The following is a 72,089-nucleotide window of genomic DNA, read 5'->3' as shown; positions in this document are numbered from 1 at the left end:
CAGCATGCATGCTGCATACATATATGTCAACAGAATCGTTTATATTCAACACACACCTTAAACACGCCTACATCATAAATGAAACACACCTATCCCATAAATCATACTCATTCACCTTGGGAACCATGTTAGTTTCTATCAGCACTTTAAATATTTTGCAGGCAAAGATCCAGGAAATAGCAGGTCTAATCTCAGCAGTGTTAAAGATATAGTCGAGTTACTATAGTAGTTACTAGAAGGTATATATATCAGACATACGTTTCCAAAAATACCTTCAACAACCACACAAGGCCACACAAGAGACAGTCTGTGTTAAAATTTAAAGAGGCTGATTCTTATTGTCAGTAGCACTTGCTCTGTGAGACAACATACTTTAATAAATTATAACGTTAGGTGCTCCGCATTGTGCTTGTCGGCTGACTTGAAGTGCTGTTGAAAGGCTAATGATGGTTCTGCATGTGTTATCAGCAGCCTGCAAATTAGTGTTTCTGGAAAGTCAATACGGAGCCAAAATAGAAGGTGTGCTGAAAGAAATATCTGTTTTTAGGTGTAATGAAAATGCTGGGTCTGATAATACTTGACTGCTCGGTGTGTACATTATACATAAGAACGTATTGACAGCAATAAAAATGCTTTCACAACAGAGTAAAGAACAGACATTTCAACAGGCAATCAATAGGACAAAGTTTGTTTTAATCATGGCCTTGAGACGCCGCTCATTACAAATCAAGTGGTATTGAGCGAATAAATCACCTTAAAATGCATTTAATTCCTTAAAGCAAAGACTAAACCCCCCCCCCCCCCCCCCCCAGACGAACTCTGGGCTCAACGCTTCACAGGCATCCAAAACTCTGACTAATGTCCTGAGCAGCTCAGGCGGTTGCTAGGAATAACAGGCCCCGGTCACTGTGGAGTATTGGCCTCTGTGTGCCATTATTCCCACAAACGACCGGAAAGAAAAGTCACTTTCTGGAGTAACAGCTCCCCGGACGGGAGGCTGTCGTGCGGACTGTGAAGCAGACGCAGGTGGGTTGTTTGCCCATGCTGTGAGGAGGAAAGAGCACCTCCATCCTGCCAGAGTGCTCAGTGTATGTACGTGTTTGTGTGTGTTTGGGAGCTAGGGGTTTCTTTAACGATGGATCCGCGATGGAAGGTGGCCCTCGCTTGGCTCTAATATCCCATTTCTCCACAAGCAAAAGTTCAGCTGGATAAAAAAGACACTCTAATCTATTCACATCTATTCAGATTCAGTCCTGTGGTTTGAATGCTCTACAGAGGCAGTTAACAAGACTAATGCTACATTTTGCTTTTAGTCCCCTTGGTAGAAATTCAAAATGATTCCTGTTTTATTACCAAAGTGTGAGTATGAGCTGGCAAGATGAAATGTGTGCACGGTTACTGATGTGACCTCAGTTTGAATTATATTCACTTATTTGAATACTTACTTGAATACTACTAGTTACAAACAGACTGTGTGAGTGAGTGACCTCACTACCTGACTCATATCCTTAAACATAATATTTGGCTGCAGAAGTCCGTTGACAAAGCTGCAATATGTGATGACTCGGAACGAGAATATGTTGGCTTCTACTTATGGCTACTTTTTTTTTTTTTTTTTTTTTAGGTCCCTACCTTACCTGCGCACTTTTTTTTGGCTGTGGGCTACAACCCTTTAATTATTCTAAACACAGACAAACAAAAAAAAACAGGCAGAGGGCTGAGTCTTGGCAGATAAATACAGTCTTTGCATAGATTTTTAAGGAAAATCCTGCATCGAAAAATTTGAACCAAAATGCATTTGTAACTGAAATGTAACCACATTGGACCTCGGGATATGAATTCTGGAATTTTTTGGTAGATATGTGTATCTCCCTGCAAATTTTTTGTTAAATGTTGGTTTAAGTACTTTGACAGCTACATGACCTATGAAGCTGATTCTGTTTATAATATGTGATCATAATATGTAATCAATGAGAGCCATGCACATTTGGTAAGAACTGACTTATCTTTCAGAGTTTCATTAGTTTTTATGGACAGGCATTAACTCAATTGAAGTTTATTTTGGACACAGTCTCCATCAATGTATTTCTGTACCTCCAGTCCTCTGTGCTGATGTGTCCATGCCAAGAGAAATGAATCTGTCCAATAACACAGCATTACCCAAAAATACCATCACAACTTCACCTCTCTTCCAATATTCACCTGAGAAATATTTCCCTTGTCATGCTGCTCACCTCTGCCAATAACTGATTGACATGCTGGGATCACGCTCATCTCATGTTCCCAGTCCCCTGGCCAAAATTGCTTACAGCACCACTGTCAGTCAGCATACTGTTGTGCCATTCTTGATGTTATCTTAAACATGCATGACTCGCCCTTCATTCATTCGTCTTTACTGTGGCTAATTGGTTTGACTCACTCTGTCATGTAGTTGTCTCTGACTGAAAGCTGCAGAGTATACCTGTTGTGTTAAATGCTTTCAGTGTCAAAGTGAAACTCCGGTCAGTAGATTGTCATAGCAAATGGTAAAAAAAAAAATGAAGCAGCTATCATGTTCTGTGGATCTAAACTCCCACAGACAGAATCCTGCAGGCCATGAGACTGTACTTACTGTACTCCGCCGCTGTAATGATCTGCTGCAGTTGCTCACTTTGCAGGGTATTGCATCATGATCAGTGATAGCATGTATCATGACAGACAGCCAGAGGGGCACTTAGCTCCTGCATTCTCAGCCTCATGTCATTTTTGCTTTATCGTGATAAGGCTCAAGCCTGAAAGAGTGCAGAAAGTTACACCAGAGGCCAACAAGTGGCTGCCATGACCCCAAATTCATTTTCTATCTGATTATGTCATTGTGAAAAGAACATAGAGGCTGATTCTGTGGAGGAGCGAGGGATGGATCTGACTAATAGACTAAAAAAACAAACAAACAAAAAAACCCATGCTAACACATATACATGTTTCAATGGTATTCAAAAGATTAACATAAATAAATTATATACAAGGCCCTATACTGATCAATTATAGGATCCCAGATGGAATTTCATAATCAGCAGAAGATTTATTAATAGCTTAATGTTTAAATTCATACTAAAATCACAAAATCTACTTTCATAAAGTCCTGTGGTTGGTTTGTTTGCTTTCACACCACAAACAAACTGAACTGGAGTCTGCTTGGAAGAACTGAGAGGTTGTCTGGTTTGCACCAAGGCTCGATTGACAGCTTTCACATCAGCCCAAATAAATCTTGCTAAATGGGAAAATGGGACTTGAGTTTGTTTTAAACAAGTGCCTAGAAATGTGTCAATTTAAAACCTTTAAATCATGACAACAGGGCAAACTACCCGCTGATGCTGACTGTGTGATATGGTCAAAAGCTGAAAAACAGCTCCTAAATGGACCTTGAGGTGAAACTGTTCACCACCACTGAAAGTGGTAAAAGCAGTAGACTCAATTAAATTTAGAATGGTATCTACAATTTGGTATGACACCTCTGGGATGTGCCTGTACTGTACAATAGCACATGCATATTCCCTCTTTTGGAGTTTTTACCAGTTTTGACTAAATTCTGGCCCAATTAAGAGAGCTTGTGTGTACAGCATGCAGATTTGAATGTGGCTCGGGGGCCTTTAATGCTGCAGGACACGGGGGAAGGTGGGGGCGTCTCACCCTGGCCCAACTCCAATTACACTGCTTCTAAACTTCTTACTGTAAAATTTCCATATTTCTCCCACAGGCCCAATGAAGAGTGCAAAGCAATATTTCTGGCAGGAGTAAAAGAACCAACACAAGGGAATCTCCCGTTAAGAAAACCTGAGGGGGCAAAGCAGTAAATTTCAGCTACTTTTACAGCGGTGTTTTCAAGATCTGAGGAAATTGAATACAGCGCTGATATAGCCTGGACGCTTATTAAGCCCAGCCTTTTGTAATAGGAGAGAGGCTTGTTCTACAGCAGGTAGACTTGCCAAGAAAGGGTGATTTTACTGAAGCGGCAACACCAGACCAAGAAGTGGTGAGACAAGAGGATTACTCACCACCTGAAACATGATGTAGACAGGAGAATGGCCGCATTCCAGGTCTTTTCAACCGTGCTTTTTGCCCTGGCAGTAAATGTTTATGAATCCTCTAATTTGACATTTCTTTGTGCAATTCATGCTTGATTTCAGCTCAAAGCTAACAATGACGTTACTGCTGTCATGAACTGGAAATGTTTACTTTGAAAACATTAACTGGGAACGCTCAAGTTAATCTAACAGAACTTTCTTGTCTTGTACAGCCGTTAAAAGTTTTACTGTTCAATAAAGAGTAACTGGGGTGAGGCAAAGCTGGTGTTATTTACCTGTCAAACTGACAGGGCTAATATAAAAAAAACCCTTACCTTTCTGTGTATTTTCCAAGCCTGCCAAAGTAAACAGCCCAGCTTATTACAGATGACTTCAATATTTTACAACTCTTCAAGAGATTCAGCTCTGACACTGATGTAATCCTTGGACTTTGCAAATGCTGTTGTGCAAATACATTTGGATATTTGCTGAACTCAATATGCTTGCTGTTCAGTAGTGATATTTTAGAAAAGTTACATATTTTCTGGCATTTTATTGCATATTATTGGATCGAGTTGTGCCTTTTTGTGAAATTATCTAGACATTTATTTATAAAGTCTGTCTGAAATTCGTAACCAAGACTTTGTTTAAAACTACTCAAACTACCAGAAAAAGAATTCGCTTTTTGACTTCAATGGCAAAAGATGTCTACTTTAGAAAAGTCTCGAAGAGGCGCACCGGTGAAGTCTCCAGAGCGCCTGCTCTATGGGCCAAAAGGTGCAGAAGCAGGACTGATCATCCAGATAAATTAACATGCAGAATTGAAACTTTTTGAAATTCATATACACCCCTGAGCAATGTCCGTAGGGATGAATGTGGCCCTGCCTCTAACGCTGTATCCACTTCTCACAAGTATATAAACATGTAGCTAATGTTAGTTTTCTGTTCACTCAGTTAGCTACGCAACAGTTATAAGTGACAGTAACCAGTTATAAATACAACTTATCTACAAATGTAGATGTACAAAGTATTCATTGTGTTTGAATTTACGATCATTCTCAGGAATAGATTTCATATAAATGTTTCTCTGTTTCTGTGCTAGTAACAGTACAAAGGAACTCTTTCATGGTGGTTTGGGGTTGGTAAGGTACAATAAGACATTATTTTAATGGACCCAGCCTAAGCTTGGTGTGTTTGGTTGTGAAGGGGTGACGTGATGACAATGGGCAAAGGAGACAGGGTTGAAGGCGTGGAAGATTATGGTTGGCACCACTTGTCTCTGGCCTGGAGGCTCTCTGGGAGGAAGCTGGAGCTCAGCTCAGGTGGAATGAGGTCATAGCAGTCATGTGAGACGTGGGTAGGTGGGGGACAGAGACACAGAGCAGCTCCATAGGTTATTGCCCCATGGCTGCTTCTCTGTATGGATATGCGTGTGTGCACACATGCCGACATATCTGCTCTAGACATTAAGGACCTGGGCCTATGTTTGTCAAACTGTTGCATTTTTTACTTAAGTGAAGGAGTTAATAAAATCTTTCACTTTAACTCCTACTCATAAACTTGAGAACAAAGGCTATTGCATTTATTGCATCTTACATCTTACAGATGGTCACCTTAGAGTAGATCCTAGATGAGATAGTGATTGCTGTATAGAGTTTGCAGGAGGGCACAGAGTGATAAAGCTGAATGCTCTCAGACATTTAAAAAATTTCTGGGGAAAAAAAATGTCTTTATGGTTGTTATGTTGCCTATCCACCAGTGCAGAATGTGAAGATGAGCAGTACAGGCAGACAGAAAAACACATTTCCCCTTTTTGACCAGGATTGGGTATCGTTTAATGGTACTGGTATTGGTACTAGTAACGTCATTTTTTAAATACTGATACCAGCAGTAGGCTATTGCATTCAATGCCCATAATTTGAATGGAGTGGTGTGCAGTATAGCTACACTTTTGATTTTGGTGGCATCCCAGCACGCTGAACTGCCAACTCTGTCAAATATAACAAACTTGACACCACACCACAGACTGTATGGGTTGTAGGTGCTGCTGCAGGAGTGTGAGCTCCATTCAGGAACAGTTGGTGAGAGTCCACCTGCACACAATGATACAGCTAATGCAACCTAAGTGTTATTCATGGGTTAAACAACAGTCAAGCGGTTTCGGTATGAGTTTGTTGGGACCATTTAAGAGCTCAATGTTGGATATAAGCTTCTGCTGCTTTTTTCGATTGCACTAATCAAGAAGATGTTGAACTGACTTGAAATGATTTTCTTGAGTTACTATCTTCTTTGTAAATTTGTGAATGGCTGCACAGGAAGTAGGAAAAAGCATTCAAAATTCCAAACTAGTTTGCTCTGAAAAATAGTCACATGCAGGTGTAGGACATACACATAGTATTTTCTCATCCTTTTTTCATAAAACTGTTGAATTCTGCAGTGTCTGGCATAGCGATGATCATATTGCTGCTCCAAATGTATTTTCCAGAACACTTCGGTTTCATCTGTTTGAAATGTCTATTTCTTGAAAAACACATGACTTACTAAAAGTCTTGAAATAAGTTTATTTGCATGGGCTATAAATCAAATTAGTGTTTTTTTGTTCAAGTTTTATATTAAAAATAATGATTAAATGACTTGTCAAGATGAGCGATATTTGCAGCGTAGCTTTTCATATGACTAAGACTACGTGTCTTAGCCACTATTTCACAAACTGTGCATCGGGTTAAAGTCTGGTTATAATGTAACAGTAGTCTCCTCTTGGGAGTCTGCAGAGGGAAGTGAGCTGTGTACATCTCCCTGAAAGCTCCATAATGCATCCTACAGGCCCAAACATAAACCATCCAGCACAAGTTGCACAACCCCTAGAGGAAATGTACAGCTTGAGATAAGAGTCTGAACAAACATTTCAGTTTTTCTTTGCTCATGTGTTGGTTTATTTTGTATGTGGGGTCAGAGAGAGCCCCCCCATGGCAGAGGATGTTGTGTCTCTGGCTCCTTCCCAGGCTTGTTTCTGCTTACACAATGTGTCACAACAGGCAGAACATTATGACAAAGTGATGGGATGTAACCAGTAACCCCACTTAAACTGAAACATGCTGCCTCCACAATGAGAGCACTTATTGTCCTCCTGAACCTGGATGAAGTTTTGCAATAGGAAAGGTAACCAGTGTTAAACACACAGTAATCTTTTAGAAACTTTTAAAACAAGAAAGAATCAATGTTTTGCATAACAGTGCGGGTAGTATGTGATGACCCCCCCCACACACACACACACAAAATGTGTCGTCCAGGGGTTTATATTACCCACCACCACAGACACAAAGAGTATAGAGATGGACCAAGACGCAGACATACCAGCGGAACTGTTTATTGGTCCATGGCAGTGCAGTGCATTGTGATACTTGTAAGTTTTCTACCTCTTGAGCAAAAGTAAATGCCACAGCTATTTTTATCTTTTGTCTCTGGTCATATAGCACCAATTTCAAAAGTATTTGCATCTTTCTGCAGCATACTTTCCTGTAGTAAAATACTTCTGTAAATTCCAATAAATTTGGATTAACTCTTGTCAAGATAAATACATGATCATTTTCAGATAAATTGCCCTCTTTTTTCACATGTTTTTGGCAAGGCAGTATCATTAGGGGGACTGATCTGCTCAAATTAAAAATAAATATTTTCTCTCTTATGATAGCTAACATTAGTGATGGCTGAACCATTACTACCTGCAAAACAGACTGTATTTATCAGAAATGTTTGTTTCCACTTCATGAAATTACTGACAATTTTTAGCAAAAATACTTGTAGTTTCAGCACAAAACATTGTATTGACCTTGAGCAATGGCTTCTGATGGGGTGCGGTAATACCACTTTAAAAAATTGCATGCAGTATTCCAAAATATTAGAAACATTAGTAATGATAATGACATGATTATGAATACATTATTTATTTTAGATAATGGTGCCTGAAGAAACATAGAAAAGCACATATAAAGACATGTTTGAATATTGAGGGGGGTGTGTCTTTCTGTTTTAAGATCTTTTCTATACATACAGTTATCCTTTAGGCCTGAAAACAGACTCTCATTTTCCTTTACAAAAGACTTGAAATGCTTATTTCCTCACCTGATATCCCTTTACAGGAAGAGATCAGGTATTTCCCCTCCAAAGCCCAAGGTGGAAACACGAGAAAGCTTTTTGCTGATCACTTTGTCCATATATTGTTTCAACGGAAACAGTTAAGTGAGAGTGAAAAAAGCAAGAGTCATTGATGTTATTTTCCAGGAGATGTTCCCATAACTTTCTGTCACAGTAGCCACAGCTCTCTCAAAGATGGTTAGAGTCTTTGAAAAAGATGAAAAATAAGGAAATTCAGCTGAACTCTTGATTAGCCTTTATTTAAATCATGATAAGCACTTGGATCAGGCTGCAGTATCGTCAGCTGGGAAGTGTACTGGAAAGAGAAAAAAAAGTCTGTAACTGTATCTGAGACACACCTGCTCTTAGCAGGTCAGCTGGCCTGTGAAAATCAAGCCTCTTTTCATTGGCAGCGTTAAGGAAATCACACCGTGCCTTGCGCAGACCTCACAATAAAGGCAGCGAGAACAGAAGGCCGGATTTGCTCTTTTGACCCTGTTGTGTTTTCACTCCTTTAAGTTTGCAACACTCGTAGCTCCGTGACTGTTTTTATCAAAGGAGCACTGGCCTCTTTTTGGAGACTCGCCCTTCCGTGGGAAGATTCATGGTGAGACACGGCCGCAACACGATCCGCTGCACATACACTGATTACAATGTCATGACCCACCATTTGTACACAAGGATCATTGAATTTATATGTGGGGGTATTTGACTCAACAAACCTGATAAGGAAAATTAACCTCAAAATATGCTACGTTAAGAAGTTCTCAGAATTTTGGTGTTCAGATATATTCAAATTTCTGATAAAAGTTTTTCTTCATTTTTGAAGGGAAAAGAAGTGAAGTATTCTTTATTCTTTGATGCATGGCAATCTGTGATAATTGTGAACCTTGTCTATGTATCTTTGCATTAAATATGTAACGTCATTCATGGGGACGTGATTCTTTATCCATTGGAATGGACATGGGAGAAAAAAACAAAATATGAATTATTATTATTATTTTTTAAATTTTCTGTTTTTCCTATCATTACAATTTGTGTGTGTGTGTGTGTGTGTGTGTGTGTGTGTGTGTGTGCGTGTGTGTGTGTGTGTGTGCTTGCTTGTGCGTGCCTGCTCTGTGTTTGAGGTGCAGCTCATTAGGTGACTGATTTCGAGCACCTGCGTGAAGGTGTAGGCTGAGTCTTTAAAAGTGGCTCCATGCTGTGCTCACACTCCCTCTGATTCCCTTGAAGCAAGACTAAGCTTTTGTGTCCGTACCCCTTTTGAGCTTTTCCTTTTGCATATAACCAGGTGTTATGTCTCTCCTTATGTTGTGGCTTTATAGCCATCATAACAATGGGCGTCATGCAGCAACATTTTCTTAATTTTCTCTTACTTTTTCTTAAAATTTTCTCAGAGAAAAAAGGAGAAAAGTCAAATCCAGTTGTACCAAACATTCTTAACCACCCAAATCTGATCTTACTCAGGTGTAATCAATAATGAATCCCACTTGATCTTAAGTCACCTATTAGCATTGGTAACACCCCCTAAAGACTATATAAGGGCAGGTTTTGTGATGCTGACACATGGCTGAAACTGGAAACATAACCCAAAAAAAAAGGCTGTAAGGAGAAAAACTTCTGCAGAAGTAAATGAGATTTCAGGGAAACGTCTTAAAAGTATTAAAGTAATAAATCAAACAGTGCATACCAGTAAAATAAGAGAATCTGTTCTTATATCCTTTCTTGCATGGGGCCCAATGTGTTGACTAATGACATTTCAATCAGCCTCAACTGTATTTTGCATAATGCTAATAAATGTAAGCATGCTTGTATGCTGATCTAAAATAGTGGGAAATGTAAATATTGTACCTGCCAAACATCAGGATGTTGGTATTGTCATGTAAGCATGTAAAGGTTGGCATTCAGCTCAATTCACCACTTTGCCTAAGTACAATTGCACAGTGCTGCAGCCATGACTGTAGGCAACTTGTTTATTATTTCTTTCACTTTTAATGAATCAAGTACATTCATCAATATGTTACTGGTTTTAACCAAGTTAAAACGTCACTAATTTTCTGTAAAGTGTTAAACAAATGAAAACTTTACTTTTTGACAGATTGCTCTACACCCTAAAGAGTACAGTGTGTGACTTGCCCAGATAGATTTTTTATCAAAAATCTATCCAAACCAAGTTCAGGAAACTTTTAAACAATGTTGTTCAAGCGTGAAAGCCACAGTGCAGCAACACAATGCATCATTACACCCAGTGTAAAACCTGCAGAAAGTGATGAAGACTCCGATAAAGCAATCAAGCCCAAATTGCACTGCGGCATGGGAACACACTGTGGAACAGGCCCAGACCAGTACACGTCTCATCATCCAGCCCAGCTGCAAGCCACACATAGATGATAATGAGACTCTGTCAGTGGCATCCAGCAGTATTGAACCAGATCCTGTGTGTCGGGGGAACAGCCGAGGCAGAGGCACATCCCCTATACCTCTAAGCCCTGTCACCGGCTTGTATTCAGCTTTGGCTGATTAAAACTGATGGGGTGACATGATTGTGACCTGTATGGATTTCTGACGCTCCCAGCCACACTGCCCGACTACATGTGTCTTCTCCCTTTGACAAACCCACCTGGGAGCCCTCCAACCCGAGCTGCAGAATGCATAATTCAAGAGGCAGCAGGCAATCAATACCAAAAACAGTAACGACATGGGAGGGAGAGACAGAGCCGGAGACGGAGACAGGAAGGCATCTAAACTTACCAGCTATGTCCATCAGCAGCAGCAATAAGTATTAACTTCTAATCCTGGTGTGTATTTCCTGTCTTGACATGAAACTTTGCAAAGCTCAATAATCCCTTTCAGGAGTTAAATCCATGCAGAGCAACATCGATCTTTAGGGGTTAACGTGATACGTTATCATCCTGTCACCTGATTCCTTGGCACGAATGATATTATGATGAATAAACTGTTTTCAACTCAACACCTTGCAAAAAACTCTGGAAGCCTACTTCTTGACTGCATTGAATGAAATAAAAAGTTCAATCAGGACAGAGATTATGCAGCTTAATTACCATTTTAGTGATTAAAATGATGTTTAAAACATGATGTTTTTATTCCAAACTAGCCTCCAAATAGACCATATTACAAAATCCACTTGAAATGTATTTTTTCCGCGCAGCTTGAGTTTGTTGTGTTTAACTTTTGTGATTGACGTCTCTTTCTCCCTAACAAATTCCTTTCCATTCTGGCACTTCCTCACTGTCACTCTCACTCAAGGCTACAGAGAAACTGTGGCTTTCTAAAGATTAAGGGACAGTTCTAGCATATCCCCCAAAAACAAACTTAGTAATTGGGTGCCAAACTACTCAAGGACAATGGGGAGAAAGTAGACAAGCATCTATGGTTGGTGTAATGAGACATAATCACTCGTATTATTACTTCTGGCAGACAGACTGCAGTCCACACAGAGTACGAAACACTCTGCACGTACTCTTTAACCCCACATGGAGCAGCCTGAGCGCCTTGAAACAATGGAGGTTTTATAAGTCCGATTTGAACTCATTATTGCCTCTCTGCAAAAGGCGAACTGTGCTGATTGTGTGATAGCTGGAACTGCCGTCTAAGGTGGATTTAAGATTTTTAGTACTTTCATGAATGGTCATTAAATGTTTCCAGTCTTTAATTGCTTGAAATTGTGCCACTAGTGAACTGCTAGTTTAAGAGGACTGTTGTGTTTTTTTGCTTGTTTGATCACTTTTTGATTACTTTCCTGTCAAATGTTTTAAACTAAGCAATAAAGCTGAGAAATGTTTGGAAATGGATCATGCCAAAAGAAGGCATTCCTGCTCAGTAAAAAAGATGCAAAGTAACGAAACTAAATTTTTAATTCCATGTATACAGAAAACAATAAAAAAAAAAAGACTCCACACAAATGTAAAATAACACTTCCATACTTATAAAGAAATGGTTCCTCTGAAACTAAATAGTACAATAGCAAGTATAAAATGCCAACAAAATTTAAGTGCCAAAAACTTGAAATAAATGCTCCACTGAGCAATGGACATCATTTCAACATCATCTCCAAGCTTTAGTCCCATCATAGACCAGAATTTGTCAGCTACATATAGCGAGCATATTTTAAAATAATCATTAAATATACTGACAATACAATACAATACAAAACACTGCGAAAGTACTGCATACCAATGCGTTTAAATTATGAGTGTTTATTTTTTCTCATATGCAAAGATTCTGTTTTCTCTCTCTTTAGTAGACTAGATGTCTACTAAACTTTCACTTTTCAACGTTGAATAACCAAAATGTAAATTTCTGAAGACACACAAATCGAAACATTTAAAGACAAATAGTGTAAAAGACTTTTATTAGACATCTTTTCAACATTAAATTGCTCGCAGGAATCCTGTTTGAACGAACTTTTATACAGTTGTATCAGTTTCTCTGAATGTAATATTAGTCAAGCTCGACACTGATCTGACATTTTACTGCCTCTCAGGTTTAAGACTGAATTGCACCTATAAACAAAAATTCAGTCGAACAGTTCAAACTAAGTGGGCAGACAGACAATCATATTTCAGGGTTGGGCTGTGCCACCCCAGGCCACTCCCTAAACATGCACCTGACAGAAAATAATATATTGGGACATAACCATTTTATATAGTCCCGAACATTTGATTAGTAACTTCAATTTAATTACATATTTTTCTCAAAAAGTTTAATCGTGAGTGAGCGCATTGTGTCTCATTTTATTTTTACACACTGTACAGGAAAACTATGTTGAAATCCATCCTGTCGAGAAAGATGTACTGAACTGTACTGGAGTTCCTCTGCCTGTGTCCTGGTCAGTCTGAGATTCCCTGAACTAGTTTACTGAGAGCCTCAAAAATCGGGAGTGTGTCAGTGTGAGATGAGGCTTGACAGCCTGCAGCTAGGCACGGACTCGCTGCCTCTCGTGTCGACAGCTGGCCACAGGAACTCACTCCACAGGACTGAGGTACAGTACAGTGTGGTTCAAGGGTCCCTTTCATAATAATGTGAGTAAAAGTGTTATGCAGTAAGACAATGTGATTATTTTTTGGGTATCATGGAATTAAAATGTGAAATTCAGTCATTACATTATATTGCAAATCCTGGTGAAGCAAGGAAGAAATTAAATATAGGTGGTCAGAGGTCAAAGGTGAAAGCCACTGTAACCTTGTCAGTCCTCAAATTTGGCACAAACTTCCACTTGGACTCAAGAATGAACTTATTAGGATCTGGTGGTAGAAAGTCAAAGGTCAGGTCACAATGACCTCATAAAACATTTTTTTGGCCATAATTCAAGAACCTTGGGTGTCCACCTTGAAACTGTGCTGACTGTATAGATCTTCTTTGCTGCCGGGGGGAAGATGTTTGTGAAGCATCCGTGTTTTCACAGACATGGATGTTAATTGAAAGTGCAACTTGACTAGTTGAGGCATACAACTGTGTAGCGGTATATCTAGTTATAATGATGCATTATGTGATAATGTGATAGGCGTTGCTTTTTATGATCGACATAAATCTATCTAACACCTTTATCGAGCTTTATAGTGTGTGTCAGCTTATTATTTAGCTGTTACAACCTTAAACTTTTCTGTTTGGGTTAACTCTCCCCACTTTCATAGCACAGTTTTAAACTGCAGATGGACACCGGTTTTCAGAAAAACACTCTAAAAACATGTTTGGTGTCCGACATCATACACCAGACTGACACAATAGAGCCGGTGAACAAAGTGGAGCATTTACTGGCTAAAGAGGCATATATTTCCATCAGCAATTTGTAGAGATCAACACCAGAGCAACAAGAATGATAACTGGACTTACATTCATAAGATGGCTATAAACAAGACTCCAAATGAAGTTCCAAATGAATTGATGTGACTGATTATTTTTGCTGAGTGGTTAGTAATAATATTATTAAAAATTTGCAACTTTCATACAAGAAATGCAGCTCAACGTGCTTTACAAGAAAGAAATTACATGCACCAAGTGCTTCACATCAAAAGACATAAAGACATAATAAAACCAACAAATGAAAGTAAAAAGTAATGTAATAAACCAATGTCATTCATTTTTAAATAAGTTCTATGTAACTAGTAACTGACTGAAGTAACTTTTAGAACAATGGAAAGAAATTAGAAATTTACCACTGGAAAATCACCAGTTATGTAAGAATGAGTAGATCTCTGTGACTTTGTTGCAGTTTTAGCAGCTGTTGCGATAAGTTATGCTAATTTCAGTGCCCCAAAAAAAAGTAAAGCTGCTAAAAACAGTCAGACTGGATAATCCATCTCTGTTAATCTTTTCTTTATTGGGGTCCAATTAATTTCCCTTTCATTTCATGGCTCATTATTGTACTCTGTGTGTTCATCAGTTTGCATCTCACCTCTAATGACCTGAGCGGGAAGGCAGAAACAGCTTCAGCGTTACTGGACTTTGGCCAAAACACACTAAATGGACCTTCATTACAGAACAGTGTAACCATACTGCAGGTGGTGCAATGAAAAACTTACCATAGACTGAAAGATTCTGGATGTTTTGGCACTTTTTTGACAAGAGTAGAAGAAGTATGAACATGTGTAAGAATATGGATGTAAGCAAAACTTGGGCAGTATGTACAGCACAGAGTTAGGGCAGCGCATTGGGAACATTGGCCTGTTCTGTTTCTGCTGAACGTTAATGCATGGAACTTGGGGATAATTGGAACTATACAGAGACAGTCTAGATAAAGGGCTTATAGGAGTGAATAGGTTGAATCAAAAAGGCTGCCTGAATGACTTGCCTCTGACTCGGCCGTGATTGACACTCTAAATACAGTCGTGGCGGGGGAGCTGGAGCTCCAGCTTAGGGGAAGCTTCTGCCTGGGGTTTTCCTGCTCCCTTGTTTTTAATTAGTTACACTGAAAACTGTAACTGGAGCTGGGGCTTAAACAAATTTAATTGCTACATAATAGCTGGTTTAATACAATTGTGGAGCAATTAGGATGGATATTTGTTGCCGGCTGGCATAATAATGCTTGTGGTGTCTTACATTCTCTCCTTCCCCCCCTTGCAGTATTGAAGTGTTGTCTGCCAGGGGATTTCTCCATGGGCACTGGGCACAGATGTGCTCCTTAGTACAGCATATGGGGCTCTGGCTCCATCAAAAACATTGCTCCAGAGTAAAATTTACTCATTCCCCAATCCTGCAGAAATATCCCAATTAGAATTAATTACTTTCTCTCTCTTAAGGCTGTGGTGTGATTTCCATGTATGTCCAAGATATAAGCTAAGTGTGCCATATGCAATTTGTTATGGACAGTTGTGGCGAAAGTTCTTCCTGCTGATTCGAGGAATTCACTGTCCTGGCAAGATTTTGATTGCATACTCTGCCAAACTATATAGGCAGACTGCAGCACCATCAGCTATATGACTGTCACAGCTGTCAAAAGTCTCATTACCCCATGTCAAGTCAAAGGTGTATTCGTAGTTATGTCATGAGGCTGCACTGTATGGGAAATTGTGGTACAACCCATTATTTATTGAAGGGACGGTGACAGACAATGTACCTGAGGAAGTCTGAAAAGTGAAAAAAAATAACATTCCTTTCCCTTAATAAGGCTGTCTTGTCAAACATTTATGGGACAGAAGGAAAACAAGGGCTGAGGCGTACGCTTATTGACATCATGATTGGGGAGGGCTGTCACAGGATACAGGTTAGGGAGAGTACCAAAGAAAAAGTCAGGCATTGTGTTTGGAGGAAGTGCTTATCACTGAATTGCCCGGAGGTCTTTTCAAAAGAGCAACAGGCTGTGTTTCACCGTGTTTTGTCTGCGGGTTTGTGTGTGTATGAAAGCTACAGCCCATATCTATTACCAGAAAACTGCAATATAAGAGCTTCAATCCAATACCAGATTTCCATAATTTGAAAAAAAAGAAGAAAAGTAGACATCTTGTCATGCATTGCCTGCAGGCGAAGTTCAAATACTGGAGTATTATTGGTACAAATGGCTTCTTATGGCTGTATGTCAACAACGAACAAAAACAACCTATGAATCGATTATGCTCTGCACTATCAACTCAAAATAATTCATCAAAATGCTATTATTGTCAACTGTCCTGTAAGCTTGTAAGCTGTAGAAAACCTGCAACATTCTTTTGACATTCTCCAAAATGTACTTATAGCTCTTAAACATGTAGTTAATGCATATAAAACTAGATTTAAGCTATTTTCTACAGGTAGAGGTAATGATAGCAATAACTTCCAAATTTCAGTTGTATAAAGAACCAATATTGGCATTTGGATAAATGGCAAATTCACTTTCAATTTTCTTATAGAAAATCTTCTTGTCAAAATACGGCAAAAAAACTTGGTGTCTTGTACAAAAATACAACTAACTTCCTTATGTTTGTCGGGAAAAGGATTGTTGAAGCAGTTAACTTAAGTCTCTTTAGCTGCTACATGTTCCACTTTGTTCAGCAGCTAGTCGCTTACTTTTGTCAGTCTGCTGTACCAAAGGGCTGCACGAATGAATCCCAAAACCCGGAAATGAGTTGACATTTCAGCACTTCCAGTTCCCTCGTCTCAAAAGAAATGTTTTTATTTGAATTTGGTGACGTACCTGGAATAAGGTTTGCAGTTTACACAAGCATAGCAGACTTTCACGTTTTGTTCTACAGCATAAAATACGTCAGTATATACCCTACTCATAAAATTTGAAGCTTTTAAGTGTCTCAAAAAAGGCAGGTGCTAACACATGACTAAATGAGGAGACAGAATTTCATCATGTGGAACATGGCTTTACAGTATTGTTGTGGTGGTGACACTGAAATCATGCGCCCGTGTTGTGGTTTTGTTTTTAATCTAACATTAGCTTTTTACTTCTGGTGAGTACATTTAGACTTTTGTTTGGCACAAAGCTTATTTGCTGCAGTTATCAGTGAAGTAAACCGGGGCTACATTATCTTCCCTTAGCACTCCATAGTATTGCTAGATATCTTGTAAAAAAAACACTGAATACTTTTTCCACCACTTGGGCAGCTAGGGCAACAATTTCAGTTCTGTTAATAAAACAAGTATTACTGTCAAATGAAATATCTCCAGTGGGGCAAAAACTGTCATGTTAGTGATATGAGAGGCTCTTGTAATTCTAATAAATAATGCAGATAGGTGCACGCCTCAACCCAAAATTTGCAAAAATGTTGCTGCAATTTAGCAGATGAGGCCAACAGGAGAATAATACATGTCCCCGTTGGTGCTTTAATTATTGATACAAACTCTAATTACACAATTATCGGGCAAATGGAGCTGGGTATTTGAGGGGCACACGGTGGAGCGCTCTGAAAGCCATAATTGGGATCTGATGGTCAGGGGCCGCTCATTAATTGACCCCTGCTGATCTGCGCTGAACAGAACAGTCAATAGAGGGCTGTTAACTATGCAACATTCACATGCGCGAAAGCACTGTAAATGAACATGGCAGCAGCCACTCTGCTGGAGCTGTTGTCAGCTGTAGCTGTGGAGGGATGATGGGCTTGTAACACACTTTTGCAAACCCCCTGCCCTGCCACAACATCACCAAACAATGAGAGGAGACGGCTTACACCCAGCAAGGCTCTTTCAGACTAAAGAATCAAACAGAGAATGGCGTGTCTGTGCCAGCAGTGAGACGCTGTACCCACTGAGCCCTGGGGTCCTTATCCAGACAAACGCAGTGCCCAGAGGTGGCATCCATTTACTGGTTCGCAGACATTTGAGAGGCACAACAGAGGAAGGCGTACCTCCTTTTATACAAGCGAAAAAAGTTGTGGCATCTACCAGGGCAACGACAGACAATGGTGATGAATAGACTCAACTTTATGGACGCTTCAAGATTTACAGTAACTTCATACAAGATCTAAATTTCCACCTGATTTGTCACACTACATGTGGGCATAGACAGACAGATGGATGGGGGTGCCGTTCATGTTAGTTTGATGTTCCACTCAAGAGCTGGCCCAGTGACCAGGCAGCCGTCCAGTAAGCTGTCCAGCCACCCCATCAACCAGACAAATGAACAAAGTGTTTGTGAAAAGACATCAGCAGGGGACACCCTGCACCTGGGGCTGAGTAAACTTTTTTCATGCTTTTCAACAACTCACCCTCTTTCTGGTCCCCCCTTTTTTTTTTTTTTCACCAGGGGGTATAAAACACTTTGAAAAAAAAAACATTTCCTACCAGCTTGCCTTAAGACAAGCCTTTGTTTTTTTTCTCACCACCTCCTGTTGGCAGAACACTGTTTAATAGTCCACATATAATGTTCCTTTCCTGTTGCTAAGTCCACATTAATTCCTGCATGGGGCTTTAAGCTGAAGACGATAGGAAACATAAATCACAAATATGCTACTTGAGTTTCCAGATGGTAGCTATAACAGAGGGTGAAACATATATACAGACGCACTGTGATTGACCGGCAGTCATGAGAGAGCAAAGGTCAGAATGTTTATGTCCCTTATGATTATAAGTCATCGCAGTTCAAGACAATGGGGAACATTTAGACGATGCACAGGGGTACAGCTCCATCCTGTAACAACACAGGGCCCGCGGGGATATGTGGATTAACTGTTTGACCCCCTCAACCTCAGTGACTAAACACACCAGTAACTTTCCCTGTGTGTGAGCCTGTACTATTTTCTCTGTTGCACCATGCTTGCATCACCACTTAGCCAGCAACTGCACTACCCACCTTGAAGTGCCTCAAAAGTAACTTTAAATTTGGAGCTATATTTAAATTTTCAGGAAAATTAAGATTTTTTTTTTTTCTCTGAACATTCCTGCTCAAGGATGTCCTAAGAGTCATCATGCAAGCCCGGGGCGATATGCTCTACATTTCTATTGAAAGCAAACTCCAGAATGTATCAATATGTCATTTTAAAAAGGCAAGGATGAGTTAGGGTACTCTAGATCCAATTTAACCTCAGCAGAAAGCAAAAAAAAAAAAAAAAAGGAATGTAGTCCAATTTATGGTAAGCTTTCAACTACACAACAGAATCAAGAGTTATATCAAAGATGCTCTATAAAAAATGACACATTACAAGCTTTGTCAATGGTATGGAATGGTATACTTCCTGTCTCCTAAGTGGGACTGATCACTTTTGCATTCATTTTTGTCTTTTATCAACCCATCTCATTAGCCTGCAAGATCATCTCAGTTGTTTCCAGATCTCACACAGGTGCGTTACTGAGAGAGATGTTCAATAGAGTTTGACTGTTTCAGATTTTCTGCTGACAAAGATATGTGGCTCATATGTGGAAAATCGATCCAGTACTTATCCCAGTAGTACGGTTTCCATTGGGTCATGCAAAACAAGCAATAGATTTCAAAATGTATAATAATAAAACACAATAGCAAGATGACTGTGTGTCCATTGAGGGATAATATGCGACTTCTCTTGAGATGTTATGCAACTACTCCTCTCAGGATAACATTTTAAGAGGCATGAACCTTGGATGTTCAAAACTTAAACTTTTGTTTGTTTCTATTGCAGCCACCGTACTAGCCGTCATTATTTCCAATCAAAGGTGGCATAGGTGTGTGTGATCCAAACGATAATGGAAAGGTAAGCCTTGCATGTATGAGGGATATCTGAGAATGATAGTCCACGATTTCACAGAGGAATTTTGGATTCAAAACTTCCAGATGATCCGCTCAGCTTCTGAAGAATTTTAACAGTTTTTACTCTGACAGAGGTTAAATACAAGTGAATATTGCAATACTATTAATTATTTCAAATACCATCCTTAAAAGAGAATTCTCCAAACTTCTCATCCCCTCAGAGGTCTGCACTGTAAAGGCAAATTTGCTTAATATATGTAAGTGTGATAACATTCTAACGGAAGAAAGTAAATAAGCATTTATCCCCAAATGTCAAACTATTTCTTTTGAATTATATCCTAATTGTCCTAAATTATGTCCTAATTTTAGATAAAAATTAAAATATCTTCTCCAGCTCTGGTCTGAATCTGACGAGTGAACATGCAGTATGAGCTTGGGTGTGAATCTTGTGAAACACCTTCCTGCAACCAAAGACCAGGCTCTTTAAATATGTATGCTAATTCGGGGCTCTTTTCTGGGGTCAGCGTGTGGATCCTTTTCACGGTCGTTAATGGAGGTGTAACTGGACTCAAGTGTGTAACGATCTGGTTACCCTGACATTTCTAGAGAGCCTGGTGCAAGTGGCCACGTGGAGAGTGGACACTGGAATGCTAGCCTAGAATTCAAATATAGATCTCAAACTCTCTGTGGCAGCCAAGGAAAAGCTTGAGCTTGGCTTTACACTCAAAAGAAAAAAAAACCAGCAGTGAGATACGGTAAAGCATACTGGAATGAATGACAACATTTTGAAATGATCTGCTGCAGTTTTTTTTTCTTTCCACACACCTATCTCTCACCTCATCACTGTTTCCATGAATGAGTTAACAAGCTGCATAACCCTTCCTCGTCAGTATTCAGCCACTATCATCACAGTGGAAGTGTGAATAAGAGACTCATTCTTCATTGTCCCAGACTAGTCTTAGTGGGAGTTCACACACTGTGTCTGGAGTCTGGAAAATTGCACTGCGATTCCGCTCTCCAGACAAGGGAATAGCTGTCAACTCCTGGAATGTTCCTGTGAAAATAAACAATGCTCGGGCTGCTCTCCGTGTCTCCCTGTCTTTCCCCTCTTAACTCTCTGTTTTAACCCTCTCTGCTGGAGCCTTGAGGCATAAAACAGTTGCGGCAGAATTGAGAGGGGAAGTAAATCAGAGTAATGTCTCCTCAAGGTTGGAGGCAGTCAATTCTGGCCCTGAGAGTGCCATCTTTCAACTCCTCAGCAAAAACATGTGTTCAAGGTACAGTTACAGGAGAGCGTCCAAGTCAGCCACAGATCGTATTAATCACATGCCTTTTCATCATGGCACTAAAAAAAAGAGATGTTCAGCGCTTTATGGTGTTCGCAGTGTACACAGCTTTGGAGCCTACAATTTGTTTGTCAACTTAGTTCTGTGTGCAAATTTAGATGCTGGTTACGGAAGACACAAATAGCCTTTTAACAGGTCGTTTATAGTAACTAGGTTGCAGATTACCATGCTTTTGTAAAAGTGTTTGGTTGACCTGATTTGTAAGCTCAGTTTAATTAGAATGGAAATATACTGTATTCTTATGTGAGAAGTTCACTTCAGTGGATGAGATAATAACATAAATATCAAGAATATGTAATGTAATTATCCCTTTAGTGCTAAGAACTAGGGAAAAAAAACCCTGTGGAAATATTTATTAGTTCTTAGGCAAACCAATAAAAAGTAATGTATGTTCAATAATAAGGGATGGAAATATGTAGTTGGAGATAATTATTGTTTGGTAGATGCAGATAACTAACCCATTCAGAACCCAGTTATGTTCCAAGCACACACACACACACACATACAAAGTTGTAATGATGAAAAAAAAAACAGTAAATTAGATAATAATAATTCATTAGGATAATTTATTTTGTTTTTTTTTCTCTCTCTCTGTCTATTCCAATGGATGAAGATTCTCAACTCAGAAATCACCTAATTGTAAAACTGACTGTAAATGGTCAAATTAGACCTTTTTTCAACAAAAAGTGTGGGCGTTAATTTCTATTAATGAAAACAAAATGCACAACTTGCCTCATACAATATCCTTAACTGAATGAAGTGAATGTAAACCTTCATTGCCCCAAAGGGAATCTGCTTTGCACACAAATGAGAATAAAGAATAACAATGACAACATATAACACAAAAACATTCAAAATACATCATAACCTGCTGCTAACCTCCTGGAATGAGGCAACCTGAAGAGGTTAAAGCTGTGATGAACCCTGGGAATTCTTTTGGGCCCAACATACTTCAACCAAGTGCTAGAGATGGTTGATGAGGTTAAGGTTTTTTGTTGTTTTTTTTTTTTTGCAGAAAATATGCATTGCTAAACCTTTGGGATGACCATAAAAGTGCCAATCAATCTCCTGGTAGATTAGTCTCTTGTCTATATATAGTCTATATTGTTTTTACCAGCCTGACGAGTTCAGAATATTGCAAACATGCAAAGTTCTACAACTCAGTTACTCCTTAAAAAGCAGGTGACAATATTCAATATATATTGTATTTCTACACAATATTCTGTATTGTGTTGCACTACTAATATATGTCATGGTTACCCACAGATGTATCATAACCTGCCTATACCACCACATATGAGTCAGTTATTATTATAGTGACTAACACTCTCCTGTGGACATAGTCTGAAAGGATTCTGCATGTTGCCAAATCGAGATAACTGTTGTATTTGTATTGGTTGGTTGGGTACGTTCCAGAGGGATGAAGGTCCATGGCCTGAGCTGGCACTGGGAGCACAGATTTGGCGTTCTCTGGTTTCGTTGCCTTGGCCCACTTACAAAAGCAGTGGGGCCATCAACTTATTAGGAGGCGGCTGTCATCGGGGGAATTTGCAGAGTGAGTTTGTTATTGGATCCTGGGTGTGGGTGGAAAAAAAGTCAAGTTGTCTTTCTAGACTTGCGGTTTTACTGATTCAAAGACCTACCAACCTCTGAGTAGTAATATATCTTGGCTTCTTGGCTTCTGTTGTCCCGCTGCTGAGGAGCCTAGTGGTTCTGTAATAAAACAATGATAAATTAGCACTGGTCCACTTTTTGCTTCCCCCAGAACTTTGCTCCCTATATTGATGCTGTCATACAAATTTTGAATTGTGGGTATACACATTTGGAAAGAAAGTAGGAAAGATAGACTTCCCCCCATTCATTGTAACAGAATAATATTTGCATAGGATGCACCTCCACGTCATATCTTTATAGTATTTACCTATTATCATCATTTGAGGCAAACACAAGGCCTCATAAACCCCTTCAGATCTATAAAAACACTTTTTGACATAATGTATCAGGTCATAATACTGTAGTTATTATTCGAGATGTTCTATTCGGTTATGCAACTTTATGAATAGGCCTTTTTCACAGATGGCTTTTTGACATGTCGCAGTAGGATGAGCAAAGTTGTAAAGAATTAAATTAATGATTGCTGAATTCCATTTGGCTGTTCCAGTTTCAGGGTTCTGGTCGTCATAGACCTTTTCACATTAGATATTTTAATACCACAGAAGGAAAATCAATTGCACTCACAGCGTGCTGACCTCTGCCAAGGCCAAATGCCTCATCTTGCAATGTTAACAAAAAAAGAAACAAATAATGTGTACCCACTCCAAAATTTATGGGGCTCTTTCTTGGCCCATGCTACACCCTTTTATCAAGTTTCACAGAAATTTGACCTTTAGTTTTTTCCAAATCATACTAACAAACAGACCAATCAACAAACTCACTGAACTGAAAACATAACCTCCTTGGCGAGGGTAATGACAGCTACATTCCACGACTTTCCCAGATCACCTCAGCAAGTGGTTTGAGTGATCAGATGCGTCTTGGTGCACATTTGTATTTAGCACTGTCCTCTCGTGATCCGATTCTCGTGATCCGATTAATAAGCAGTGTCTGTCTACAATATTTTATAGAAATTCAGCCAATAGTTGTTGAGACTTTTCACTAAAAAATGAAAGGTCAACCTCATGGTAGTGCTAGAGAAAAAATCAGGGGGTCACCACCAGTCAGAAGGATTCATTATTTGAAGACCATAAATGTTTGAACAAAATGTTCCATTGTGTATATGTTGAGATACAAATATTTCACTGAAATAATTAAAAACTCTGACCTGCAAGTGGTACTACATGCCAAATAAGGGAACCACAAAGGTCCTCAGGATTCTTCCTATGGGCACCATGGAAATCTATGCCATATCTGATGGCAATCTATACTTGTTGAGGTATTTTACTGGAAACCAAAAGTGTCCAACTTATGATGGCATTACAGGGGATCACCCAAGTTATTGGGAATATAGATTTCACTGTAAAGGAACTGTGGTGATGTTTGAATGCTCAAATTTGAATGCAATTAGTAATAAACATACTGTTATATGACCACCTTATTATACATTCCAATACACAATGCAAAAGCCATCATTTTAGTTATGGCTGCTATAAGATGTTAATGACAGCAATGTTTGCTGGGGGAGAGAGGAGGCAGAGACAGCTCTATCTGCAGCACGTAGTCTCCTCTGCAGCTGATACTCAGCTTCACAGTTCAAATACACAAACCAAAACCAAAATATTGCTCTTTGAGATCCACCAGGCACTTGATTATTTTTCTTTCAAATGAAGTTTCATTATTTTTGACGAAGTCGGGTCCCACATTTTTGTTCCCCCTTACAGAGTTTGAATGTCACAAGACCTCAGAGCGTAACAGTAAAGCCAGTAAGGGTCACAGAAAGGTTTTTCAAGTTTAATTTTCTGACGAGTTAGTCTTTACACCCCTACGGTCATTTCAATTTGACCACAAAACAGATTTCTCATTGATTAAACATGAGAAAAGTCAATATCGTTAAAGCAATGGCTTCCCCGTTTCTGAGAAATGTTCTGGCAAGATTACTTCTGTGTGCACCTTGTCGGTCAAGCCATCTTCAGAGCTCTCAGCAAGAGACAAGCTCTTGGTCAATTGGTGCTGGCATGAGATAGATGGAATGTGGCATTCGTCTCCAGTTTATTTTGGCCAATGCAGCATCCTTTGGGCTGATGAATATTTGGAAGACTTCATCCTCTTTTATTTGGCGACACAAAGCAAAATACTGACAGTGAAACATGCAGATGGGAAAGTTTTCACTGGCCACATCAGCTGCACACAGGCCTATTAGATGTGACCTTGGTCATACTTGCAATTACAATTAAATACAATACAAATTGCAATTAAGTCTTTCTGCACGTACTCTGGTAGAAGTTATGTTTGGGGAAGATTTCAAGCTAGAAAACACTGAAACTTAGATCAATAAGTAGCATTATCCACAAATACTTTTTAACCATCATTAAAACTGACTCTTGACTTGTCGGTCGACAAACCCTCATTAACTTTGTGTCATTTCATTACTGACATCTGATTAGTTTTTTGATTAACACATGTGAGAAGGAATTACAGCCACTGGAGCATTCAAGGTCAAGTTGACTTTCCCTGTCACCTCCTTAACGTGGCGTGAAACCAGTAATACATTCTGTTTAATGGAGTGACACAAGGCATCGCTGTGGGCCGGGCCAGATGGGTTTGATCGTGACCATCGAGCCAGAAAGTTGGTCCTGAGCAGCAGAAGGCTCACCAGGAGCCCTCCTCTATTTCAATGCGTGGCCTGACAGCCAGCATTTTGCTGATGGGGACCTAATAAGGCCTGGCGTGGAGTGACCCTGGTCCATGCCTGCTGACAGCCTCTAACGCCACCTTCCCCCTATTACAGCCCACTACCTCCACCACCCCGCTTGAGCCGTCAGGCGGCCCCTTCATCAAGGAGGCCCATACGTCTCTCCACATTGAGCCAAACTTTGACTCTTATCATGGAAGGCCATTGCTTATGTCAGATGGGCTTAATGACTCGATCTATTCCGTCAAATACAGGGGACGCTGGTATGTTAGGAATGGGACTGGGCCATGGCAGAGGGGAGTGGCATGTGTGTGTCTGTAGTGGGAGGGAGTAGTTTTTTTTTTCTACAAAGAAACAATGTCACTATTTCTTCCTAAATTGGAATCCAAATAGACAGTCAACCCAACATCCTTGGTAACACAAAATACAGTCAAGTGGCATTTAGCAATTAGTCAGGACAGACACAACATATCAGTTGAAATAAAAATAGCACGAGCCTGAGATCCAAGATTTCCATTGCAAACAACTGTTTCTCTGTAACTGTGTAACAAATATAAAGAACTTGATCTTTAAAATTTTAGATATCTGTGGAGGAGAATGTAATTTTGATTGTGGTCCTTTATTGTTTTACACGTACTGCACATTTCATAGGAACTCATGTACATGTACATATAAACATTTTATAGGATCTCTGTCTTCAATTTAAAGCTGTTCCAGTGAGATTTGTTCAAAGCAACATTTGTGCATTATGCAGAGTAAAAAGGACACTGTTACTGAAACATTGTTGGACATTTTCTTTTTAATTTTTTTAATTTAATTTTCAACCCATTAAACCCTATTTGTCTTGACTGTATTGGAGTAGGTAGAAATCTCAACCTCTGTCATAAAAAATGAATAAACCTGAGGTAAGCAGAACAATATTTGTCACTTTGTAATTTGGATGAACTGAGTCTTTAAAGCCAGAGAGACGAATGCACATGCCAGTGCTTGGTGCTCTTGAAGCTACCATACCTCCTGTGCAATCTGACAAGTAAAGTCTTGACCAAGCCGTGGGCTTTGCTAATGGAAGGCAGACAAAACATTTTCTTTGCTCGATAGCATCTGTTTGCAGTACAGACTCGAACAGATATCAAGAGTGGTTGGCGCGTGAGAGTAAGGGGAAAGAGATTGTGACACATTTCAGACAAGTGCTAATGAATGTAAACATAGCTGTGATGAAGACAACACAGCACGAGAAAACATAGCCTCTGCAGAGAGAGGGTAATTTAATCCTTTTTTTCAAACGCTTCTCGCCTGCCACAATGCCTATCGTCCTCATCATGGGAGACGTAAAAACAAGCTCGGGATGAGTTGTGTCAAAGAGACGGCAACAGGGAGGGAGGGACAGGGAGGGAAGACCTCCCGTTGAGAACATGAAGGAGGACATTTTCACTGCAAGGAAGGTGAAGGACACCTTGGGGTGCTATCCACTTAATGAAAAAAAGTGACGAAACTTTCAATTTTTTTCTTTTCCTGATTAAGAAGGAGTGTTTTGGGCTGCGTGAGTCAGCGGGGAGCTGATTGAATTTGTCTTGGTTCAAAAACACAATTACTTGAGGGAGAAAGATAAAGATGCCTTCAATTAGCTCTCAGCTTCCATGTATAAATATTGCATGGTAAATTTTGTTTCTCATTAATAAATTCATTTTCTCGTTTATTTGTTTATTTCTTGTTGCTTCTCCCTTTCTTTGTAGCAAGTATCAAGAGGCTACAGCATCTCTCATTGTTTTGCTTTGTTTCCAAATGTACCTGTCCAAGAGAACTAAAAAAATGAAATCGAAGCCCACACTACTACAGAAGGCTCAGAAAAAGAGAAGATTTTGGTGATTAATCTTTTGACTTGCATGTCTTTAATACCTCACCAAAATAGGATCCAAAGCCCAGCAAAAGCGACAAACAACACCAGTAAGAACTGATAAAAGTTAGGTGGAAAACAAGATTTAAAATGCTCAAAGCAGACAAGAAATAAGTAGAACTGATACCTTGTGGTCAGTTGGTTGATTGGTTGGTGGATCTACTCTTGTCTGATCACAGTCTCATTGTTTGAACAATTGCTGATGTTACTTTCAAAGCATTTTTAAAAGCGCTTTGAAGGCACATAATTTTTGTCACCTGAGACATTTCGGTTGCATCTAATTGCCATGATACAGCATATCTGCCAAAATTAAAATGCTAGCTTGCCTTTTCTCTGGAAAAATGCAAATATAAAGTGAACGAAGAGAAGCCTGCTGGTCTATGTTGTCAGCAGTATTCATTTACCTTCATTGCTGTTTATGTGACAGCTCAGCATGTTCTCATCCCAACTCGTCACATGATGCAACTCTGGCAGTGAACTTCTGCATTTACGTATTATGAGTTTTGCATCCTTCTGCATCTGTTTTTTACGCTCTGGGATGCTGCTACCAGGATGTCAACACAAGCACATGGTGGAACGACATGGTACATGGTTGTGTTTAGGAAACAACAGTATGGATGGTTAGGTTTAGGCGACAAAGTCACGGATGGTTAGATTTAGGGCAAGGAGGCACATGGTAAAGTGTAGAAAAATATCACATTCAAACAGGAAGTGAACTCTTAACTACTGCATCAAAGTATAGGTTTGTGGGAGTCATCCACCAACCCCTCATGTCCACCCATCCGCCCACATACCCTATAAGTAAAGTCCTGCTCCTTATATTTTGTCGTCACCAGCAGCATTACAACCTGATTCCATCCTGATGCATTTCACGCACACAACAGCCTCCCTCCAGCCATGTTTTCAAGTCACGCTGCCCATGTCATATCAGGCTGATGCACCAGGTGACCGTCGGCCTCTGTGAGCTTATAGAAGTGTTTGCAGTGAATGTTTAGGGAAATGAAAGAACTGGTGTGGAAGGATTGAGTCGGCTGAGCAGACACAGATGGCTGATTCAAATAGATGGTTTGATGAACGAATCAGCTAAATGTTGCTTCATGTCTAAGGATGTCCAAGGGGATGACCTAAAGTATCCATAGAATTACGAGAAATCTGGGTGATGTTAGCAAAGGTGATTGTGTCATATGTCAGTCAGCCTCATGCTCACTGGTGATCTAATGAAAGACGTCCATATAGGGATAATGAAAATGTTTTAGTACCCTAGATGTTAGTCAGCAAGGAGATGCCATTCAATTCTGTTTATCTACTATGAGGCTTGTTTCAAATGATGATGACTGACAACTTGTGGAGTCTCATTGTTTTTACATAAAATAAAAAGCAACATTCAGAGCAACATTATTGAGACTGGGATTACGGACTATATTCTGATGAAAATGTAATGTGATATGTTAACAATAACAAACTAACATTTTTAGTATTTTTAAATGTTTATAGAGAATGTAACTAATAGAATGTTCTGGGAACTAAAAGAAAGCTTTAGAACCAAAAATTGCTCGCTGGGAACGCAGTGGAGAAGACTGTAGGAAAAACACATATAATAGGTGGATAAATTACCTTTGCACCGGTCGATTCAGATCAGAAACTTACTCTCTTGGTATATAGGCAGGATAATATAAACCTCTTTAATATGATGGCTGGTCGGGAATCTTGAGAATCTGGAGTGCTAGGGTAATATTCTGTAATCAGTGTGACATCAGCCTGTATAATGGTTAGACAGAGAAGGTCAGACCACTGACCTGTGGCCTGTATTGACCCTCATTAGTCAGGCCCACACACAGCATCTGTGCACAAGGCAGTCGGTTAACCCAAGGCCACGTCAACCCCATCCATCTCTGACAGCAGCCGGGCTTCAGCAAATCCAACACTGATCCCTCAGTGCAATTTGATTAAGTTTCATTTTAAATAGCATTGTCTTGAAATAAAGTGTATACTGTAACATGACTTGTTTTAAGATAGTGTACTTTGATGTAGTTAACTTATTTCCACCATTCACTGATATATTATGTCCATAATCCACGACTATGTAATGAAGTCTACTGACTTTACAACAGTCTAGAACATAAATGATTGAAATAAGCCCTCTGCAAAAACCATTACAACCTGCATTTAATTGAATATTAATAACATACTGTCCTTAATCCTTTGAAACCTGGAGCTACATCATTTTTCTTGTGCTGCTTTCAGACATCTTTCATAGGAATGTAAACCTATGCAAATTGGTGCGATTTCTTTCAGAATTATAGGGAAAAAGGCAATGAGCTATTTGGTAAGAAATTTTCCACAAATTGCAAAAAATGCAAATAAAATGTTTTTTTTATTTTTACAGCTAGGGAAAAACTAAATCTATAATAATCATAATTATAGATTAAAAATCTTCTTACAAAATTCTTAAAGTTGTTAAAAAACTAATTTTATTTGACTTTTAACTAATTTCCTCTTTAATGTCTGGGTCCTTTCTTTGGTTACCCATTGCCTTCTTCCTATGTTTTCAAAAGAAATTAATTTTGATTTGGAAACTGATTAAGTTTATAAAAACATAAATATATACAATATATTGCTGGCTTTTAAATTTGTTCCCAGGTTTGTCAGTCCAGGACAAGAGGACAAGGAGAAATAATGCAACACTATTCATTTGAAGGAGTATGTATTTTTTTGTTTTTTCTTTTAGTTCTCCACCCGACATGTTAACAGAGTCACTCATCACAGGCCAGACATGTGCTCTCTCAGGGGCATCCGCAGGGATGTCATTTCTCATGGCCTCTTGGAAAACACAATATACAGACTTTGTCATAAGGCGGGACCACCTAGTGAGAGAAAGACAGCAGCCAGTGTTCACAAAGTGCTCCATTCAGAGAAAAGGCTTATGCAAAATAAACATCTAGAGCATGATAAGGATTGTCATATAAGCAACAGTTGACTGGAACAGTGTATACTCAGGATATTAAACAGGCATACTTGCCACTGAATTTTTTGTCTTCACAGTGTGCTTTTATTTTGTGTCTTGTGAAAAATTCAACAGAAAAACACTTTTTTATCAACATTTATTCCAAAATTTTCAGCACCACGAAATCCCAGTTCCTGCAAAATTTAAAGTCAAGGTAAACAGTCAAACCATTGGAAAAATACGGCATTATTTATGCAGACTTTGAGTTTTTGGTATTTATGAGGCTGGCCTTCAAATTGGCCACATTATCAAGAAGCAAACAGTGTAAATTGAAGATTTATTGCTTGGCTGTGATATACATAGCTTTAGATCCACTCTGTATTACATTGAAATGTGTTTCTAAGTTTTTCCCCCTAAAAATGTGCATGATAATATGCTCCCAATGGCAATACTGCCATTTCCCTTTTCCTAGTTATTTTAAGCTGAAGGTCACACTGCCACTGAGTTGAGTGGCAAGTGATTCAGATCACCTGTTGCGCAGGGTGTGGGGACTGACTGCTAATTTGGAATTAAGAGCAGCTTTGTGCATTTCTCCTCTGGGCCAATCAAGGTGTGACAAGGCCCGCTCTGAGAGCTTAAGCGAGGTGAAGAAATGCACATTCAGGGCATTCTGATCCTTCCTCAGTCAAATGCACGCCTCAGATTAACAGACATTTTCAGTCAGAAACTCAGCTTTCAGAATGCACAAAATCACCCTCAAAATGGGTTCTTGCTAATAATCACCTAAGCCAACATAGTGATTTTGTTTATTGGTTGATACAACATAACCCCCACCAGCATAAATTGATTGGATTAACTTGTTAGTGAGTTGGTCATTTGGATATTCAGCAGTTACATAGCAACATTATCACTCACTTGAATCATATTTCTGGCTACCACTGCTTTTAGTCCAGTATTCACACTTTTAGCTCTGTTTGAAGTCTCTGCCAACTCCTGAGAGAAATATCAGGCTTTTTAGCAGCTAAATGTGCCACTATGTTCACCAGCCAGTCCCTAACAGTGTCTGTGTGCTGTTCTGTGCTGAACAGGCAGTGCATGGTGGGGTTACAGAGCTTTTTCTAAAAAAAAAAAAAAAAAAAACCCAAAAATTGGCTGCCTGCTACAGCAGAAAACGACCCTATGAAAGCTTTGAGAGTGAAATGAAACAATGAAGTTGTGGGCCGGACAGCTAAACAATGAGCTGAGACCAGGGGTGTAGCACCACAGTCTGGGTCTGATGCATAAGCCATCTCTGTGACCCCCACCCTCCAAGTTGGCCATCTTCCCTTTTCCTTTACCTGATTTCCCTTTCTCAAGGAAAGACATGAGTGTACACTGGTGCTCCAGCAGCATGCTCATTCACAGTGGTCACTCACTTGGCTCTAGCTGTGTTAGAGATGAATCCTGGTGCAGGGCTGGACAAAATCATTTAGTTCCTTTTTAAGGGGCGAGAGGAGCCTCAACAAGCTTCCACTATTTTTTAAATACAAAGTATAGAGTTTTAACTGCTTTATTCTGCCATTTTTTATTTAATTACAACATTAATTATTTAAAAATTAAACATTTAAAACAAAACCAAGCTTTTTTCATTCCAGGCTTTTTGAGGGCCCCCCAGATTTTAAAATGCTCTTTTTCTCTTTCACTGCATTAGTTATTGTCTGAAATAATCTTATTTATCTTATAACATTAAAAAAAAAACAATTAACAACAACAAAAATTTGAGAGAAAACTCAGAGAAGCCTATGAGTACAGAAAAAGAACTCCTGCTGATGTATTCTTTTGCTACTTATTTCTTCTAAAGGAGGGGGTATTATGATGATGATGATGATGATGATGATGATAAAAATAATCATAATATCAAGGTAACTTTTCTAACCCCAAGGGGCAATATTTTGCACAACCACCAGTAAAAAAATTAAAGAACAATGCACAACAACACAAAACTCACAACACGTCCACACTGACACAAACAATCCCATTATACTGTTGAGGAGTACAGTAGTAGCACAGACAAATTCATTTTATAGTCTATTTGTCCTACACCTGTGCAGTGCATCTGCGACCAGATGGGAGCAGCTTGTACTCGCTAAAAAATAATGATAATGACGATAATGATGATGATGCTTTTTATCCTTAGAGCACTTTTCATGGTAGTCTAAGACACTTTGCATAATTTACAATCATGAAATAGAACACATTACAACATTTTCCAAACTTCAAAAGCCGTTTCGAAAAGGTAAATTTTGAACAGAACACAAATCAGATTACTAATCCAAATAAAAAGCAGATTTATTTCTCAGAGACAAAGAAAAGACTATTATGAGAAGCAAACATTTCCTCTTGGGAGTTATGACAGTAACCCCTGATAAAGCTCTCACTGTATTTTATCTCACCTGCAAGCTCTGACAGGATAGTAAAGTTTAGACTGCGGTGTTAAAATGCATAGCCATACCTCAGTCAGCTCAGTTTGATCTGTGAGATTACTTAACCTGACAGACGCTGTAGACTGCAGTAGGTAGGAAGGATAAAGGAAATGACCCGAGAGTTGTTGCAACCTTTCAGAAATCTTAGACGCTCACAGACTTACATGGCGTTGTGCTCACGCATACTCATTTTGACATTTTGGCATCTCGTTTTGATTCCTGCCTGCACAGATGCAGCACAAGTGGATGGAATTAGCGTGGACTGATTTGGATGTGATTACAAAACAACGCTGACTGTGAATGCGATCCAGGAGAGGAATAAATAAAGATAATCTTTTTCAAAAATAACATGCAAATCTTAATGGATTGCTTCTATCTTCCCCTGTTTAAGTCATGTGTCACAGCTTGTGTGTTTTCAACGTGGCCAATTATAATCACAATCGCACAGCAACACCAAAAGCGCATGTTTGACATTGCCAAACACTAACAAGAAAATAATCATAACTGCAAGTGCTAATATTTGCTCACAGAGTCCATGTTTTATTCATGGGACATCTGTGCCACTTGGAATCAGCCCCGAAGCTTCACAACCCAAAGAAAGAGTTATTCAATTAAACTCTGCAAAATTGACGGACAAATGTTTGCTGCTTTTATTCCTCTTTTCCATTCTGCTGCAGCCCAAATCTAACCCTGTAACAATGCATCAATAATCTCTCAATGCTGCATCACCTCACCTGCCAATCAAAGAATGGACTGGGGCTTGTTTGCTTTCCTGATTTGAAATATTAATACAGGTTAGCCTTGTGAGATGCAAAAATGTAGACTGGGGCACATGCTGGCACCAGAAGCAAGGCCGCAGCTTGACAAGGCAAACAAGAAGTCCTTAAATAAATGATGAGTTTAAAGGTTCGGAGAGGCTCTCTGACATGAAATAACCAGTGTACAATGAGTGCAACCCTGACCCAAGGATTTCAACACAACCTCATCAGCATCAGTGGAGAAAAAAATCCTGCATTTCCGTGCAGCTTGGGCCCTCTCTCAGTTAAGAACACAGCACATTATACTGTATGTGAACCTTTTTCTGTCTGTGCCGGATTCAGTCATAGTGGCTCGAAACTGGAGACAAAATGATAATGAGCCACAACCCTCTTCACTCTCATTCTTTCTCTCCTCCCGGGGGAAAGGTTGCGGTGTGTGCTGCAGCCTGTTAAACTGAACCCGTTTACGCTGACAGGCTGGATGCTCGCTCCCTCTGTGCTGCGGCTGCACCTCACAATCCAAGCACGAAGAGGAGGGAGAGTTATTTTAGAGGACAAATAGTGTGTTTGGCATCACATGGAGACACATTCCATGCTGCTGTATGTCTTCGGGGGAGGAAGGAGAAGCTTAAGCACCCAGCAATTGTTGGCATGCGGACACCGGATGTCAAGTGAAATACATATAATTTTTACTGTATTGTGAGCTGATGGATTTGCTGGTCCCTTGTATATAGCGCTGATGGTGGAATAAGAGAAAGCAGCTTGAATGTCAGAGCTGGCACAGTTGAGGACCGTCACTGAGCCCGGGCCATGGCTTCCAGGGATTTGTCCAGATGAGAGCTGAACAGGCCTGAGGATCTGCTGGAGCCTTCCACATCTCACTTTCTCAGTGTGTGTGACTGTGCGAGTGTGTGCATGCGGGCAGACATGCCTCAGAGGGACTGTAGATGTTTTTTTTTTTCCAGTTCTGAACAAAATGTTGAGGGCTGTAGAGTCAGGGGAAGGCTAAAGAAGTGGGGTTCTGCTTCAGTTTGACAGATAAAGGTGGGTGAAAACTGAAAAGGCCTCTGAAGACACTAGTATACAGACCGATACTGACTCAGTCTGATTTTGCAGAGGTGTACAGATCCAAACACGTCAACAACTAGAAAGTGCACTCAGTAGAAAGCAGATCCAGCCGATTCTCGTTGCAAATTTGGGAAATACTGTTGCTTTGACAGTGCTTAAGCATACGTTTGCAGCACCAAAAGCAACCTGTCGTGTGTGCATGAAACATTGGATGACATCAGGTGAGAATGTGGCCAGAGAAAACCACCAGGTGGTGAATAGATCCAGCAATTGTGATTTCAGAGGATGTGCTGCAGCAAGTTTCAGAAGCTAATAAAAATACTCACCCTATACCTAGAGCTTAACATGTAGATGTAGAAGTCCACTGCAAAGTGGCAATGTGTGATGACTTTGGATGAGAATGTGTTGGACCAGCCTAAACAATGAACATCCCTTTGAGTCCCTCACTGACTCCATCCTGTCCACACTGATAAAATACAAAGGTTGAGCTCTTGATGATCCATCTAGTGTAAAACTGTTTTATTTTTTATTTTCATGGATGAGGATCCTGAAACTGGGGAAATGGCTGGAAAGAGCCATGTTTAAGTAGAAATTAATAAAATAAATGTCTTTGGCATGCTGTGGCAATTCCCCAGGGGGTCCCTAAAAACTGCAGCATTGAATTTGGCTGAAATTACAGGAATCCAATCCAATAGAGGAGAACAGAGCTTCTAATATTTAGCCTACACTTCTAAGGCCAAACGGATAATCGCTGGGATTGGTTTAACGCGTGATCAGTTGTCTAAAGTTCTCACATTTTTTGGTGACGTATCACTTGGCTGTGTCAAAATAAAAGCAATCAACATAAAAATAAATTAGAATGAACATTTTGAAGGGTGTGAAACACTTTCCCAGTAATTTCTCAACTAACTTTCTCAAGGCCAAGTGGTGACAGCTTCCTCATCCTGTGGCTTAAAGTGAGAGTGTTTTCTTTAGACAAATTGGTCCGTGTTGCTCACCTGTGTGTTACTCACTGTTATTCAAAGATCTTCCAGCTAGCTGGTGACTTGCCAGACTATAATGAACAGCAGCCACCAGGGCTGAGCAAACAGAAATGTTTTAAAACCTGATATATTCTGTCATTTGAAATGCCAAAATATACCACAAGTTTCTATGGTGACAACTGTTTTCCATTTGTACAGCTGCGCATGTTCAATTATATTTAGTTATTTTGGCATTATTGGAACTAAATGTCACAGTCATCTGACACTGAAAGCACTTTTATAAAGAAACTTTCTTAACAATGCTTTGCCAAATTAGGGAAAAACAGACAAAAAAAAATCAATACAAAAGGAGTGCCGTGTAAATATATTCAACCTATTTGTTGAGGATTAATCTCCCTTCATTAGACCTCGGCTGTATCATAAGCTAAACTTCCCCTAAGCCACAGAAATGGGCTCTTTGTTGACTGTTTTTGTCATTAAATTCCCTCCACCCTGTACACCGTTTCCACCTAAAAGCAGAGAATATCAGGGAGAAAAAAAAATCAATTACACCTTGCACTTCTGTGTGCGTGTCAGGGGCTTTTCAGCATTGGAACCTAATTAAATTAACCTCAAAGGAGAGGGACTGGAAGCGCGGCCAGGGCACTCGGTGCACGTCCCATGATTAGCACATCGATTTATTAAAATGGGCTGGCTCGCCAGACAAGACAAGACCCTTTTCCCGCCGGGGTCTTGTTTACTCCAGACTGAGACAGTTAGAACCGTTCTGCTCTGCACTCCTCTGCGCTGCATGGAGGAGTTAATTAGTGGTGAATGAGCAAGCATTTCTGAAATATACTGGAGGTGGATATATCAGGCACTGCTTTGTCCACAATGGTGTGGCAGTAATGAATGTCCAACCATTTAGCTTCTGGGTGTGTTCTTGCGAGACTGGACTTGTTCTTACAGTAACAAGAGAAGGAAAGCTTAAATATTGGATATGAAAGTATAATGAAAATAACTTAAATTCTTTGGATGCGATTCAAAGTCCCACAAATACATCTTTTTATTTACAAAATCAAGTTAAAATCATGGAAACAAAATGCACATGGATAACAATTTTATGTATGCATGCATGCATACAGAACTGCCCTGTCCTCCTCACTAGGCAGGCTTCCATCAACCCCCAAACTGCATAAACTGAAATAGCAAATATAAAAAATGCCTTATGGAAACACGTCAGTTTTGAGAAAACTTCCATTTAACGCAACAAAGTTTTCACACTCACATAAGGTGGCATTTCAGGCAATTTAAAAAAAAAAGCCATATTTTGCAAAACTGCAATAGAAAAATGTTTTTTTGGTTTTTTTTGCTTTTATAGGTCACATGATGACTCAGCCACTACTCTGCTCAGGTAGCCCATTTATAAATAGCTACAACTATGCATTTGTTGGTAGGCACTGGCTCCCTCGGGCATGATGCCACATGTATAAGTGATTTGCCTTTCAATTATCGCTCACACAACACGCCTACATCACTTTTGGCTAGAAATAATGACTACTAGTGCAGTGGCCATGTCTGCATCATCAACTATGCGTCATGCTTCTCTTATATGGCACAGATGCCAAAAATACTTCTGCAAAGGATACACCTGTGCATCTTCACCCATGGCTCTTCCTTCAAGCCTCCTCTTTCCTTGAGATGCCTTTTAGGAATTAAGGCAGCCTTCAAGATGGCGCATTGACATCATTTTCTAGAAAACATGCAGGAGGGTGAAAGTGACAGGAGATGAGGAGGCACAAAATAGACAAATGAGAAAGCCCCACTGTGACCTAGGAAAAGGTAAACAAACAGCAGAGGTCACAGGTTCAGAGCCCAGAGCCTCCTAATCCTCAGGATGGGCCTCCCAAAGAATCTGCTGCCACAGTGGGTCATCTGGACATCCTGGCACTGACTCACTTCGTCAGCAAGCTGCTCGCCATAACACAAAAATATGCCTGTCAACACACAGAGACGCGTCATGCTTTTTACACACAGGAACATTCCCATATCAAAAAGAGACATAATGATTTTACGATGTCACATGGTAAAAACATTTTTTTTTAAAGATTCAGATATAGTAATACAGTAACTTGGATATGTTTAAATTATTTTTTTTCTTTTATGATAAAGCACACACAAGTTGGTGTTTTAACATTTTCCTTTTGTCATGTATAGTTAAACTATTAAAGTCAACAGGTTTTTAGTTAGAAGCCTGAAATTAAAAACAACAAAACAAACAAACAAACAGAACAGTTACGCTCTATGGAGAACAATTTGTGTCTAAATGTATGCCAACTTTGTCTAATGTACTGTGGAAACACCTTTTCACCTTTCAAACATTTTATTTACAATGGCATAACCTGACTGTGTCATATAGCAGAAAGAGAAAAACAGACCAGAAGGTGAGTCTGTCTCCCCAAAGCGTTTAGACAACCTCACACTGCAGAGTCAGACCACGCCAAATGAATAACTAGTGCTATAGATTGTTAATCACCTGGGATATCCGGCCACACATGCACACACAGTAAGTCATAGAGAAAACAGAATAAAAGCATAGTGTCAAAATTCTTGAGTCCCACTACAGTGTTTATTCACGTGTGCATTTTAGTCTGTTGTGCCCGCTCTGACAACAAAAAGCTGCAGTTCAGGAGTTATCAGTCTCATGTTTGAGCATTAGACTACACTGACACTCCTATTATTTATCTTTTCTTATCGACTGTGCACCATTACATATTTGTGGTTTGCAGAAACATGGGTTGAACAAAAGGAACATCTCAATTATGTAAGGTTAATCATGTAACTATCAATTATTTTCATTCCTAATTAATTTGTCAATTATTTTCTCGATTAATGTATAATTTGTTCGGTCCACTAAATTTCAGAAAAATATGAAAAAAAAATGTTGATCATTGTTTCCAAAAGCCCAAGATGATGTCCTAAAATGTCTTGCTTTGTCAACAACCAAATTCTATTCAACTTAATGTCATAAAATAGTAATGAGACCCCAAAATAGACCCTGGAATCTGAGAATTTTGACTTTTTGCCTAAAAAATTATTCATACGAGTCAACTGATTTTCAAATTAGTCGGGGATTAATTTCAAATTTGACAACTAATCAAATTATCAATGCCGTTCTCTATGAGATATTTCCCGACAGTCACCTCGTTCAGTGTTAGACCTTCACCAAATACCACTAACCACACTCAGGACAGGCTATTACCTCAGGGGGGACGGATCTTTTACAAAGTCAACTAACAGTGACCAAGTCGAGCAGAATTTTTTTTTTTTTTTTTACCTCATTTTAAATGATATTTTAAATTGTATAATTTTAATATTATACAGACTGTGAAGAAGACAATGTACAAGATAACAGCAGGTCTCTAAATTGTTTTGGCAATATTACATCTTGAGCTCATGTTAATGACTTTGAAAAGGGCCTCCTGCTGAAAGATGGCCCAGCCAATCTTTTACCCACAAATCACTGTTGCAGTGATCATGCTGAAATCCAAAGTAACATAAGTCCTGGGCAGAAGTTCTGCACTGTGATGTGATTGTAAATAAAGTAGGTCTTATTAAATTTAAGATTCTGGTGATGTGACTGATGTTTTTTTTTACAGTTATGAGTCAAACTGTGTATTTCCATGGAAACAGAGATAACAGTGAGAAAAAGCTTTTTGAATTCAGAGCTAATTGCCCCTCTACATTAATAAATTTTGATTCTATATTTTATTTTGTTGGTAAGAGTAGTATAATTGCAATATTACACTTGAGGGTGTGCTTAAACATAATTTGTGGCAGGACAGTGATGCGGTCAGGACAGAGGTCCGTAAGCATCACTGTAATGTTACCTCACTGGTAACTCCATCCCTATCCATGGCGGTGGGAGGGCGTTGCTGCAGAAACATTGTACCTACCCTCCAGGCTTCCTCAGTGAGTTAGAGGCCTAATTTCAAACAGCCTTCAAAAACCCTTTAGCACTGAAACTATAGTCTTAGTGTTAGGTCTGTTAGCACCATTAGCTGGGTCACCACAGCTAACTTAGTAGTGCTAATAGTAGTTAACAATGCTTAAGGGGATTTGTGGCTCAAAATGAAGGCGCTTCCCAACTGTGAAGGAGCCCGGAGGATTGCCACCATGTTTCCATTAAACAGCAGCACCATCCAACAGTGGTGATCACCTACCTCCCAACCGGAGGGTACAGTGTAGAGTGGCTAACTAACTAATGGAAACTGTGGGTGGTCAGTGGGCACTATGGAACTTCTGGATCTTCTGTAAACTGCTCTGGCAACATGTTTTTGTTGTTTGTTTGTTTGTGGGATTTTTTGTTTGGGATTTGTTTTGTATTTTGTTTTTTTAGCCAATAAAGTTGTTTGAATTTGAAAAAAAAAAAAGGACTTGAATGGAATGCTGTGATGACATCACTGCACTTTATGATGAAAGCATAGAAGCCAGTGACATCATGATCACTCTGTGATGTAAAGTTCTAGAATTCTCAGAGCTTATAAATTCAGGCCAGGTTTTTGGTTCTTCATTTCGATATCGGCAGACATCGAGAGCAGACACAGTGTTGAATTTAGTCAACCTTGACTTCAACTTGTGAATACAGCAAGAAAACCCGAGACAATGCAGCAAGCATCCAAGCAAAGTCTTCCAAGGATTATCAAAGGGAAATCAGCCAGAGTCAAGAGGGTACTGCACAAGATTGCACCTGAGGCTCCAGAGAAAATGGATACCTCTCCAAGTGTTCCAGTCTCACCAAAACGCTCTATGGCACGTTCCACCAGAGTAACTCTGCCAGTGAAGACTGCATGTGCACGGTCCACCAGAGCAAAGTGGGCTGTGCTGATAAAGGCTGCACTTGAGCCTCCTGAGAAGATGGATACATCCCCGAGCATTCCCATCCCATCTAAATGCTCTGTGGTCGGGTCCAACGTTACATGGACTGTGCCAATGACAACGGCACCAGCTGCTCCGGAGAAAATGGATACCTCCCCAAGTGTTCCAGTCTCACCAAAACGCTCTATGGCACGTTCCACCAGAGTAACTCTGCCAGTGAAGACTGCATGTGCACGGTCCACCAGAGCAAAGTGGGCTGTGCTGATAAAGGCTGCACTTGAGCCTCCTGAGAAGATGGATACATCCCCGAGCATTCCCATCCCATCTAAATGCTCTGTGGTCGGGTCCAACGTTACATGGACTGTGCCAATGACAACGGCACCAGCTGCTCCGGAGAAAATGGATACCTCCCCAAGTGTTCCAGTCTCACCAAAACGCTCTATGGCACGTTCCACCAGAGTAACTCTGCCAGTGAAGACTGCATGTGCACGGTCCACCAGAGCAAAGTGGGCTGTGCTGATAAAGGCTGCACTTGAGCCTCCTGAGAAGATGGATACATCCCCGAGCATTCCCATCCCATCTAAATGCTCTGTGGTCGGGTCCAACGTTACATGGACTGTGCCAATGACAACGGCACCAGCTGCTCCGGAGAAAATGGATACCTCCCCAAGTGTTCCAGTCTCACCAAAACGCTCTATGGCACGTTCCACCAGAGTAACTCTGCCAGTGAAGACTGCATGTGCACGGTCCACCAGAGCAAAGTGGGCTGTGCTGATAAAGGCTGCACTTGAGCCTCCTGAGAAGATGGATACATCCCCGAGCATTCCCATCCCATCTAAATGCTCTGTGGTCGGGTCCAACGTTACATGGACTGTGCCAATGACAACGGCACCAGCTGCTCCGGAGAGTATGGATACCTCTCCAAGTGTTCCAGTCTCACCAAAACGCTCTATGGCACGTTCCACCAGAGTAACTCTGCCAGTGAAGACTGCATGTGCACGGTCCACCAGAGCAAAGTGGGCTGTGCTGATAAAGGCTGCACTTGAGCCTCCTGAGAAGATGGATACATCCCCGAGCATTCCCATCCCATCTAAATGCTCTGTGGTCGGGTCCAACGTTACATGGACTGTGCCAATGACAACGGCACCAGCTGCTCCGGAGAAAATGGATACCTCCCCAAGTGTTCCAGTCTCACCAAAACGCTCTATGGCACGTTCCACCAGAGTAACTCTGCCAGTGAAGACTGCATGTGCACGGTCCACCAGAGCAAAGTGGGCTGTGCTGATAAAGGCTGCACTTGAGCCTCCTGAGAAGATGGATACATCCCCGAGCATTCCCATCCCATCTAAATGCTCTGTGGTCGGGTCCAACGTTACATGGACTGTGCCAATGACAACGGCACCAGCTGCTCCGGAGAAAATGGATACCTCCCCAAGTGTTCCAGTCTCACCAAAACGCTCTATGGCACGTTCCACCAGAGTAACTCTGCCAGTGAAGACTGCATGTGCACGGTCCACCAGAGCAAAGTGGGCTGTGCTGATAAAGGCTGCACTTGAGCCTCCTGAGAAGATGGATACATCCCCGAGCATTCCCATCCCATCTAAATGCTCTGTGGTCGGGTCCAACGTTACATGGACTGTGCCAATGACAACGGCACCAGCTGCTCCGGAGAAAATGGATACCTCCCCAAGTGTTCCAGTCTCACCAAAACGCTCTATGGCACGTTCCACCAGAGTAACTCTGCCAGTGAAGACTGCATGTGCACGGTCCACCAGAGCAAAGTGGGCTGTGCTGATAAAGGCTGCACTTGAGCCTCCTGAGAAGATGGATACATCCCCGAGCATTCCCATCCCATCTAAATGCTCTGTGGTCGGGTCCAACGTTACATGGACTGTGCCAATGACAACGGCACCAGCTGCTCCGGAGAAAATGGATACCTCCCCAAGTGTTCCAGTCTCACCAAAACGCTCTATGGCACGTTCCACCAGAGTAACTCTGCCAGTGAAGACTGCATGTGCACGGTCCACCAGAGCAAAGTGGGCTGTGCTGATAAAGGCTGCACTTGAGCCTCCTGAGAAGATGGATACATCCCCGAGCATTCCCATCCCATCTAAATGCTCTGTGGTCGGGTCCAACGTTACATGGACTGTGCCAATGACAACGGCACCAGCTGCTCCGGAGAAAATGGATACCTCCCCAAGTGTTCCAGTCTCACCAAAACGCTCTATGGCACGTTCCACCAGAGTAACTCTGCCAGTGAAGACTGCATGTGCACGGTCCACCAGAGCAAAGTGGGCTGTGCTGATAAAGGCTGCACTTGAGCCTCCTGAGAAGATGGATACATCCCCGAGCATTCCCATCCCATCTAAATGCTCTGTGGTCGGGTCCAACGTTACATGGACTGTGCCAATGACAACGGCACCAGCTGCTCCGGAGAAAATGGATACCTCCCCAAGTGTTCCAGTCTCACCAAAACGCTCTATGGCACGTTCCACCAGAGTAACTCTGCCAGTGAAGACTGCATGTGCACGGTCCACCAGAGCAAAGTGGGCTGTGCTGATAAAGGCTGCACTTGAGCCTCCTGAGAAGATGGATACATCCCCGAGCATTCCCATCCCATCTAAATGCTCTGTGGTCGGGTCCAACGTTACATGGACTGTGCCAATGACAACGGCACCAGCTGCTCCGGAGAGTATGGATACCTCTCCAAGTGTTCCAGTCTCACCAAAACGCTCTATGGCACGTTCCACCAGAGTAACTCTGCCAGTGAAGACGGCACGTGCACAGTCCACCAGAGCAAAGTGGGCTGCGCTGATAAAGGCTGCACCTGAGGCTCCTGAGAAGATGGATACATCCCCGAGCATTCCCATCCCATCTAAATGCTCTGTGGTAGGGTCCAGCGTTACCATGGCCGTGGCCTCCTTGGAGATCCAGATGAGAAGTCTTTGCATCTAAGACTTCCATGTAAAAGACTTCCCCCCAAAAAAACCCATACACACGCGCATTAGTTCTTGCACATATGTGAGGACCAATTACATTTTTGGTCCTCACATATAAGCAATTTCTAATGCGCGCCCACACAAACACAAACACAAACACACATACAAAAACATGCACACACACCCAGCCGTCCGTGGAGAGGGGACCTCTCTTTGAATTGCCTTTCCCGAGGTTTCTTCCCATGTCCATCGCCTTGTTCTGATGTTCATGGGGAGTTTTTCCTCGTCTTCTTAGAGAGCTCGGGCTGGGCACCTGTTGCTGATCTGGGTCTATCAGGCCCAGTGAAACATCTACAGCAACAATTTCCCCCTAAATTCGACATCTCCAAAAACAAAAAATAAATTCCCTAAAATGATTTCATGTTTATATGTCTGTTACTGAAAAGATACACTTAAGTCATGTGTAATATTGAATTTATTTCTTCATTTATTTTAAAAACAAATCAGTGGACAAGCACTGATGAGTATATTTTGGTTTAAATGTTGCTATTTTTTCTAGAGCTATATTTTGGTCTTCCAGAGAAAATAATGATGTTTCTATTTTTTATAGAGTGCAAAAGGCAGAATGTCTGCAGAGAAAATATGAATGAAAGGGGAGAGAAAGAATTTTTTTTTAAATTGTTTAACGTGATAAACAGGTTATGGTACTGTCAGAAATGTACAAAAAACTCAATTTAAGAAATGGCATCAGGTGGCATCAGCTTCAAATCTGATTCACTTGGTGAAAGGCAATCATCAGCTGACTTTTTGCTTCAAATAATAATCAATATATTGCAATGATTTAAATTAAGTATGTCAATTTTGGTTAGTATTGCTTTTGATAGTGTAACATTCAATAACTAGCGAGTTTTTTTTTTAGGAAGATAACACATAAGTCACAAGTAGTGAAATTTAAATGTTTTGGGTGTAAATGTCTTGTATTTTTCTGTTTTCTGTTGGCTTCGCTGTCAGAGAGACAGCCAGCTAGCCATGTTAGCATGTGGAAACATAGTGACCACTGACCACCCACAGTCTCCATTAATTAGTTAGCCACTCTACGCTGTACCCACTGGTGGATGGTGCTGCTGTGTAACAGAAACATGGTGGCAGCCCTCAAGACTCCTCCAAGGTTGGGAAGGGCCTTAATTTTGAGTCGCAAATCCTCTTAAGCATTGTTAACTACTGTTAGCACTACTAAGTTAGCTGTGGTGACCCAGCTAATGGTGCTAACAAACCTAACACTAAGACTATAGTTTCAGTGCTAAAGGGTTTTTGAATGCTGTTTGAAATTAGGCCTCTAACTCACTGGGGAAGCCTGGGGGTACAATGTTTCTGCAGCAACGCCCTCCCACCGCCATGGATCGGGATGGAGTTACCAATTAAGCAACATTACAGTGATGCTTACGGACCTCTGTCCTGACCGCATCACTGTCCTGCCACAAATGACGTTTAAGCACACCCTCAAGTGTAATATTGCAATTATACTACTCTTACCAACAAAATAAAATATATAATCAAATGTATTCATGTAGAGGGGCAATTAGCTCTGAAGACAAAAAGCTTTTTTTCCACTGTTATCTCCGTTTCCATGGAAATACACAGTCTGACTCATAACTGTAAAAAAACATCAGTCACATCACCAGAATCTTAAATTTTATGAAACCTACTTTACAACTTCAGCAAGCAGGTCTATCTTGAGGAACCACCTAGCAACAAACACATTTTCTAGTTCCTGTTGAGTCTGCCGGCCAATATATGCAAATGCTTTCTAGATATTGTTGAGTTTCACCACCTAAATAAATAACCCAGATATAAACACAAAAATGCTTCGCCTGCTTAGTCTTGTTACGACTGAGAAATCTACTTAAAAAAGTCATTTTTCCATAAACAGATGACGCTACTAGATTCACAAACTCTACTTGAATTTTTAAGCCAAGTTTCAAGTTACATGTATCTTTGTTTGAATGAAAAATTCAAACCATATATCAGATCATTTCTGAGTAAGTTTTACACATAAGGAAGAATAAGTCCTGAAACCCAGAAATGACTTAGCATTTTAGCATTCACAATCCCCCTCGTCTTAAAGTCAATAGGTTTTTGGTTAGAAGCCTGAAATAAAAAAAACCAAATCAAACAAACAAACAGAACAGTTACGCTCTATGGAGAACAGTATGTGTCTAAATGTATGCCAACTTTGTCGAATGTACTGTGGAAACACCTTTTCACCTTTCAAACATTTTATTTACAATGGCATAACCTGACTGTGTCATATAGCAGAAAGAGAAAAACAGACCAGAAGGTGAGTCTGTCTCCCCAAAGCGTTTAGACAACCTCACACTGCAGAGTCAGACCACGCCAAATGAATAACTAGTGCTATAGATTGTTAATCACTTGGGATATCCGGCCACACATGTGTACACAGTAAGTCATAGAGAAAACAGAATTAAGAGTCTGTTTGGACATGCTTTTGTGGTGGATAGGTCCCACAGATAATGGACTTTCAAACATTAGTCTGGTGTTCACTTCCTGTGTGGCTCCTTCCCCTAATCCTAACCATCCATGCCCTTGTTGCTTAAGCCTAATCATCTGCGCCAGCATGAGCATTTGTTGACATCCTGGTGTTGATTGCCATGTCCTTGTTTTTACAACAAGATAGTGGCATCTCTAAGCGTTAATAGCAGACGCAGAAGAATACCTGGAGCATAATATGTAGGCACAGCAGTCCACTACAGAGCGGCAACATGTGATGAGTTGGCATGAGAACGTGTTCGAGTGAAGTAACACAGGTCAAATGACCACTTTGTCCTTTTACTTTCTTTGTCACCGTCAGTACTGTACATTTCCTGGGATTTTAAATTTTTTTGGAAAGGGCCTTCTTTTCTCACTATTTCAGACCTACTCAAAAGATGCACAGTACAATGCTGTTTGAGCTGTGCAAAATTCACATTATTATTAAATACTTAGAGCTTATCACTCCACTCATAACACAGGCCCATGATGTAATCTATCATTTCTTGTTCTACAATGTCTCTATTGTTCATTGTAATAGTTTGCTGTTCCCTTCAGGCAGGGATTGTCTTATTTTTCAACTTTAAATCACCTTTGACTGATTGATTGTAACGAGCTGCAGTTCATACACTGCAATAATATTCACTGTGTGGATTGGTAGTGTTAACTGTGACCTTCTAGTGCACATATTATTGGGTTGAGTGACTACTGACACATTTTGTATCACCTGTGACCCTTGACCTTTGGTTCCTGCTCCAAAACAACATAATATTTACTGAATCTCCAATAAAAGGTGCAAAAACTAAATTAAAAACCACACTTATTTACAAGCCGTGCTCAGTTTGTTTAGCTTGTCTCATGTTAAGCTGCTTATCTGCAGCGTGAGGAATGTCGAGCCTATGGGTCATTCCGTTTCTGTTATTAGAAGAAATACTCAGCGGGACAATCCAAACATTGTACGAGTGCAACCAAAGTGCCATGAGTGTGAGGAGATCCCAGGCATGAGTGTACATTTAATCTTAAAACAACATTACCGTGGATACTCGTGTTTGGATATATTCTTTAGCACACTGTTATCGCTCACAATTATGATATTGTTTGGATTCCCACATTGCTGCTCATATTTCCAGCGGACTGGCAGCTCACTGATGGAGAGTCTTCCCCGGGGAGTCTAGAAACGTAGCCGTTTTCAATGTGTCTGATCCTGCTCCTCTATCCTGAGCTGACTGTAATTGGCAGCCTCTCCTCGTCATTGAGTTATTACATTTCCCCTCTCGGCTATCCCACGTACCCCTGGGAGCACTTCACACTGTGAGCGAGTCCCGCGAGTCCCCCCTCTGTAGGACACACAGGACCTGCAATATAGTCATCCGCATGGTAGCAGAAATCTTTCTCTGCCTCTGACTCTCCGTAACAGGCCATCACAGAGTTTTCCAGCGTATAATGAGGCACTAAAGTGGAAATTGCATGGCGCCAAGTATTATCATTTTGAGATGTCCACAATTAATGCACGAGGGTGGATACTTTACATTCTGAAAAGAGAAGAAAACAATTATGTGCTAATGCATTAGCAAAAGGGCGTAATGCCTTCGCTCTTCAAAGACGCATCTGCAAAAAAAAAGGGTGCAAAAAAGGTTTACTTTTCCACAGGATGCAGGTCCCCTTTCAACTTGACATCTCTTTTGAATGGTTTTTATGATGTGGCAGCACAAGGATGATTTATTCTCCTCTAAAGTCACCCGAAGTCGAAAATAAACATAGGTTCAGCAGTTGCCGGTGTCACTGCTAAGTAAACACAGACCTGCCTGCAATTAAAGTCCCGGTTTCCTCTGGCGGAGCTGACGTTTTGGTTGTGCAGGAGAGAAGGAGCAGCAGGAGGCTACAGTCCATTTCTCGCATATTTTCCTCAGGAATAATTGCAAGCAGTGTTTTGTATGATTAAGAGCTCCGTAATCGCACAATTTCCATATTGTTGACTCATACTTGGAGACGGTTTTCGTCTGCCGTGGCACAAACTGGTAATTGAATAGGAAATGCAGATGCAATTATCTAGTGTGAAATAACTTGTGAGAAACTCTGATCAGTGTTTCCACTAGTTTTAGGTTCCAGACTGAGACCTGACAATCACCATACGTCCTCTCTGTGGGAATTTAACTCAGTGTTTCTAACTATTGCAATCAGTAAAGAAAACAAAACCTGGGGGTTGTCGTTATGCAAACAATGTACAAACCAACACCGGTCTGAGGCATGCTGTGCACAGAGAGAAACGGCACATACACAAGTTAAAATGCAGGCATAGAAAAGAATTCAATTATTTTATTATTCTTTGGAAAACAAAATCCACAGATGTTTCCATTATGATCCTGTACCAGTCTCTCCATTCCACGTAGAATCAGGTTGATTTGAAGGAACTTGAGAAAATAGCTTACTCTTAGCAGTACAATGAAGTCACATGTTCTAGGTGAGACCCTGTCATTATCCATAACCAAACTGCAGTCTAGACAACATTGTATATAAAAGGGTGAAGACAATTAAGGATGTTTGTCAGACAGACAGCTGGGGCATGAATTGGGGGAAAAGAGGATGCAACTTGATATCTTAAAAATCCACTGGAGGGACCTCCTGTGTGAAGAATAGCTCAAACAGAAGCATTTTTGACTGTTAGACATTTATAGTGACTGTTTTCTGTACTGTAGCCTGACCCAAACTTACCTTTTAATATGTACATTCATATACAACTGTTTTGCATGAACAAAATATGTTATGCCAAAAAACAACATCCACAATTCATACATCAAGGTTAGTAAAAGGACAGTGATTTCCATTGGTACTTTTGTATGTTTGTTCTCATTCTGAAGTTGTCACATACTGTTGTTTTTGCAGTGCTGTCAACCTAAGATTCCAACACCTAAAGCCACCTTTCACGTCTCCATAATAATTCGTCACTGGCCGGTGTCAGCTGAGAAGGTGTTATTACATGCCAGTGGACAGCTAGACAGCATCTGCTGTGGCAGAGTGATATGCAGAGTGGCAGTGTCAGACCCAAATACACCATCTTTTTATTACATGCATTACCCACAATGCAACTCGGCTACCAACAGTTTGGTCAGAGATTTGAGTGTTTTATGTTAGTAGTGGCTATCGTAGCATCAGGCTATTAAGCAGAAAATAGAAGTGGGCTACATAGGTCTTATAAGCTCTCTTCTTTCTAACTCCAGAGTTTTTAATTATCTTCAAACTTGTAGTTTTTAGCACATAAGTTGAGGCAGTTATCAGACTTAAAACAGCTTCTGCTGGAAAGAAAAATGTAGTGGCACTATTTAAGATTCTACACTCAACCACACGTCAACCTCATGGTAACGCTGGCGGAAAGGTCAGGGGATCACCAAATTCATTAGGATTCACCATTAAGGGGCCATGAATATCAGAAATACATTTTGTGGTAATCCATGGAGTAGATGTGGAGAAACGCCACAATCGAAATTTCATTGCATCCAATAGTAGCTGAGATATATCAGACTGGACTGTTAAGTGTTGGACTGACCAACATTATACATCTACACTACCCTCTTACATGTACTTAATGGTATTAAATAATATCCACTTTAGTATTAGTTCAATTCAACACATTTTGAACATGATGGAAAAGTGGTACTCTATCTGATGCTGTGGGAGTAAGGTTAGGGAAGCACCACATTACTTTACACTACCCTTAATTTTTATATTGCTACCCAAAGTCATTATGCAAATTTAATCACTAATGCATATTACGTATTATCATAATTCATAGGATACAGGGTTGCCTTGAAAGACCAGAATGAAATGCAGACATGAGAATTATGTATTATGGGAAACCTGCTATTCTTCACACCTATACTAACCACATGCATTGTCTTGTCTTAAGCAGACAAGGCTGATTAAGTGATATGTTATCCAACAATAGCTTATCAGACTTTAACAAAAACAATAACTTGCTGGACTGTGAAATGATTGATTTGTAGTGACAAAGAGCCTGACAACACAGATTCTGTATAATCCTTGAGTTAGTTTAGAGAAATGCGGTCAAAGTTTATAAAGAATTCTGTGCTTTTTCTAAATTTCATAGTCCTAAACATTATGAAATCATGACATTTACTCTGAAAGGCACAGAGTCACCACCATCTGATATCCAGCTGCATGCCCACTTTTTGTCAACTGGGGGAAACATGCCAGTTTACATCACCTGGAGTGACGCAGAGCAAGAGAACAGAGCAAAATGGAGTAAATGGAGCGTGGCAGAGAAATTCATCTGCCAATTCTCTGCCATCTCGACTCAGGTCTTGAGTCTGGATTGAAACACGCACACAAGCCTGTCCTTGTTTCATTCTCTCCACATCACTGACTTCCATGTCAGCACTAAATGAATGAATAACAAATGACCAAAGAGGCTCCTACAGAGATCTACATGGATAACAGTCATTTTTTTCCATCTCTTCAAGACTTAAAACACAACCTAAGAAGAGGTAATCAGGGAGGAATTCAAGCAGTTTGGCATCACTACTGGTCACTGTTGACTTTTCAAAGAGTGGATGCTCTATATGTTATAGCTGATGATTTTCCACAAACCTTCATCTCTTAATTGCAGTAATAATGAATGTATGGAAAAACGGTAAAGGTTCTAGCAGCTTGAGGGAGCTGGAAGGCATTATTTGGCTGCTACTCCTTTCAACTGTGGTCATGGTTGAGGGTTGAAACACAGCCTGGTCTCACTCCCCGGGTGTAAAAAAAAAAATTGGTTGGGCAGTTGCCCTTGGCATCAGATACTGACACACAATGCACTCTTTATTGTATGCATGTGATGCACAAGGCTTTCAACCAACTGAAGCCATGTAAACCCATCATCAGTAATGGACATTCAGAGCAACAAATGTAGTAAAAAGAATGTGCAAGTCCCCTTAGGTGGATGGGAGTGAAGGTGGATGGTTCAGTAAGCACAGGACTTTGACCCAGGAGACAGGTGTTTGTGTCCCGTGTAAAGTTATTTTGTCACATTTGTCATTAGTCACATAAACTGATGTGACTAATATCAAGCATGATTTATTTCCTAACTCTAACCAAGCAGTAGCAATGCCTAAACCTAACCTCCAACCCCCTGCATCAAGATAAAATGCAAAAGGCTGCCCTGGGTGTCATTATAACAACAGATTCTGCCCAAGTGTCAAAATATGACAAGTATGGATGAGATAATGTTGCCTTTTTGAAGTTTTATACCATCTAATGGCGTTTGCTCCTGACTTAATTACTTTTGTCAGGGAGATGTAAATGCGGATATTCGTTGGATATGGGGCTTTTCTTGAAATGTTAAGCTGCATCTGCGCTGTACTGTGTATAACTTAACACAACCATGTTGTAATCTAATTTCTTTTTTGTGATCTTGATGAACAGCAAATGTATGTTCAAAACAGCAAATGTTAAATCTGTTGTGTTATATGTAAACAAATTATGGAGAAATCAGTATATTTTTTTATGAGCTGATGATAATGTTGCAACTTAAAATATTATTTAAATATGTAGTTCCACTCAGCACATGACAAAATCTGACTTTTTCTACAATGATGTGAATGAACAGTGTGTCTTCTTGTAAATCAAATGCTTTTCAACATGTCTGCCTCCCTTGCACAGGAACCCAATCCTCTGTGTATCATACAAGTGGAAGTTATGCAACGTAAGGAAAAAAGAAGAAGGGGGAAAAAGAGAGAATCCTCTACCATCTGTTGCAGCTTTCCACTACACGTCTGAGGACTCTCTTTCTCTAACATCTTCAACAGCAGACAATCCACAAATCACCGGGTCATATTTCATCATCAGCTGCCGGTCTGTTCCACGCCTGTCTTCTCCGCAGTGGCTCGGTGACATGTGGAGAGAGAGCAAAGAAGAGAGTGAGAGATATCGGAGAAGGCTGAGACACGCTGTAGTTGGGTGGAAAGCCTATGCGTGACAGAAGTGGTGTGAGCTTCTGCTGAGAAAGAAAACATTGCACTTATTTTACTTTCACGGTGTATGATTGCAGTCAGAAAATGTCAAGTCATGAACACCCGGGTCACCCTGGATGAAAGGCGGGGGAAGCTTGTATAGTAATATCAGGGGGGACCAGCATATTACCATGTGATTTAAACAAATACAAACTATTGTACGGACTAATGTATGGAGTTACATATATAAATAAATAAGGAGTGCTCAAATCACAGATGGTATAAAGCAATAGCTAACATCATTAGCCCCTGTGCTGGTTAAGTGCCTGTGTCGCCGTTGGAATTAAAGTTATGTTAAAAACTACTTTACCTGTCTATCAGTCAAGACCAAATGGCTACACAATGTAAAACATACAAAGCATTTAGAGTATTATCTAGTAAATAAGCAATATTAAGGTCTGCTTTAATTATGATCTTAGGGTTATGTTGTTTTTTTTTAAATTTTGAAGCAATAAAAAAAACTGAGTTAATAAAAACCGTACATGTGCTCTCGTGGAAATAAGGTTTGATAAATTGTACATTTGAGTCCTTAATAGATGAAATTTAAGGTAAATTAAATGTTAAACAAATGTCACTGGTGGTGTAACAGTTTTGTAAGCACCCATTTTAGTACTTTTTGATTCACTTACTTAAATATTTCCAGTGTTTTTAATGAGTCATTTGTGGAGTTTGGGAAATCTGTTTGGCCATTTTGTTAGACTAATTCAGAGTAAATTCCAATCTCACATTTACAAAAAAAATCTCCACTATTTTAGACCACCTCCTGCACATACAGTATCATATTTCTGTGCTGGCAGATGTTTCACATATTAAGAGTCTGCGGGAGGTTGTGGATGCAGTTAGCAAAACCTAAATTAAAAAATCATGACAGTCACATGTATAAAAATGCAGTTTCAATGCTTTATAGCAGATTGAGTTCAAACTGAGTCACAATGTGAAGTTGTGAAATTATTATTTTTTTCTTATTTTTTTCTTTTTCTTTTCAGCTAGCCAAATGCGGCACATAACAGCCATCCCCGGCAACTGTCGCAGCACCAGGTGCACACTGTTTCTCAAATCTTTTACATGGTCTGGTGGAAAAATATGGATTTTAATAAGTCCCCTCAGGAGCAGTAGAGGGCGGGAGCCTGGGAAAGCGGCCTGAATGAGGTGTCCTGTGCATTACATTAGATCCCTTTTAAATGTCTCATAATGACAAACATGCAGGGTTTGAGCTTAGTGAAGTGAACGTTAACAAACTGTCTTGCATTAATGTCATTTTGGGTTACAAACATTGTAACACCACATTTGACCCAAGAAACCCAGCAGTTCTTGCCAAAAGAACTTTAGTCTACGAGTAAACTTGAAAAACAAATTGTGCTTTGACAAAGCCAAAAGGCCCAATTTATTGTTGACTTACACTGCTGTTCTTTCCACTTCAAATTTGATGCCCAATTTTGGGATGTACTATTCAGTACCATTTCCCTCACATGCTTGCTTAGCTTAAGCTTCTCAATTATTTAGGCACGGATCAATACTCAACACACTCCTGTGAGGGAGAGCAGGAGGGAGAGGCGAATTTAAGCCTGAATCTGGATTATGGATTTGTATCAATTTATGTGTGGCCACTCAACCGAGAAATCTGTGGAAAACACAGCGAAATATGGCTAAGTGGGGGAAAGCTGGAAGGCTCAGGCTCTTCTGTCCATTTTAACTCCTTGTTCTTCACTGACCCTTTTTAGCTCCGGCCAATTATTACACCGCTAGCCTTGGTCTGTCAAAGGCGCCTTTCTCATTAGCCTGTCCCCAGTTCACTCCACAAGCTTAATGAACAGGGCCTCCATTACCCAAGTTTACCTCCAACTTTAACAACAAGGCCGTGTTAAGAGCGCGTCCTGATAGACAAGGGCAAGTCACACATCAATGGTGTCCCTAACAAGAGAGAGAAGAAGTGTCCTTTTATGAGTGGGTTAAATTCACTTGGGAATAAAACTTTCATTTAGGGATTTTTAAGGGGGATTTGTTGGGATTTCCTGTTGTGGCTTGGCTCCCCCTAGTGTTGTTTGTGATGACGTCCATGTTGCAGCATGTTCACACCTGGAGGTGACACACTGGTTATTAATTATCAGCTTTCTTATGAAATATGACACATGCCAGATCGAGAAAGTAAATTGTTGACAGAGAAGAGCCTCTAAGTTTAGCCTCTACTGTGCAGACAATTACATCAGCAGTGGTCTGATGTCATGTGCAATTCATTTCCTTTCTGGTATGCCAAGACTGTATTCTAGAAACCAAAGACAACCACATACTTTCGTCATTTACGGTAATTGGGACAAGCATAGAGCTGATAAGCAAAGTCTCGGGACTACTTTTCTGTTTCTTTCTACCTAATTGTCTCAAATATTGGGCTTATTTAGAACATGTGTGGGTCTTTGTATTCTGTCAGATGTTGAAATGAGTAAATCTAAAAGGACACATTATTTCTGCAACCGCACTTGACAGGATTACAGCTGTAGAAATGTCAAAAAATCTTCCACAATTCTCACTGAGACACATTTTTCATTGCGGTTTGATCATTATGATGTGGCCTGGCTTCCTTTTGGACCTTGTCTGGGTTTCATTTTGCATTAAATCCATTATTGCATCATGGTTTTGCATTATCCAGTGTTCATGTGCCTCAATGTGTGTGGTGTAAAGTGCGTATCCATGCATGCGGTTCATATCTTTCGCCAGTAACAGAAATGTCCCTCCCTCGCTGGCTGCATGCAGCAGTGTGGCCTCGAACCGTGGTCCCGCTCTGCGCCAAAGCCAAAGCCAGAATTAGAGATGGCGGCGAAGCCTACCGCGGGCCCTTGTTGTATTTAGATTGGCAGATGAACAGCAGCTTCGCTCAAGCCCTGTTTACAAAGGGCTCCAATCCACATTTGTGGGAATCTTGCCTGTAACGCTCGCATAAACAAAGGCCCTGAAAGGCCTGTCGCTCTCTCTTTCTCTGCCTCTCTTTCAGACAGGCATCAGTCCAATAATGTGATGTTTTGGTTTAAAATTAGAGGAGGAACTCTCTTGGAAATGACATCTCTGCTGCTCCCACAATTTGATTGTTTGTAGTCACAACGTAGGGAGTCGGTTTTTAGCTTTTACTGGTTGGGTTTTGAAACCCGTTGCTATAATTGAGGTGAATGAGCGCAGTAATCGCTTCAGACTGTATATATACAGACTGACATGAATGTGTTAATCATGGTTTGGTGACTGACAGCCCTTTCAAATGCATTTTATCACATATGGGATGACACACAGTCCTTTCAATCCAAACGCAGACACAAATACACAGATCTATCGCCCTGCTATAAAACCCCCGTCACTGTTTGGAGCAGGTTTGGGATGACCCAACATGCACTAACCTTGCCTCAAATTTTCAACATTTTAGCTCTCAGTTCCAGACAAAATACCAAAAGCAAGATCATAGCACAATGATTAAAGGAAAAACCCAAAATGAAAAATAATAACAGAGAGAGGGTTTAAAATAGAGTACGTTAAAATACATGGCAGGGAAATCCTATCCCCGAGAGAGGGTCAGACATGTAATTTGAAAAAAAGGCAGAGTTAAATGACATGCAGGGAGTAATTATAGAGTCCGAATAGACAGAATGAACTGAAATAATAAAATACCACCTAGGCCTGTCAAGAGTTGTTCTGTGGACCGAGGGAAAGTAGCCTTGGGTTTAGGAAAGGGCAGGCCAGCAGGCCACCACCCATCCCTTCTTTCTCTTACGGGAAACTATAAGGAGCATTTGACTGCGTGTTCTTTGATCAAATGGAACACACATCAAGCTATAGTGCTCTGCAAAAGAGTTGAATTGAGGTTACAGTTCCTCAAAAGCATATGAGGGTTTTCTAGACAAAGAAGTAAATCATTTAAGATGAGAAATGTTCCTCAAAAGAAAGATCAAAACTCTTTTATTCAAGAAGGTAATTAAAACAAAGTGATCTGCATCACATCCAAGTGCAATAACCTTGTCCTTGTCTGTACTAGCTTTAATGTAAGGCAAGGACTAATCTTGTTTAAAGTTTAGGGCGCTGCGCTGGTAGGAGATTTAACAAAGCCTCATCTTCATCATTATTTGCCTGTTGAATGTGTCACTTCAAAGGACAGAGCACTTTATTTGACTCGAGTCCCTCAGCCTGTCTGCAAATGTTATGAGTGTCACATTACCTTCAACCTGATGGATAGCACCCGCCTCCATCCAGAGCTCCATTATGATGCCATGGCTTGGCTGTGATTGATTGCGTGTGGACTCGAAGTGGAAGTGATGGATTAGAGCGTGTAATTTACCAGCCGTGTGGCTGTTTGTGATCATATTCTAACCTTTTATATTAGTGCTGCGGCGTGTCTGTCGCTGAGGAGATATGATAAAATCTAAGTGACACTGCTGAGGAGCTGCTTCTGTTAAAGGGACATTTCACCAGTAATTTATGTGGACATGAGTCTGAGCTGGTGGTCTCACACTTTAAGATCATCCTTCACTTCAGTATCTTCGAACCACAGTGTTTACATTTAGTCACCATCATGCAGTGCATGTGAGGTACACCACATTGAACCAGGTGTGTTTACTTGGCTCTGTGCCTCTTATAACATCCGGCTGTATTTCAGCCTGCCATAAAACATGTGCAAAGACCTTTGTCAATACTATAACAATACACAACAAATGAGCATAGCCACTTTTGTGATGTTTAACTAAAAGAAAAGTTTCAAAGCCCCAGTCGTTACACACATAATACAGTTAATGACGCTGCTTTGTTTGACATCAGAACACAGATACAATCAACGGTTTTTAGGAGTGGCCAAACACTTGCCTGAAGTAGTTAATGATTTGTGAGCACATGTTTTTCTTTCATGGCTTTGGCCTTTTAGTTCAAATAAAGAAAAACCTTACAGGTACAGCATACAGTGATATTTTAGACATAGTGTGTGTGTCAAGCTTTATGGCAGTAGTTGCAGGAAGGACCTTTATGGCAAGCTAGGTCTACACAGAGATGGCTTTCCCAGTTTGTTATGGAAGAACTTGACTGTCTGACTTGCTGCATGTGATGAGGCAAAAATGCACGGACAGTTTTTTTCATGTAGGGCAGTTTATATGGCACTGCATTTTGTTTTCTCCACTGGAAGGGCACCCCAGGGGGCACTTCATCACATTTTCTCCAATACAAGGGCACCTGAATGGGCACTTCATCAAGTTTTCTACATTGAACGGGTATCCTAAAGGGCTCTTCAACATATTTTCTCAAATTCAAGGGCACCTGGGAGGATACTGCATCACTTTTTCCACTGCAAAGTTACCTCAGAAAACACTGCCTCAGGTTTTCACCACTGGAGGGGCACCCAAGACAGAAATTCGTCATGTTTTCTCTTCAGGAAGGGCAGTTCCTTTTCTGAAAGGACACTGTAGGGGCCACTTCATCACATTTTCTCCTCTGAAAGTGCACCCTAGAGGGCAGCTTGGCATGGTTTATCTACTAAAGCAGCATCCAAGGGGGCAGCTGTGTTGCTGTGTTTTTTTTGTTTTTTTTTTGTTTTGTTTTGTTTTGTTTTTAACATGGGGCCACAGATGGGGCAGTCATATCCCGGCCCCCTTCCGTGACGTGACAATTATTACATATATCTAGCTATCACAGGTGTAATGTAAATAAATTTTAAAAAAAGCTCTCGGTATGTCTAATTTCACCCTCAGCTAAGACATTTTCCCTCTTATGTGTGAAGGCATTGCAGGTCCACATTTTTGAATGAAATGAATGGAAAATGTTCAGTCTGATCTGTTCTCCTCATAAACATTGTACAGTAAAACAGTGTTCACACAGTTGTAGAGGGACAGCTGCAAAAAATAAGTTGAGTTCCACAAAAAAAATCCTGTTGAGATGTTTGTGTATCATGACCATTTATGATATAGATCATCAACTTAAATCTCATGCATTTAACAAAAGCTGAGGACAAATATTTACGATCCAGCAGAAATGGTCCAACTCTGTTTTTGTAATATAAATGGCTTGACTTTCAATACCAGAACAGCTTATTTCCCAGTGCAGAAACTGGAGTTTACATGTACAAGAGTGGCCCAGCCTTTAATGGTGCACACCCAGTGCTTATCTTGGATCAGCCCACATTGTGTTCAATCACTGCTCTGACAGCCGCCCTGGTCCCCTCTCATCTGTCACTTAAATGCACCGTGCATGCAACATGTGATCTACTGGCCGCCTGACATGTCACTCCTCCAAATGGCAAATAACTCAATTTTCCAAAGATGGTTTTGAGAGGAGAGAGAAAAAAAAAACAGGCTGAGGAGATGTGTAGTTTTTGGCTAGAAAGGCAGTGATTCACATTTTGAGGAAATGATGAAGGGTTATTTCTCCCAATAGCTATGACCAACTGTATTTTTATACTCGTTAGCTTCTCTTAGTCAGCGATGTAGAGAAGGATACACCTAAACATCTTACATTTTTCTTTGTGGTTTACCCACTTTTTCCAGTGTGGAAAATCTTATAGTAATAACTGTAATGATGTTGGTGTTAGAAGAAAATGGTATTTTTGGAGTTTTTTCCCCTGAATATGTAATTGATTTTTGTTTATACTGCTGGTGCTGAACCCTAACCTTGGAAACTGTTCAGATGGAACCCAGATGTGAAACTTTGCTATCACCTAGTGGCCATATAGAAGCACAGTTGTAGTCTAAATATGTCCACCAGTCACTTGTTATATTGTCTTCTGATGAAATATTTACTTTCTCCAAGTATAACATATTATATGCATACTATTGAAAGCAGTAAAAGCTATCTTAGTCACATAGTCTCTACCTAGAACGGGACTACTGCAAAAAACCTCTGGGATTAATAATCATCAGTAACCAAACCTTTATTTACATTGGCAGTTAATATTATAATATATTTTACTGCAGTGTGCTCACACCTGTTGATTTATTTCAGCATATTTGCATGTGAGTGCACGCACAGGATGTGACTAAATGTGTACACAACATGCCCAAGTCCAGCCGGCATATAACACTGTCTACACTTTTATTCGCCTACACGTCTGCAGACAAAGGTCTAGGGAATATGAGAAGACTTGTTGCACTCCAGCCTAAGCTTCGGCAGCAGATCTGCTCAGATTGATGGTCTTCGGGGATCATCTGTGCTCCAGGTTCTTCTGGCTCTTAAGGCTAAGGCTCTTCTGGGATACCAGCTTAATAGAGATAGCAGACTGTCTGGCTCTGTCTGAATGCTCAGTTGTAAGGGGCTGAGATGGATCGCTGTGTGTGTACGTGTGTGTGCTGATGCACAAAGAAACAGACATACCTGGCATAACTTTTTCCTGGCTCTCCGCTGACTATGATGTGTGTCAGTCATATGTAGTAGATGTTTTGAAGCATGCTGAGGATAGAGTGGGTAGTACTGGAGGCAGTGGGGGTCCTCTGGGGTTGAATTCTCTTTCAAACTGTTGTTGAAAAAAGATATGATTTGAGGTTATGCTCAAACCTTATGTTTTTTTCCATTTCCTTTATGGTAACTGACTTACATGCACCACAATTAAGACAATTTTCAATAACACAGCTGTCTGGCTTACTGACATATTTTCAGTCCAACATAAAACTACTCAGGAAACATCTAATTTAGGCAGAATGAAGGCTTTATTTAGAATGATGCTTACACAGTGAGATGCACTTTTGGTAAAACATCTGCACAGAAGTCAAATTTGAGGAAATGCATTAAAAAAAGACCAAAAACTGACGCCAAGAGACACAGAACACATTTGTCTTACCTGTACCAGAACAATCCGCTTCCCTATGTCTAAGCACAGACAGAGTGAACATACAGTATATGAAGATTCTTACAGAATTTTACCAACAAATTCAATTCACTGCTTCAGTAATCTTCGAGCAGACACACAGAGACACACAGTTGCGACGGTGCCAGCTGATTCACAATTTACACCCCTCTTGAGGCCGGTCTACAGTTTGCCATTTCACATGGCTCATCCATCACAACTTGTTGCCAGAAGCCTGCTGTTAGCGAGGCCAGACCTCTGGTCCTGCGTAGCCCCGAGTTCTGTCCTCAGGGACAGTCACCATCATGATAAAGCTGTACTCCGGCCTGAGTGCTGTCTGGCAGATGGGAAGATTGTAGATTGGTAAGGATTGGAGAGTGCCACTGATAAAGCTGAAGCTACTAACCTAAAGGTGTATGGCCATTTATTTTTTTGGTTTTAAATATATTTCCATATTATTTTATTCAACTTAAATCTTTATATAGATACAGAGTCCCTATAGACAGATTTTTGTTGTCCAGGCAGACTAGAAGGCAGAAAAAACTCCAGACCAGCAACATGTAGCATAATGATGTACAATGCAAAATATAACAACATTAGACATGCAAACTTCTTCACAAAACTTGTGATATTTATCAGGTTTAATGTTGACCAAGGTCACCATCTCAGTTTAGCAAGCTAACATTCACACTAAACACAAAGCAGCCTACAGCTGAGAAAATAAAATCACCATCTGCTCTGTAATCAATCAACGTGTTTTTATTGGAGGAAAATGAATTCTCGTCTCTGCTCCAAGTAAAGACCTAATTTTCCATTGTTTCTATGGAGATCTAATGTAGACCCAAAGTGAGACAAGGCTTAGTTATGTCCAAGCCAATAAGGCGTTTGCTTCTTTAGGCCTTTCACATCTACCTCTGTACACTGTAATGACATTTTGGCATGTGTTACTTGTATTTCTTAGACTCTTATATAATGTGGACTAATAGCTTTAACATGACATGCCACTGTGGGCAGTTGACAAAGCTGTCAGTGTGAATAGAATAACACCGTTATAAGCCACATCAGTGTGATTACATGTATTCAGTCCATTTGCAGCTAGTTTAAGTGTGTGTCACTCAGACACGATTAGGTGTCTGTGCAGCCTGCTACACATCATGTGCTGTTCCTTTAGCTCTTTTCACCACATGGTTACTGGACCCATATAACTGAATTGCTTTAAGGTGCTGTTGATATATTTTAAGTCAATGTGTTATTATTTACGGGTGTAAAACTTATGACATTCCCATCAGCCTGCGCTGTACTTTGCATTAAGTGCTTAAGAGCATGCTTACCCGCTAAACTAAGACAGGATACACAGCCACAGATACGCTTTTTCCACTAACATGGAACCAGTTCTGTTGTGCTTCCTTAATTTTTAACCATTCAGAGCATTTCTGCCAAAAAATTAGTTCAGAACCTAAGAATTTTTTTCCCAGCTGGAACTAAAAAAATTACAAGTTTTTCTTGTAATGACATCACTTTCATATTGTACAGGGTGGAAAGAGAGGCTGGTTTAGGCAAAAAGAGAGCGAAAAAATATGTGCAATCAGTAGCGCATGAAGCAAAAAATGCTAAAAAAAAAATGCCCACATTGTGGGGCCCAATGAGCTTGTGCACTAGAAACGTACAGCGAACGAGAACACCCGTTCTGCTGTCAGACTTCAAATCTAGTTAATCAAATCTAGTTAAACAAGTTGTTTTGCAGGGATTTTGACAGTTTAAGAAATGTATCCTTTGTCATAACAGACAAGCTCACATCACATGACCTACCCGCCTGCAGTAGTGTTTATTAGTCCAATGCAGCACAGTGCATTCTGGTAGTTGTGGGGTTTCTACCTCTTGAGCAAATGCAAATGCAAATGTCATGGTAATTCTTTTCTGTTTTCCCTGGTCATGTAGCACCAACTCCAGAAGCATTAGTGTCTTTGGATAGACAGCTTAGTTCTTATGATAAAGACCATCTTTCTAGTCATGAAATACTTCTTTAAGTTTGTGTGAACTGAGCAACATCTCAGATGCAACCTCTCTATTGCATTTATTTGAGAAAAGAACTGAAGTTAGTTTTTACAAATTGTTACATAAAACTCCGTTAACGCTCTACATAGTCTTGTCTTTCCTTGCTGGCTTCGACATCATCCTCACTATATGTCCATTTCTTTCCATCTCCCTCTCTCCCCCCATCTCCATCATACTCCACATCCCACTAATTACCCCTCAGCAGTGAGACAGTGTTGTGTTTAGTGACATGCTGAGGCAGGCCTGGTCTGCCTGACTGGTGGCTCTGACAGCCTGTCACACACATAATACACCCACACGCACACTCACAGAGCCGCTGTGATGGCAGATAGTGGCGGGAGTCTTGGCCTCCGACCTGCAACCTCACTCCCCTGCTGCATCCGCCCCTCCACAACTTCTAACCTACACCCCCCTTCACCCCCACCGCCACACCACACATGCATTTAAATGAGCACGCTGGCAATTTGCTGCTATGCTGCTGTCTCCGTGTCTGCCTGTGTTCGTCTCCATCTCTCTCCCCTGCTCTCTCTCTCCCTCTGCTACTAATGAGGTTCTTATTGGCTGTCAGTGCAGCCTGTAGATGCTGGAGGGTCTAATGGAAAGTCAAAAAGACGCAACCTGAAGGGGCAGGGGAAGCTCTCCAGGTCTGGGATTCGGCAGGGTTTAGGTTAATTGTACGAATAAATATCGCACACATAACAGAGGTGATTTGTCATCATTTGATAAAGAGGCACCTTTTTCACATTTCTGTGTGTGTGTATGAGGCGTGGAATGGATGTCAGACAGCAGTGTGTGTGGAGCTGCTGGGTACTCCCTGATTGCTGTCTCACTGGCTGACATGTTTCCCTCTACCTGCTGAGACAGGTCCTGCTGACAGAGATACTGAGAGATCATTGGTGTAAGCCCCCCTTGACATAGCCGTCTGAACAAGCCTCCCCCCTCCCCGCTTCTCTCTACACCTCCTCATCTCTCCCGTTGCTCCACTGCCTCCAGTTTTGTTCAGTTTGTCCCCCCCCCCCCCCCATCATGTTTCCCTAGTTACTGTTGTTGCCCCCTCACAACTGTCTGGTTACATCCTGCCTTTGCCTGCCCATCAAGACACAGCAATTGATTGCTGGATTATCCATTTTAAAGGGGACCTATTACGCTTTTCTGTATTTTGTGTCACATCTATAGTGTTACAGTGAAGGATTTCATATGACACATGGCCAAGGGTTTTAAATAATAAGGTAAAAGTATGTAAAAGTAACCTCAGGCAGCACACTGTTCTAAAAGGGTCTACTCTGTTTGCAACTGTTTTTTTTTTCCGACTCTGCTACAATATAATGACAAGTGTGCCTGATTTCATGATAGGCTCATCTTCTTTAGGCATGCTACTCCAAGTGTTTATATTATGAATTCTGCACAAAGCTACATGGTAACATCAGAGATTGGTTAACTTAGTTGCCAGTGTTGTATTTTTTTGGGGTTTGGGGTTTTTTTTGCAGAAAGAGACACCCTTTTTGTTGAAGTCATATGTTAACATCAAGAACACATGACGTTTTGGTTGCTAGTGTTGTCATTAGTGTTGCAAATTAGCTCCAAAACTCACTAAAAGTCTGGAAACCTTAAAACTGAATTAGATTCAATAGAAAAATCTGTGCACCACTTTCTTGGTCTTTTATATTCAGAAAGGTAGAGCCTCGACTATCATGGACTCTCACAATTGAACATCCATGGCAAACAGCCTCTTATCTGCCTGCCTGTCCTGCAACTACTGCACAGTGCAAAAGGAGAGGGGCGCTGATGGCTGAAGAGCTGTGGACTGTGATTACTAGTATTAGTATGTATTAGTGCATATTAGAATTAGTATGTACTAGTATTAGTATGAACCCAGCATGCATGAATTGAAGTGAATTTCAATATATTTGTCTCTTTTTCTCAGGATGATCTGAATAAGACACTACATTTGTTGCAGTTGCTTTCTAGAAATAAAGTCACTAAGAGGGTCCAAAAAGGCACCAAAACTATTGAGAATGTGGCTAAATTGGCAACACCCGTCATCTGTCTCCCCAACCTCAAGTTATACTCCTTCTGGAACAAGTCTGGTTATGATTACAAACTTCTATTGGTGATTTATTAGTATAGTAGTAGTATAAGTATTCCCCGGTTGCAATGATGGTGCAGAGAGGCTTAGACAGGCAGACCTGGCCATACTGACCAATCAGAGCAAAATTAGCTTTTTTGGGATTGTGTTAAAAGTTACAGGCACTAATTGGAGCTTTTCAGACTTAAGGTGAATAAGTGTTCTAGCAACTTAAATACAAGTTTGAACCTAAAAATGAGCATAATAGGTCTTCTTTAATTGCAGGACTTGCTGGGATGGACTTCTACACTCATAGTGTTTTACAGACCACTGACAGTGACTTACTGTAATGTTAAAGGAATATATATTCTGTGTTAGCCTCATTTTGCTTAGTAATGGGTTGCTTAGTAATGGGTTAAAAAAATAATAATATCTCAACTTTTAACCAAGAGAACACTGTGAAACATTTTTATTTTAAAAAAGGCTCTGGTAATACCACTGTATGACTAGATATTAGTAGGAGTAATTGGGAAAATATCTCCATGATTTGGGTGAACCTACACTTTAAAAGTAACTCTGATCAGTCTTTAATGATCAAGTAAATGATATTTGCAGAGAAGAAAAACAGTGTGCCTACTTGCACTAAAACGATCTGCAACTAATCCCCCTTTGGTGGGTATGATGTTTATAATCTTTGCTAATTAAAGATAATGTTGAATCTGTCTGACATCATAAATGTTGGGTTCATAAAGTAAAAATAAAATCATTTGAGGACGGGAATAAAAATTAATTAGCGGGAGGAAGATCAGTGGATTCACTATCAAGAGACAGATAAAGATTTTAAGTGAGCGTGCTTGTGTTTGTGCCATTAATAAAGTGAGGTTTAAGCATGTGGATCAAGGCGCACTCTGCGCCCCATGAAACCCAGTCCAGACTCTTTTAAACAGCATGACCTCATAAACCACAAAGACCAGTTTAACTGTCCAACAAAAGCAATGAAACTTCCATAAACATTATCAGGGCCCATTACAGCACGCTACTAAGAGGCCTTTGGAAGAAAAGAATCATGTAAATAGCTCTCACTGCACGCCAGCACAGTGCAAGTGAGCAAACCCTCAGCTTGCACATTAAATTATAAATCTTCATACTGTCCCACAAGATGGTTTGATGACTGAGTAAGCCCAACAAATCATGGCATATGGACCGGAGAAGGCTTTAGGGGTTTCTCAGATTTTATAAGGGTGAAATTGGATCATTCATCAGCCTCACAAATGAGGAGGTTATGCCTCTTTGAATGTTGCCCAACACGATACCTAAAATATTCGATGGTAGTCTCCTGAGCTCAGAAGAATATTAAAAAAAGCTTTAGTTCCCTGATTACAACATTACACATCAGTGGTTATGCAATTGCTATTTCACACATTCCTGCCTCCACATCAAGTTGGGCTCCGAGGATAAACAAGGTTTCTGTAAACATGAATCATGATTTCATCAAACTTAATATATAAGGGCAGTGACTTAGCATATCGTGGAAGTTGTTCCTACATCAGAGAACATTTGATGGTAATGTGCACTTTTCTATAATAATGCTTATATAATTTTACTATAATGAACAGAATGGGGACTTTCTGGTGACCTTATTGTCCTATGGTATATTCAAAAGAAGTATTGAATCAATTCAGTACTGCCCTTCGATAAAGTTGGTAGACATGAGAAAATTATTCAAATGGATGCAGTAGAGGCTAAATAACCTGATGTTTCATCTTTAATATAAGTCAAGGTCCAAAATAAATTAATCCTATATTTCCCATAACACAGCTAGGTTGAATCTTTCATTGGATCCCGTCTGCCTGATGTATGTTCATATCTTTCAAAGTTCTTCCTGTTAAAAATGTCTATGAAATATATTAGAAATAACCTAAATTGCAATGATATCATAATGACATACGCATAAAATTAAACATATATTACTGGTGCTTGGCTTTTTGAAAACTAATGCTAAGAATGACTAATCATAATAATGACTAACTGTGACTAAACTTGACTGTTTTTAGGTAAAACTAAATGAAATATGATGAAAGGAACTAAAAATGTCATTGCAAATCCTTGTGTAGAATTAAAATAAATACTGTTTGCAAAATGTTTTATATTTATGTTTTATATTTTTTATATTTATATTTACCAAAACACTTGGTTCTAATGCAGGACATTTTTGACCCAAATATTGCAGAGTGTAGGTTCCAATAACTGATAGAATGATAATAATGTCCCAGACTTCCTAAATGTGTTTTAAAAACCAGACCATAATGTAGAGAGAAAAGATGTGAAGAAATATTACTGAACTGACGAATACATGAATAAACTGAAAATAGTGTGATTTTCTTTTTTTTTTTTTTTTTTTTACAGAAATAACCCTAATCCTTAGAGTTTGGTTGGTGGCAAGTCAAAGATTAATTGGAGGGATTAAGACACATTACCGTAGTAATTGAAAAATCTTGTCTCTGGCTGTGTTGTTATTGTCTTTCTAAAATATAGTTTGATTTGTACTCAGTATGACTTCTTTTTATAATGCTGTGTGGCAGTTTTGATTTACACCACTAGGTGGCACTGTCAGACAACTCAAGCTCAGTTTATGACCCAGCAGCTGCACAGAGCTATGTGAAGTGAGGGGTCAGTGCATTGAATTGACATGTCAGTCATAATGAAAAACATTTTGGTGCAGTAAAATAACTGCAATGGACGGTCATCTAGTCACACATGCTTTGCCAACATACATGTCAACATGTTAAACTCTGAGACTGAACATCTCCCTGTTGATATTTTGTGCAGCTAAGGGTCTCTCAGTCCATGTATTCCATAATTTGGAAAGGTTAGCGGTGCACAGTGTCAGTTTGTCAGCTCGCAAAATTAATTAGCCCTCGAGGGCCATTTCAGTGCCAGTACACTGCCATTCACAGTGTTCAGCAGAGCTCCAGAAGCTTCCATGTGGGTTTGGCTATTTGACGTTCACTGAGGCCTAGAGGTCTGGCCACTGTTCAAGACACAGAATATGTATCAACACCAGAAATTTGGTGCATTGCTGGACAATGACTACCCCCATTCCTCTGCAGGGAGCATAAGAGCGGATCTTTTGTCTGTTCTCTCGCTAACCCCTTCCATTCTGGACAGCTCTTCCTGCTCGGCTTCTGATCTCGGAGCAGCTAAATTGATGTGCCCCAGCAGCCATACAAGCACACAGGTTGTACTTGAGCAGAGTGGGCCACATGCTGCTAGGAGCCTCAGCTTTGAACTTTTACAATGGCTCCTCTGGAGAGGAAAGAGCGTGGTACAAAAGATAGGGTACAGCATGCAGGATTTCTATTACAGTTTGGTGCAACAAAATGCAGAGTGTAAGAAATACTACGTCAACCTGGTGACTAACATGAACCTCCACTTCTAATCATAAGTGTCAATTTTTTGTGCACAGATGCTGCTCTTTCTGCAAAAAAACATCCCTCTGAGACACTTTACCCATTACAGATTCCTTTCAGTGAGACAAGATAAAAACTGGAAAACAAAAAAAAAAAGACCAGCTGTTGTTTAACTCATGAATGACATTTGTTTAAATCAGATTGCTCGAAGACATTTACATAGCAAAGGAAATTGCCGGGAAATGTCACAAAGAATTAAAGTGTTTTGATAGGGCACTGAGAAATGCGGCTTTTTTGTACTCTCTGGCATTTTGGCATTTTGAGGCTTGAAAGTCAAATGGATTTCATTGATTTGTCTTCATGCTGGATGTTCCCTCGGCCGCTCCACTCGCGATAGTGACTCTTATTGTTGCTTCTGCCAAATGGGCTTTTTGTAACAGCAGAGAAGAAGAACACTGTCTGCTTCAGAAGGGCACAAATGGAGAGGAGCTCTGCTTTCTCCAAACTTACGAATTTATACCAATACACCCACTATCTTCTTTCTGGTTATGAAATCTCAAATCTCATGGGCCATCTCAGAGGCACCAAAGCTCTAGCTCCATTAGGGGGCACTAGATTATAATGAAACACTTTGCAGCCTGAGGTAGAAGCAGAAAAAAAGATGCCAGTAGATGTATGCACCTTGTGGTTAACTGTCGCAAAGATGCAGAAATTGAATATCAAATAAAAAAATATCTCCAGTGTTTCAGTATTGACCTCTATTTACTCCCTTTTTCAGCTCAGTCAGCTGGGGTCTGTTGTTCAGGAACTTTTTTGATTTGGCTCCACTCCGAGTGGAAATGTACAGCCTTGATAAAAAAAAAAAAAAAAGAAAAAAAAAGAGACCCCTGCTGGTTCAGTGAAGAGATATCTGAAAAGCCTATATAAATTTCCTCAAACAACAGAGTCCATTCAATCGCTAAACAAAACGATATTCACAGGGGATTCGTAAAACACCAGATTTTCTCCTTCACACTTCATTATGCCTCCTACTGAAAGAACAGTGCTGCTTGTAAAATATATATCTTGGCTAATGCATGCTATGTGCTAATTTGTCCAAATTGATATTTGGCAGATTTTGAGAAAATCTCAGAAAAAAAACCCAAACCCACAGCTCTGACTGGATTTTATTCTCCATCCTGGAACGCTGCATGAATAATCAGGTTGCTCCACAGAAATAAAAAAGTCCTTAACAAGAGGAAGGAGATGTGATGCAGAGCACAGTCCTCAGGTAGGATTTGACCCAATTGTCTGTGATGCATCTCCATTTAAATGCTATCTGACGTCTTTCTGTTTTACACCGCGACCATTAAAATGGGATGAGGTCTGTGAGTAAATGTCTTCGCCGGACGTCTCGTCATTATTCCTACATTTATTAAATTAGGATGATTTATGGCTGGTTTGTATGGAGCGCAGTATATTAACTAAATGACTATTTAACTGAACACAGGAATTTCATTAACTTCTGACCTCCTGAGTGCAGATTGTATTGCATCAGTGCAGCCGGAGGAAGGCAGCTGCTGGACTTGTTCATGAGTTAAGTACAACTTCCTCTTCTGGGACTCTATTTTTGGATGATGTGGTGCAATATTTGATCCTTTGTTGCTGCTCATGCTGCGTGTGTGTATTCAAGTGTCATGCTCCGCAGTGTCCAATCCCACTGGAACTGACAACATAAATCTTTAAAAATGAATATAGAGTTTCTTGTAGCAAATGCTCTCAAACGAAAGTAAAAAGTGGCTTTGTGGGGGGTTACTTTCAGACCAATACTGAGTGTTCACAGCAGCAGGATGCCTAGAGAGCTTATCAATCAATCATTTATTGATTTGTCACATGGAATTATACAAGGTACAGCTCTGCTGAAATGTGATCCCATCTGCTGCTCTACCTTGTGCACTCTAATGTAGTCCTTTTTTGTGACTTCTTACATTATTGGCCGCTGCTTTATTATTGTCCATGTTTCCAGATGGTTCTGGTATTCCATTGTTGCTGGTTGTAGAATAGTTTAACTGTCTACACATCCCAACCTGAACAATATAACCACATGGTTGCTTTTCCCGAACATGGCAGTGCCGCACCGCAACTGCTGATGGCGGTGATCCACAGCAGGACAAGGGCATCATCTGCACTTTCCCACCATCACACCATTCCTTATTCACCCGAAAACACACTCACCCTCCCCTTCTCTTGCCAGTCCTCTGCTCTGTCGGATCAACATATAGAATAGGTTATTCCTTGTTGAATGGCGCTGTCCAGGTTTTAGAAAAATTTCGGGAAATCAAAGGTCTATATTGACCCCATTGAAACTGGTGCAGTATGGCCATCCAGTATTTTTGTCCTGACACCTGTACAATTCCAGCAGCATGCTAGTTCAGCCGGTGCTCCTGCACCTTTTCCTCATTTTTTACATATAAGACCTGGCTAACTAGTAACAAACTTACTAGAGGTTGGCAGCAATTGGCAGCAAAAAGTTGACACTGTAACCAAGGATATGTTACATTTGTTGGTTATTGTAGTGGATATGTTGAAACTGCTACGAAACACCCACATTTGATGCCTTAAAAGCCACTGGAAAAACTGCGACTGCTTGCTGAAACACAACTAATGTTGTTGGTCTTGAACAGTGATCTACAGCTTGGCACATGTCTTGCCAAGGTGTCACACCATGCAGCTCATGTGCTGCATCAGTTTTGAAACACTGATAGGAAACGTATGGAAAAATGCATATGTAACATTTTCATGATTTGGAGGAATGTACAATGCCAACAAATATTCCGGACCCATGGAAAACCTACCCTTGACCCTAACCCTGTGTGCATAAATTCATCCTCAAACAAGGCAGACCTCATCTGATGGAGACCAGGGATAATTAAGACCACATCCAAAATGTGGCTAACCTGAACAGACCCTAGAAAGAGAGCAGCATAATGATTGATCAATTAACAAGCAGCCACCATCAAAAAGACTAGCAACATAATAATAATATCCTGAGAATTAATGTTTGTAGAGACTAATTCCAAAACTAATTTGTTTTTATGCTTCAAAGACCCAATAATAGATTTAATTGAAAGCAGTGATTATGACGTGCCACATAATCAGAGTAGATGTGCTCAGATCCATTATGGTTCCACTCAGGTATTGACACACAGATCTGAGACCCTCCGCAGTCAAACAAGACCCTATCAGACCTGATTAAGCTGAGTGTAATTTGGAGCTGGTCCAAAGCAGTTCCCAGGTTGGGGCTCTTTTCCGCAGAGCTGAAAGGACCTGTGAAGACTCAAGATAAACTACAGTGGCCACGGAAAGCATGGAACATGTCACCTCGTGCTACACTGTAGCTTACTGATGTGGTTTTAATAGCTGCACACATATTAAGCAATATCAGACTGTGCCTGTACAAGCAGTGTCTGCATCAGTGCATTACTGGTTTGTGTCTTTTCATAGGATATATTGACGAGAAAAATGAAGAATATCACCAGTCTTATTCTTCAAAACAACTGTTTTTTTTTAAACTTGTACTTTTATCAATTCACACAAAATGACATTTATTTATTAAATCCACTCAAGTGCTTTCAAGATAAGTAATCATCTTTTCAGCTTTATTTTTTTAAACTGATCATGATAAGTCTTATCCATCGATGCTTACATTACACGTTCATATCCATGTAACTGTAGCACTCGCATTCTGTGAAAGCACCACAACATACTGAGGGTGCAGCAGTGGAGGGTAAAAGGTTAAAGGTGATACAAAAGCAATTCTTACATTGACAGCAGCAAAGGCTAGGTTAGGTTAAGTAATGGTTAAGCGTGACATCCTGTTCTTTACAAGGTGAATCACAACTTCACATATGATATATTATAAAGTGGATTATTGCTACATTTGGCCTCATTTTCATTGCAAAGGCACATTGTAGCAAGGTTCAAATAACCCTGAGGTTGGCGGGTTCATCTTGTACTAGTGGTGGATGGATTGAAATGGAATTTGTTCGCAGATGCATGTCTCACAAAGTTAGATCTGCAGGAAAATGTACTTGGATGCTTTAGGCATATAGGTAGGGTAATTGACGTATGGCAAAAGATAGCAAGAGGGCTGTTCTTTTCAGGGATGTGTGTAGGAAGTGGCCTGGGATGGCACGGACCACCCTATTATGTTTGACTATATGTCCATTCATTATGGGCTGTTTGATGAAAAACTGAGTTTTTAATTGTAGGCGCAATTCAGTCTTCAATCTTAGAGGCAGTAATGTGCCCGAGTAGTGTCTGGTCTAGCCTAATTTTATATACAACTAAATTGATACAACTTTTTGTTCACACAGTCCTATTTATTAAAGATTTTTGGAACTTTATACTTACAATTGTACATTTTACTTTACAATTCTAATTTACAATTTCTTTAATAATGCATTTAAGCTTTTTTTTTATTTATATATTTGTGTGGCGTTGCTCTGTGTTGTGATTAGTAGGTCTATTTTTATTTTAAACTAAACTATAAATGGGAAAGTACTCCACACCACAATGTTACTATTAAAGTAGGTATGGGTTGTGAAGACAAAAATGGTAAATCAAAGCTATGCCAATGCATGTGCCCACAGTGGGGTCTTACTTCATGCCACTCCTGCTTAACGCAGTGCCAGACTTGGGCCACACCACTAAAAAAAAAAAAAGTCTGGTCATGAGACTGGTTGTTTTAGCTTAAAATAAGCAGCTATCAGCACACCACCTTATGCAACAGGCTATAAAGAAATGTGGTCTCTTATTTTTAAAAACAAAAAGGCGTAAAATTGAGGTTACA

The sequence above is a fragment of the Plectropomus leopardus genome, chromosome 21 (assembly GCF_008729295.1).
Source record: "Plectropomus leopardus isolate mb chromosome 21, YSFRI_Pleo_2.0, whole genome shotgun sequence".
Taxonomy (NCBI): Eukaryota; Metazoa; Chordata; class Actinopteri; order Perciformes; family Serranidae; genus Plectropomus; species Plectropomus leopardus.
The sequence above is the reverse complement of the archived record's forward strand: the minus strand, read 5'-3'. Positions refer to the sequence as shown.